The sequence below is a fragment of the Parus major genome, chromosome 5, assembly GCF_001522545.3.
Source record: "Parus major isolate Abel chromosome 5, Parus_major1.1, whole genome shotgun sequence".
Taxonomy (NCBI): domain Eukaryota; kingdom Metazoa; phylum Chordata; class Aves; order Passeriformes; family Paridae; genus Parus; species Parus major.
This window is the reverse complement of record NC_031774.1, coordinates 18,915,423-18,987,163: the sequence shown is the minus strand read 5'-3', so window position 1 is coordinate 18,987,163 and position 71,741 is coordinate 18,915,423. Positions and strand designations below refer to the sequence as shown.

General features: G+C 42.6%; 2 protein-coding genes across 5 annotated transcripts in view; one reads left to right on the top strand and one right to left on the bottom strand.

Annotated features, from left to right (window-relative positions):
- Positions 1-13,620, top strand: part of TRAF6 (TNF receptor associated factor 6) — a 21,638-nt gene extending 8,018 nt beyond the window's left edge. The window contains exons 2-7 of the mRNA XM_015631828.2: positions 1-120; positions 4,400-4,550; positions 5,168-5,326; positions 6,241-6,312; positions 7,637-7,714; positions 9,215-13,620. The exon at positions 1-120 is cut by the window's left edge and continues 195 nt beyond it. Of these exons, the coding sequence (XP_015487314.1) occupies positions 1-120; positions 4,400-4,550; positions 5,168-5,326; positions 6,241-6,312; positions 7,637-7,714; positions 9,215-10,096 (1,462 nt within the window). The 3' untranslated portion in view covers positions 10,097-13,620. The remainder of the gene's footprint in view (positions 121-4,399; positions 4,551-5,167; positions 5,327-6,240; positions 6,313-7,636; positions 7,715-9,214) is intronic.
- Positions 13,621-22,451: 8,831 nt separating this feature from the next.
- Positions 22,452-63,771, bottom strand: PRR5L (proline rich 5 like). Of its 4 annotated transcripts, XM_033514909.1 has the most exons (10): positions 63,578-63,771; positions 50,597-50,957; positions 49,146-49,226; positions 45,659-45,707; positions 36,751-36,808; positions 33,797-33,888; positions 30,389-30,529; positions 28,615-28,741; positions 25,460-25,578; positions 25,262-25,347 (listed from the first exon to the last, which is right to left on the bottom strand). In XM_033514909.1, the coding sequence occupies exons 2-9, from the start codon at positions 50,764-50,766 to the stop codon at positions 25,505-25,507; spliced, it is 792 nt and encodes a 263-aa protein (XP_033370800.1). In that variant the 5' UTR covers positions 50,767-50,957; positions 63,578-63,771; the 3' UTR covers positions 25,262-25,347; positions 25,460-25,504. The 4 variants fall into 4 exon arrangements, with proteins under 4 accessions (XP_015487595.1, XP_015487590.1, XP_015487591.1 ...); XM_015632109.3 differs by lacking the exons at positions 25,460-25,578; positions 45,659-45,707 and adding an exon at positions 32,811-32,820 and having other exon boundaries at positions 22,452-25,347; positions 63,578-63,765; XM_015632104.3 differs by lacking the exon at positions 25,460-25,578 and having other exon boundaries at positions 22,452-25,347; positions 63,578-63,761.
- Between the last annotated feature and the right edge of the window lie 7,970 nt (positions 63,772-71,741).

The window sequence follows — 71,741 nt, the reverse complement described above, 5'->3', positions numbered from 1 at the left end:
GTTCGATCCGCCCCTGGAAAGTAAATATGAGTGTCCCATCTGTTTGATGGCTCTCCGGGAGGCGGTGCAGACACCGTGCGGCCACCGTTTCTGCAAAGGCTGCATTGTCAAATCAATAAGGTAAAAAGGAGAACTCGTGGAAGCGGCTTTTAAGAAGAAATTCGTGTACTAGAACAGTTTAAGGTCAATCTATACTGAATAGAGCTGCCCAAGGTGCATTACCACTGGGTGCTAATAGAATTCTGGAAATGTATTATTCATTAAATGTGCTATATATGGCCAGAATGTCACAAGTTTAGAAGTTTAATGAGCTTTAGATAGTTCGCCATTTTTGCAAACTTAGCCAGGTTATGAATCTAAAAAATTTATTAAACTTCAAATAATAATTAAAAAAGAAAGGTAGACAATTCCCCCAAATAAATTCTGTTTTCAGCTTGAGATTATAAAATTTCCTGTCTTGTGCCTATGATTGTTTCTCTTGATAACTACAGGAAACTACAGACAACCTGATTTCTTGGTGCAGATAAGGCAATTCGTGCTTTCAGTTCTTCACTTGAAATTAGCTGCTTCCTTCTGAGCTGAAAGAGAGAACGTGATGAGGGAATAGTTTTAAGCAAAGCATTGGAAGAGGAAACCAGGTGTCATATGAGGGACTGGGAATAAGATACAAAGGCAGGAGCAGACTGGGTTTATAAAAATGGATGACTGAAAGAGCAAGAAAGGGCAGAGAGTACCTTGTAGAGAGCACTTGCCTTAAACCAGGAATGAAGTCATCAGTGTCCTACACATGTGAGTGAGTACTGGATTATATTGATAGATATTATGCTGTAAGATTTTTCCTTTTCAGCATAAGCCAAATTTTTTTCTTAACTATTGCTCACTTAGTTCAAATGTCACTTTGGTAGGAATTTATATATTCAGTTCTGTGTGAATGTATGTAGAATTAGCTAATTTTCAACCTCACTTCGCACACTTTTATGTAAAGATCATTAAACTGTCTTCAGTGTTACTGTATCTTTCCCTGGCATTTATTTTATAGCATGCAGAATGGACAGTGCTTGCTTGATTGGTTTTTCATACCACTTGTCCATAGTTGTATTCCATTTCTTTTTCTTCCCTCTCCATCACTTGTCGCTCACTAAATGAATAGTATGCCAGCAATTACATTCTCTGAATACAGTGTTTTTGTGGGCATCTCTGTAGTTTCTGCTAAATAAATTCTCAGAAAGAATTTCTCCATGGAAAGGACCATGACCAGAAGCTTCTGCTTCTATTATGCCCTTCCTGTATTTTACTTAATTTCTATGAATAGTGATGACTGTTTCAGTGAATACTAAACAAGGTAGAAAGCATTTTTTTCTCTTGAGACTGTAGCTCATCAGTGTAATATTTCAGATGTTTCACTGCTAGTGAGAGTTTTCCCTCATTCCCCACTGAACTCTGTCTTTGGAGGACAGTTTGTGGAAATGCTTGTGAAGTGCCAGAGCACTCTGAATCCCTGAAGGGCTGAACTTAATGGTATCTTAATGGCATGCTTAATTGGTATCCATAGATCAAGCTATTGATTTGGATTATGTAGTGCCTACAGTTATGGTATCAATCTGCAGTATGTACTGTCTACAGTACCAGATTGAGTGAGAAGCTTCTACAGAACTAAAATGAAAATGGAAAGTGATATTTTACATTCTCTAAGTACTGGTTTTTTTCAGCGATGTCACAGCCTTTATTTGATCAGGAAAAAATGCTTCTCTTTATTCTTCATTTCTTCTTTGTCTTAACTCAAATGAATACAGAAATTAAGAATTTTAAATGATGAAGGATGGACAAGCATTTTTTGCTTCTTGTGGCTTACACAAAAATTGTAGTTGTTTATGTTGAAGAAGTTGTGGCTGCAACTAGGAAAAAAAATTTTAAAACCTTTTAAAAACTGGACTCTTCGATCTTACAGTGTGAAGGACATGATTAGATGAGATTTGATCACAGTAAATGTTTGCCTCCCAGAAAGTCTTGGCAGCTTTTTAAATAAAGCTGTCTGAAGTGCTTTGAAGTGCTATAAATCATGGAAGAGGAGACGCTTACCTACCTAAGTAACTACAAATGAGTTTACGAATGTTACTTGTCAATAAAATACATTACTGGAAATTTTAGAAGAACTAAGTTCGGGTGCAGTAGCTAATTCAATTTCACTCCAGTCTTCTTCTGTATCTTAGGGCAAAGCTAACTTAGGGTTTGCAGTAGAGCTTGCCAAATATCAGAACCTCTGTTTGTTGGAAAAACAGAGTTGTGAGGTAACAAGGGACAGCAGGGAAATCTTTGGGTGCTGGCAGTTCATCCAGCAGCTGGCATGGCTGCAGTTAAAGTCTCTGCCAACTGTCTCATCTTCTCGGCTAAACCACTCTCTTGTCAAAATCACAGAGCAGGCTTTTCTTTCAAAGTTATTCTGGCTTTACTCGTGATACCTGTATTTTAATCTCAAGGGAAATTACAGAAATATTCATTGTACTTTGTAGCAGATGGCCACTCTTTCACAGGTACTGTTATGAGTGGCAGAGTGCAATGTGATAAATAATTCCAACATAGGAAAGTGTTCATTTTAATATGAGTTAGAAGATGCATAACTCAGTTCTGTCACAGGAAATGTATACCAACATATTTGTTTCTAGATGAATTTTAGAAGTGTTTTAAACACAATCTTGATCCTTGTAAATAGTATTTGAAGCCTGTTTAATGTCCTACAACAAGTTATTGCTTTTTCCTTACTACACTTTCCTACTTTGGGAAATTGCATTTCATTCTTATTTTGCCCTTTATCTGTTAGTTATTTCAGCTGGGGATTTGGTGATCATTATTTCAAATTGATCTGTTGCTGGCTGCTCATATTCATGATTACCTTTTCTTTGTAGAAATAAAGCTGCTGTCTTATCAGCAGGCCTGTTGAGCTGTCTTTATACTACACTAAACAGGGTGTTTGTAACCAAGTTATACCTGTGAAAACTGATTTCCTGTAGGTTGTGAAGTGAGGGAACATTTCTGGCTTGTGACAAAGATCACACTGGTCATAGCTCAAGGAGCTCTGAAACAAGACAAGCTAGGTGTTTTCTTTCTTCCATTTGTTTAGGAGTGTGATTCTCAGGCATGTGGTGAGCTTGCTCTGCAAGCAAAACTTACGAAAGGAAGTTCATTGCCTCTTTTTGAAGTGGCAACTTTACCTCCACTTCCTCTAGCAGCATTGCTGATGGAGTTGCTGAGCAATTATTTCCTCTTCCAACAAAGAACATAAATTCCTTCTTGGTCTCCACAGCCCACTAGGTTCTACTTCTCCTCATGCTTGCAGGCAGTGACAATGATCTGGCCTTTGATCCTTGCACCACAAGTGCTCTCTGACATTTTTCCACCCCATGTATTTTTCCATTTTATTGCTGTTTCCATTAGCACTCAAGAGCTTTGATCCCTCATGCCTCTTTAACTGCGTTATTTAATTGTGAATCAATATGTTGGCCTACTGCTTTCAGAATGATCTGATACTGAAAAATTTGGATACTGGAGGTGATCCCCTTTTTTACTCCATTTCCAAAGATTTTTGTATGTATGTGCAGGTAGACAGAACTGATGAACTGGAACAGGCTGTTAGTTACCTTGTGCAGGTTGCATGCATCCATGTTCCATCAGATTCCAAACCTTCACCAGTTAGCACTGACTTCCAGTCTGCTGTTAAAATGGCTTTAGATGCAACACCCAGTTCCAAATCCAGTGTAATTTTCATACTTACTAATAATTTTTGTGTCAGGAGGTTTTCACTCTGTTTGTTGTATAATGAAATTGAAGGATGACCAACTGATCAAATACTGTATAGCAAAACCAGCAAACTGAGCAGTGTGTGTAATGCCAAACAGATGAAGTCAGTCTGCAAAAAAAAGACAATTTGACTTTTTTTCTTAGCTGTGATCACCTTGGTTGTTTATGAAATGAGGAAGAAATGAGAGGAGGTCTAAGAAAGTTTAAGTAATTGTTTTTAAGTAGTATGTGAAATATTATTTGATGTTCAAGCTATGTGAAGTACTTACAGAAACAAGACTGTTACTTCTTAGTATCTTTACATATTCCTCAAGTTTGTTTCCAGAATACTTAACATGGCATTTGTACAAATAAAATGTGTTTAAGTTTGAAAAGTGCTGCAACCCCAGTCATGCTACCTCCAGTGAAACTGTGGTTTCAATTTTTCTGAAATGCAATTCATATTTTCTAGCCATTGTCACATAAATATCATTGTTTTCAAAGATCATCTTACTGTGTTACTATTTGGCCACTAATGTCTTGCTGGTGTAAAAATATTTTAAATTAATTCTTGGAAATCTGTTGGTAATATTGAAATATCTTTCCTTGCTTTTCTGCATTGTAGAGATGCAGGTCACAAATGTCCTGTAGACAATGAAATTCTGCTTGAAAATCAACTTTTTCCTGACAACTTTGCTAAACGAGAAATCCTTTCATTAATGGTCAAGTGTCCCAACAAGGGCTGCAGCATGAAGATGGAGCTCAGGCACTTAGAGGTGAGAAGTAGTTTTGAAAACACAGAACCTTGTTTTCATGGATGAGTAAAAATTTGAAATAACTTAGATAGATGGTCACTCCTGGTGACACACCTGGTACTCATTTATGCTGACTCAGTGCATTTTTCTTTCAAGACTATAGCTACACATACTGATTTTTAATGAGTGTTTAATTGTAGTTAGGTGATTCTCAAGTGAACATCACAGTGCATGACAATTGTACTGATGCAGCTTTCTGCTGAGGGTCATTCATGTTTGTCTTTTGATCAGCTATGTCTGTGCTTCACACAAGTTTCTTAGTCAGTTTAGTAGTCTCTCAAAGCAGCTACATGTATTAGTTGAAATAATTGTTTTGGAAAATAATATATGCAGTTAGATGGAAAAATATAAAACAAATTTTTTACTGAGAGCTTTCTTAAAGCTCTGAGTACATGAAACCATGGCCTTAGTAATGGGACAGTAACAGGCTGTTGGTAGAGTCAGCATAAGTTTATAAGGATTTCCTTGCATGAAGGAAAGGTTGTGATTTGTTTGTCTTGCACTGTGCTTTCTCTTGAAAATGGGTGAGATGATAGTTCTTGTTTGAAGTATCAAATCCCTCTTCTGCCCTTCTGCAGGACCACCAGCTGCAGTGTGACTTTTCCACTGTGGAATGCCCACAGTGCCAAGGAACCTTCCCCAAAAACCATCTGAAGGAGCACATGACCCAAGAGTGTCCGAGGCGTCAAGTGTGTTGCCCAAACTGTGCCACATCCATGGCCTACGAAGATAAAGAGGTAGCAGGAGTCTCAGTTTGTCAACCTGCATTCACATGGGTTTGCTTGGAAAGGGAACAGCAGTTAAAGAAAAGATACAACTGGAAGGTTTTGGTCTAGAAGAGCTCTTTGTGTTGCTGTGCAGCTGAGAAGCTACAAACTCAGGATATGAGCCTGGAACAGACAAAAGCTGTGGAGAGATTGTCCTTAAATACAAACTAACTGGGAACCATGTGGTGTGAGGAGACTTGTGGACTTTAAGAACCAAAGATTTCTGATCTTACTATCAGACAGGCCAGTATCTACTGCCCATAGAATACAAAAAGCAGTATTTACATTTACAGGTTTTATGCCTGGCAGAGAGGATGTATCAGGAGATAAATCTTTTGGGGATATCTGCTACCACACAAGACCAAGATAATTTATTGAATTCTTTTCTGTCTCTGCATTTTTCACTTGGGTGATAGTGAGGAAAATACTTTGCTTTTGCTCTTACCATTTCTCTATCTCTATATGGATGTGTTTTATCTCAAGGCCTATGAAATGTTCTTGGATATTAATATTGTGAATAGTCAATCAAAGATATTTCAGAGAGTCCAACAATACAAATATTTAAAAAGAAACACTTTTGTATAGTTAAGTGCAATGGAACGTGAATTTTAGAAACTTATGATTAAAATCAGATTTCTTTGGAGCATAAGAGCTTTAGGAAATAAAATATCTATAATTTTATGAATCTCTTGTATAAGTCCAGGAAAAAATAGAAAACATACTGTTCAGGGTAAAGGGATTGTCTTTGTTTCACAGCTGCATACAGCTAAATGCAAAATGAGAAATATCAATAAAAATCTAATGTCTAATCAAGGGTGATTAGCCCTCTCCTAAACTGGGTAACTTTACTGATGCTTTCTCCCCTCTCTCTTTTGTTTGATCAGCTTCATGACCAAACGTGCCCACTTGCCAATGTATATTGCGAATATTGCAACACAGTGCTCATCAGAGAGCAGGTAAGAGAGACTCCCTTTTTATCTGCTTATTCTAAGTCAGATGTTTTGTATTTACATCACTTCTTTAATCTGAAATTAAGCTCAGAAATACAGTTTGTCTACTAGCTGCTAAATCACTACCTGCCTCTCTCTGAAAATGTCCAGTGCAGATATGATACTCCCATAAATGCTGCTCCAGCTTGCAGTTGCAATCTGGCAAACCTCTGTAGGATTTTGGCTGCCCAACACATTGTTCAGCTATACTGCTTCTTGACAGAGGCCATGCTGCAAATTTAATCTTGAATGGAGTTGAAAAAATACCAACAACTGTCAGTGGTTATGGCTGACATTTCAAGAGGAGGCTTTGATTTGGGCAGAGAGGGAGAGTTTTTGTACTTGGAAAGCCACTGTAGAAAGTAGCTATAAGTAAATTCACTATCAAACTGGGATATTGGCTGGAATTTTGCTTGTCCATTACTGTTGTAATAACCATTATTATGTCTTCTGTTCAATAATAACATGTGCAGTCATTGGCAGGAAAATGATAAATATTGACTTGTTTAATTTGAGATGGCAAATGTGTTGATGGCCTGGGTTAAAATAAAAAATTATCTTGTAAAATTGCACAAATACTCTGGAAAACAGGACTGAGCTTAATAATGACAAAGGAAAAAGTCTGTTGTTAGGTAGAGTGATGAACTACAGAAGTGAGGAACAGAGAATGATAGCTGATCTTTATTAGCCTTGTGCTTTGTTGTGATATTTAAACAAGGCAAACACCTGGGGTTATACAAACAGGGATTCTGCCTGTGAAACACTGAATTATCCTTTGCTCTGTTTAGTGCTCATAAGGCATCAGCTCAAGTTGTTGTGCTTTTGAAGGAGAGTGGATAGGGAAGATCCAGAGCAGTAACATGACTGATCTGGAAAACATGGACCACAAGAAAATTGGAGTAACTTGAACTTTTTGAGGAAGATGATAATAAAGAGAGACACAATAAGTATGTGCAAGTAGTCCTTCAGAAGGGAAGAAATTGAACATAATCTGGCTGGGGGATAAGCTAGAAACAAAAGGTATTTGGTCTACAAGGAAACCTGAATGTTTTCTGAGGCCTAATGTAAAAACAAAGTCTACGAATTGTTGCTGTACACACAAGTGAGAAATATAATTTTTATCATCAGCTGATGTTTTTGTTTAAAACCTGTGTATTCCCTTAAAAAATTACATAGGTATAAACTGATCTGACTTCAGGTACCTGTTCAAAATCCATCCAGCTGTATTCTTTTTGGATAAGAGAATAAATACTCTTGATGGAGAAGTAATATCAAATCTGATTTGTTTTAGATGCCTAACCATTATGACAATGATTGTCCTACTGCCCCAGTGCCATGTTTTTACAGTGCCTTTGGGTGTCCTGAAAAGGTAGGCCTTTTATCAGTACCTTCTGAATTGCAGACCTTCTGCATGATTTGTCTGTTGCTTTTGTAATGTGTTTTCCTACTCTTGTCTCATTCACCAGCCCAAAATCCTCAGTGATTTGTGGTTGTGGATTTTTTATTTTGAGGTATCTTAATTCTGAAACAGTGCATGTTGATACACTGCATTTCAAAATTGCTTTTTCAAATTTAAAAAGTTCTGTGAACAATTTGCTTGATGACCTTGCTTTTATTATTTTGTGTTTTCTCAGCTTTCATGTCAATAAAATAGCTTCTAGCATTTCTTCCAAAGTTGGGGCCAAATATGCTTATGACTCCTAAAGTTCCATGAAGAAAATAAATTTTATTAAATTCTAAAATTATTAATCTAGATACTCTTATTTCTAGTTTTTTAAGACCTCTTGGTTAAAATGTGTCTTTCCCTTTCATTTCCACATCAGTTTTCATACACCATTTGGTACTATGGAGCATTTTAGCAAATCAATGAAAGGAGTACAGTGCTGATTTAGAACACAGAAAAATTCTAAATATATTTATCACTAACAGTCTTTCACCATCTCTTTGTTTTGAGTTGAAGAGTCTTACTGAAATTGTACACCATAATTCATGATGGTTTCATAGGAAAATTATCACTCCTACAAAACCTGAAATTTTTTATCATGAATGCTCATTAACAAGAAGGTGAATACATAGTGCTTGCCTTTGGAATATTTGACAAGAATGCCTTCAGAGTAAAATACTCCATTTTTCTTCACATCTTGCTTTTACTTTCAGGTGCACAGTTTGAAATATACTGTTCCTATTTCTCAATGTATGTACTACTGAAATACTGCATGTCTTTATTCAAAATTGCCTCCATTTGAAGTGTGGGTCTTAGCCTTTAATAAGAAGTTGTTCTCAGTCTTTTCTGGAGAATTTAAATTTTGTTGTATTCCTGGAGATGCTGCAGCTTCTGTAAAAATATATCAAAGGTTCCCTTATTAAACATTATATAGAATTAATGCAACTATACCATATGCTATTACTTATGATAAATATTCTAACAAGAATATGTGAAATCCCAAAATCCCAAGCCAACAAAAACAATAATGCACATATCTGATTGATATTGCAGTCATTTATGTCAGTTCTATCTTAAGTTCCCAGGTTAACAATTCTCTGCTGAAATCACCTCATATCTACACTTTTGTTGAACCCTGGCTGTATCAACATCAGGGCAAAGAATAAAGATCTTTTCCAACCTAAATGATTCTGCAATTTACCCACTGGTATTTGAACTTCTTTTTTCATTTTTCCTAACAGTGATCTTAAATTTGGAGCTCTCCATTGGTAAAGTGCTATTTTGTCACACCTTTGTCTTTGATTCACACTACAGTTTTTCTGACATGACAAAAGCAACTACTTGTTTGATTTTCTTCAGAGCCACATTTAAAATGTGATTGCAGATGTTTGATGTGTTCCTAATGCCATATCTCTTAAATTCTAGATGCAAAGGAATGAACTGGCTCGACATATGCAGGAGTTCACTCAGGTTCACATGAGGATGATGGCTCAGAGTTTTCAGAATATCAGTGTTACTGCTGCAAATCCTGTACCCTTCATCAATGGCCTACCCTTTGAGCCTGCCCTCTTCTCACACGTGTCACATGCTGCATATGACTGCAATACAGAAGTTGAAAACTTCAAAGAAACTATTCAGCAGTTGGAAGGTCGTCTGGTAAGACAAGATCACCAAATCAGGGAACTCATTGCTAAAATGGAGACTCAAAATGCTCACGTGGCAGAACTCAAACGTACTATCCGAAATTTGGAGGGAAAGATTACTGAAATGGAGGCACAGCAATGTAATGGTATTTATATCTGGAAGATTGAGAACTTCAGTGGACTGCAGAAAGCCCAGGAAGAAGAGAGACCTGTAGTGATGCACAGTCCTGGCTTCTACACAGGGAAGCCTGGCTACAAGCTGTGCTTGCGCCTGCATATCCAGTTACCAAACGCTCAGCGCTGCGCTAATTTTATCTCTCTGTTTGTCCACACTATGCAAGGGGAATATGACAGCCACCTGCCCTGGCCGTTCCAAGGCACCATACGACTTTCTATTTTGGATCAATCAGAAGGCCCAGAAAGGCAGAACCATGAAGAGGTGATGGAAGCCAAGCCAGAGCTACTGGCCTTCCAGAGACCGACAATTCACCGCAATCCTAAAGGTTTTGGTTATGTGACTTTCATGCACCTGGAGAACTTGAAACAGAGAACCTTCATCAAGGACGACACGCTCCTGGTGCGCTGCGAGGTTCTAACGCGCCTGGACTTGAACAGTGTCCGCAGAGAAGGGTTCCAGGCCCGCAGTACTGATGGAGCCATGTAGCCTGCAAGTCTTAACCAGGGCAATGGAGCCTTACTCATGTTTTTCCATACAGATCACACAAGTGCTTCATTGTCCACAAAGGCTGCATTTGTAAAAGATCCTAGTTGCCAACACAGTTGATCTTCATGTGAGTGGGACTTTGTTGTTGCTGGCGTATTTTTTTTCTATATGAGGTCATATGTTTAAATATTTGGTAAGGTTCTCTCTTAAAATAATAAGCTACTTCTGTAGCAAGCTAACTAAAAGAAGTGTTAATCAAAACTTCACTGCCTACAGGAAAATCCTATTGCAGAACCTGTGCATCTCAGATCGCTAAAACTTCAGTTGTATCGAATAGACCTGTAAGTCTTTTCACCTCGGTGCCTTGGAATAGATGCTGTTGCAAGGAAGGAGCAAAATTAATAAAAATGAGGGATTTTTTTTCATTTGTTTTTTCACAGAGCTTGGGAAAGCTGAAAGAGTTTCTATATTGACTTATCTAGAATTTTGCATTGGCTATGTGTCTCTTGAAGTTTGAAGTTAGGGTTAAGACTTTGTTCATGTCACCAGAGGTTCAGGTATGCTTTGACCCTTTCCTCCTTCAGGAAGTTGCATGTTGATGTAGAGTTGATGCAGAGTTGATGCTGGTATTTTCAAAAAATATGAGGTAGTGTTGTGGAGAAGGCTAAATGACTCTGAGCTGAGTTCACTGAAGAAATATTTGAAATGTGGTCTGAAGGTGCCTCCCTAATTCTCTTTATTAAATCTTTCTCTAAGAGTGTGGTCTAGGCCCAGAATGTCAGCCACAATCAGCAAGACATGTAGAAGTTTAGCATTTGAATGAAATCCCTTTGTGCTGGTGGGATCTCCTAGTGCTGGACATGTTTCAGGTTAAGAGTGCACACATGAGCAAAAGGATATACTAAACAGAGGGTGATGCAGAATTTGTTTTACTGCTGTTGAAACCCGAATTTGTACCAAATCTGAACTTGTGACCTGCATCTGTTCAGGTGATCTCTTGGTGTTGTGGGTGAGGTACCCAAGTCATCCCCTGTGAATTCTCTGTGGGCAGCTGGCCATATCAACATCCAACTGCTGTGGGTATTTCCTGTCCCTTTAGACAATAGGAGCTGGGCCAGCTCAGCAGTTTGGATGGTAAGGAAAGCCTATTAATTCAGCAGCATGAGGAAAAATTGTAATCCTGTTTGCATTTAGGAAGAAAATCTGGCTTCCATAATTACTCATTTATCAAACACTAGATTCACTGTGTCAAAGATTCATGAGGTTCTTAATGCTGTGTGTATTACTGTTTTCTGTACTGACTGATTGTGTGCCATGTAAATATTAGTTTTGACCAGTCCAAGCTGAATGGTTCAAGTTCACTGGTGCTAAAAGTTTTAACTTTCATGGTGCTGATAAAATTCTGAATCTCATCTTTAAAAGGAGGGAAGAAAAAAGTTTTGTTCACCCCATAACCTAAGTACAAGTTCAGATCCTATAGAAAGAACTAAACAATGCATGAGCTTCTGTGTCTTCTTTATCCAAGCTCGTGAAACAACCTAAAGACTGGAGACAGTGCAGCTTAAGAGATACTGAAGAGTGTTCCAACTATTTGGCCTCATCAAAGCAATACCAGTGGGGAAAGGGCACATTGCTTAATATAAACAAGATTAAAGAAAGTCTTCTGTAGTTTAGTGGTTTGGGAAGATACTCTGCCTGCCTGCATGAGAGGTAAAAGTTCCAGGACCCAACTTACCACTTTGTTCATCGTATCCAGATGAGTAAAATTTCTTCTGCCAGTAGAATCTATTAGATGGAAGAGGGATTGTGCTCAGTGGAGTATTGTCACTAGTGAAATATGAATTTCCTGGCTAATGGTAAATGCAGTTAGTTGTTGATGACTTCAGTGTATTCTCTGTCACTAGGGGACATGTGAGCATATGTGACTCAAAATAGGGAAAGATCTCAACTTTAAAACCAAAGTAGATTTTATAATGAATAGCCTCATCCTATCAACTGAATTGTTCTGGAGTATCTTCAGCTGGAGTATTTCCAGTAAAGCCATTCTTACTCAAGAGCTGTCGATGCTCATGGCAGCGCACAAAGCCACTCTGCACAGAAGGCACTGTACACGACTTCTCCATTTTTAGGCTGTTACCTATCCATGTTTTTTCAAGATACTCAAAAACTGCCATTCTCTTTTGTTCCCCCCTTTTTGGGGGGCAGGAGGGGGAGGCAGTCCCAAAAAACACTTGTCATATGAGAGCTTCTTCCTGCTCCAGGTCCTTCCTCAACCCTAGCAATAAGAAAAATGTCCTTATTCTCTGTTCAAATAATTTATACCCAAGACCCAATAAATGCATTAACACTTTTTTTTGCTTTTGAAGATTTGCATTCTGAATGAAATTTTTGCTTTGAGCCTTATCTGCTAGATCTGATGTACTTTTGCCTCTGAGGAGGAAACTCCCTGTGATGGCAGGGTTTAAACGATTCAGGTTAAAACTGTACAATAGCACAAGCCAATAGGGAATAGAAGGCTACTGCATGTATAATTCTGTATTGGCCACAGTAATATGGATGCTTTATTCACTGCTGCTATTCTATTGGTTTTGTATTTTTATATTACCAACTAGAACTCTGAGTGATGTCAAATTACTGTAATGTCAGAGTATTCCATGAGAGACTGTCAGAGCTAATATGCTAAGCATCAGTTAAATCCATAAAAAGGTTATAAATGTTAACGAAATACTTATTCATGTACTTGTTCGATTTTCCTCTTTCCCCTTTCTACACATCTCTTCTTTTGAGAACTTTTTTTACCATGGTGGATTGAGGTATAATTGCTAGAACTATTTAAATGGAAGAAAGGTCTGCAGCATTGAGTTGTCTCTAAATCAAATAAATACTTTAATTAACTGTCTCCTGTGTAACTTGTTCAGCAGTGGGGTTTCATTCTGTAACTCAATGCTTTGCAGCATTACTAGAACTCAAGGTGGTTTAAAAAGTAACTTAGCTTCTTTTATCTTCCAAATTTCTGTTGTCTTTAAGATGTTTTAAGTCACCGACTCTTAGTACGTGTATTTGCAAAGCTGCTATGGCACAAAGTCCCAATTATAATATATTATGAACACGTTTGCCTTTGAATGTCTTCCCCTGCGGGGCAGGGAAAATTATTTTGCTAAAAATGTTAGTATATAATGTATATGTGGGAGCTCAGATAATGTGAGATGTATAGAGTTGTTTTTTAAGTGGTCTTATGAGATGTCTGGTCATGTTTGCTATCAAGGGATAAAACTTGCCAATTAAATGGAATCAGGGTGAGCTTTCTGTTCTTATTTAGAGATGGCAGCAGACCAAATACATTGATGATGGATGCAAAAGACTGTTCTGTGTCAATGTTAAAGGTTTGTATTGGTTTGCCTTTGAAATGAAAGTACTCCTGTTCTCTTGGAATAATTGATTGATAGTTTAATATATTTTGTAATTAATGCACAGCTATGTTTCTGACAGAACTTTAAAAAATAAAGTAAATAAACTGTGCACTGCATGTTGCATCTTTATTCATATGGAGGGCTATTCAAAAATATTCACTGATGCAGGACTGCTGTGGTAGTTTCTCTGTCTTGTGGGTTTCAGAAGTGGCTGGTATCATATAGTGCCAAGAAGGCAAAGAATGTATTTCAAGATAAAAAGCTTCCAGAATTTATAAAGGGTAGTGGTAGTTTTATTCATTACTAGAAGATAGAGCTCATGTAATAGATAATAAACTAAGTGTTCTCATAATCATACTGTAGTTGAAGATGCAACTCTCCAAAAAGCTGCACACTATCACCTCACTGGCCACATATCTGCTTGCTCATTTTATTTGTCATAAAAACAACTATGGGCTGAAACTGTGTTGCAGGAGACTGAGATCAGAAACCAGATGGTGTTCCTCTGGCAGTGAAAGAAGTATGGACTTTACTGCAATCTCTTGTTTATCTCTCTGGATCTGTTCTTAATAGCATCTGCAGGAAGGGATATTCCAAAGCTTAAGATTCTTCTGAGTAAAGTTAGTGGTATTGCAATAATGTGCTGTTAATGTCAAGTTAATTATGACTTAGTCTTTCCTCCATTAGGATGGTCCTAATAACTTCCATGAGTAATGGATAGGAAGGCCTGCTCAGACATTGGTTATCTGTTGTGTTAATCCATTTTTAGTGTTCCATACTTTAGGTGCACTAAAATCTTCTTTTGATAAGACGGATTAATAATGACCTTTTTCTAAGCAGGAAAAGCTAATATTTGCAGCAGCCTCAGGAATGGAAGATCCACATGCAGAAGCAGAAGAACAGCAGTGCAGGAGCATGTTCACACCTGTGTAAATACAAATATACATACATACATCCATGTACCTGTACATTTCTGAAAAAAGGTGGCTGAACTAGATATGGACCAGGATACTCTGACTGGATATTTTCCTGAACAAATACCAGTTAATTCCAGAGACTTCACAAGAAGAACGTGTTTGTTTCAGCTAAAATCCTTAACTAGTGCCAAACCAGTTGCTTTGCTACCTTCCTCATCCCCAAAAAGCGTGAGCCCAACACTCCAGCTGTTGTGGCTGGAAAGAGAAACTCCCTGTGCCATTCCTTACTACACTGCTAAACTTCAGCTCTTCTGTGCTGTCTCTCATTTAGGAGCTGTGACTATTTAGCCTGTTCCAAGACAGCTTTAACTGAGGTCAACAAAGCTTCCTGAATTAGCCCTGAAAAGGGTTGAGTGTGGTATTGGCAAATGCAGCAAATACAAGGGAGCACAAGGGGAATTTAATGGACCAAATATGGTGAGAAGGGAATGCCAGACCTGTCTGGATGAAATGAGTAAGAGGGCTGATGAATTCTGCCTGTTACTCATCTTGGCTTAAAAAAAAAAAAAATTAAAAAAAAAAAAATCTCATACCACTCAAATAGGAAATTTTTATGTTAGCACAAAAACTTACCAAAGGAAACACTTCCCTGGCACTGGTCTCACCCTCATCACTGAGCCTTTGTCCACTCCATCTGGAAGGGAGAGCTTGACCACTCTGGACTGAATCAACCCTTATGCCATCACCACCCTCAAAGGACCTGACAGTCTTAGTGATCTTGAAGTACTAAATGTCAGGAGCTCTGGCCTTCAGGTCTTTTTCCTTTACTAGTTTCAAATTCTTACAGTTAAACCTAACTTTGATAAATACAATTAAACGATTAACCTTGATAAATATGTCTCTGAGCACACAGGCAGATACATGCTTAAGTCATTTTAAGCTTGTCAGGGGGTGAAGAATGGGTGAAGGGTTTATGCTAGTTCTGCAATCCTTTCCAGTTCACAACAGCATAAAAAAAAGCCAACCCCCAGCCAGAGCCATCCTTGTTTCTCCTGTCCTCTTTTTTTCATTTCCTCTTGTCTGCACGCAAGCAGAAAGATTCTGAAGTAGTGGTCATATCTTGAGTCCCTCCTCACTCATGTTTTATCCCAAGTGGACCTTTTGTCACCACTTCTCAACTCTTATAAAAAATTGCAATTCTTCCTGTTTCAAAAAATAAAAAAAAATTAAAAAATAAAAAAAAACCCTGTAAAAAATAATTTATCTTGTTAGTGCATGCTGGATGCAGAGCAAATAAAGACTGAGCTACAGCATCATGAAGATAATTTTTCTGCTGAAATCCTGGGGCCTCTGCTTCACTGTCTGGTCTTCTGGTGGTCACATTCTTTGAACATGTGTTTGCTCCACTGAAACAACCTCTTGCATTTCCCAGCTCTGAAAGTTGCATTTTGGCTGGGGGTTTTCCTCTCCGACGGAAGAGGAAACTTCATGAAATCGCTGTGAGGCGATTGCGCAACAGGAAAAATAATTCCTTTATTAGCTGCAGTCCCAGCCTCAACCAATGACCCTTCTTTTCCTTTTGGTTTGTGCTCTGGCTGATCTCTGGGGCCATGGAGCACGAGTGTTCCCGAGTTCAGCGATTTCATGCTGCTCCTTGTTCCAGTCTGCTCCCTGTTGCCTCCAGGAGCTGGCTGCTCTGCCATGCCAGGGGGATGCTTATTGCAGCCAGGCACCCACTGAGGAAGCAGGAAAAGCCCTGCTCTGCCCACAGCCCTGGAGATTCCAGCTGAGAGTTTCTCATTGAGGTACCAGCAGGTTTGACTTGACTTGGCCAGACTTGACACTCTGGGGCAGAATGGGTTCATAGGCCATGTTTTCTGGTGGCTTTTGTCCAGAGACTTATCTCACTCAACAGCGAAGGGAACAAGGCACAAACAGAGCAGTGTTTTAGCAGTTGAGTACTGACAATTTTTTAAAAAACTCCTCCATTCTCTCAGCTGATTAGAAGCAGGAGAGATAGCTTCCTAAATGCCGTGCGATAAACTGTCCAGAAATGTGAGGTTTCAGTTTCTTAGCCCTCTCAGACAGAACCTGATTTCCATGAAACTCAGCTGATAATTAACACACTGGGGGAAAAAGAAAAAAAGGAAAAGGCAATGACACGAACCTTTCCTTGTCTCACCTGATGTGCAGAGTCCTGACCCTGCTACAGACCTGTATTAACAGCTTGCTGGTTCTCCCTTCTGTCTTCAGCAGCAGCTGGTCCAAGAGTTTGTCCTGTTAAATCCTACAACAGTATGCTTGAGTTAGCATTAGTATTTTCATTCTGGTATTCCTGCCTGCATGGACTTGTTTCCCTCCACAATTTAACTTTGTTAGCAAAGGCCAAGGTCATATCTGGCCCAAATGATTCCTTTATTAAAGCCAGCAACAGAAACAGAGTGCTAAGGAGCAAAGGTACTGCCAGGGAAAAGTGACACATACAAGTGTTCCTAGTTTCAGTATCACACCCAGGTGTGATAAACTTCACAGTGTGGAGTTTAGACTTGCCTAAGCAAGTGCCTCCAGTGTGATTCACCTTCTAGAAACAACTCCCTGAACCTGAGTTTCTTCATGCAAAAGTCCTTTAGATAGGCATGTGCCTGTACTCATCCTTCTAGATAAAATGCAGCGACTGAATATTTTAAATTCATCTTGGTGATCTTTAGAGTGTGCTTTTGGGTCATCTGGGAATGGAAGGGATTTGGACTTTATATGGCTAAAAATATAATTAACCTGAAAGGCAAGTCAGTACTTGGGAGTACTTGGGAAAAGGGAGGTCAGGACCACCAAACACCCAGGACAGTGATGAAAGGCCACAGTGGATTTCTTGGTTCCTTGGCTGCTTTCAAACAGCAGTGGAAACCAAGGAATGAATGCAAAGGACACATATTTTAACCTCTGCCTGTTTCTGGTTCCTGTATAGTCTCAGTCCAGTTGTAATCTTCTCAGACAAATAAAGTAATTATAAAGATAACAAACTCGATACAAAAATAAAAAAGCATATGCATAAAAAGACGTGTTTTAAATTATTAAATGTAGTACTGTATTGATGTACTGTGTTAAAAATATACAAATGTATACTATAAATAGATCATGTATAATACATAATAATGTATTTATATAAAGAAAAATAAAATCTAACAAAAAATTGCCCCAGTCCTGTCCAACTGTCCCCAGATTTTTGAGCCAGAACTGTGCATCCAACACCACCACATGTCCTTACCAAAATGAGAAAGGGTAAAAGCATGGGTAAGCCTTTCTCCCATGGAATTGTACTTACTCATAGTTCCTTTGAGCCACATCTCTAATCCTGTGTTCACTTTTGGACCCCTCACTGCAAGAAAGACTTTCAGGGCTTGGCCCACGGGTTCTGCTCTCCTCAGCCTCCCAAAGCCCCATTTTCTGCAGTGGTAGAGTGTTTTCTCTAGAAGCCAGGCCAGAGGCCGCACAGCACAGGGCACACAGCGGCTGCCAGCAGCTGTCCCGGGCACAGCCCACAGAATGGAGGGCAGGCTCGGAGGGTAAGGCACAGAGGTAGATTTACTTGCCTCTAAGGCTCTCAAAGGCCCCTTGGAGGCTCCCCCAATAAAAGCAATCCCAAACAAGCAATGTAGGAAGAACACATCTGCAAAGCAAGTCACTCCCTCAAAGGCCTGGTTCTGCTCTGCTGGTCTCTCCACAGCCCCTACGAACAGCGGTGTCTGCTGCTGAACAGACCCTCACCCCCTGTTTCATATGGAGCCGAGTCTTTGTAAACACTGCCGAGCCAGAGGAGAGGAGAGAGGCTGCTGCTGCCCTCTGAAGGCATCACCAGCTCATGAGTCAATCAGCTAACCACAACAATTCATCAGGAAAAAAGAAGAAATATGACAGAGGTCCAAATCTTGAACAATTTTCTCTCCACTCTGTAAATCCCAGACAAAGCAGGACAGCTATGCAAACAGTGAATAAAATTAGCATTGGGTAAAGCCAGAGAAATAAGCTTTTGAAAATGGGCTTTTTTTGTTTGCCTGACAAGCGTGGGTGTCTTGTTCACACCAGCTCACACATTTCAATAGACTAGGAGGAGGCTCATGGCAAATGCCCTCAGGTCTCATTTACTGCAGCATTTACTTTGATTTCAAAGAACCAGACTTTTTAAAGACTACAGGACCCTCTTTGACAAGGGGATGGCTAGAAGGTGGCAGCTCCTTTTCCCTGAAGTTGTTAAGGAAACTTTCCTGTCTGACCATTCAGGAGTCACTCTGGCTGCCACACTGCCACCACTCCAGACTGTCACTGCTGGGAACAAAGCCCCTTCACAGTGCGTGGCTCCAGGGACCCCATGGGTGCCCCTCTTGGCTCCCTGCACACCCACCCACACTCACAGTCAGAGAAAAGGTTTCCTTACCAGCTCAGTTCTGGGTTTCCCACAGCTCAGGGGGTGGGAGTGTGACTGCCAGAGCAGCTCCTGGATGATGGGACAGGAAAGATTCCTAAACACAGTGCTGTTGAGGATGAGCCACTGCATTTAACCAGGACCATGGGTCCAGTAGGCAGCATCCCTTCAGTCTGCTGCAGGGCTTTCAGGGAAGAGAGATGCTGAACATTTAAGAGCCAGAAGAGAGAATGATGACATTCAGTGACAGGCTGAATAGAGGAGCTCCATCTGCACTACCAAACACAGCAATGCTCAGCATGCAATAACCATCCACCACTGCCTTCTGAAAAAGCAACAGGATGGGGAAAAATCACAAGAAATCCTCTGCATTCACTCAAACTTATAATGGAGAGTCATTCAGCCTCTGAGATTCTAAGTTACAAATGCACAACAGAACTCCTCTCCCATTCCCACAAAAAAAAAAAACAACATACTAGAAGAGAGTGGTTTTTGTAGAAGTAGTGCATATACCACTTAAGAGGCACTTTTCACACATCCTGTCAGTTCCCTCCTGCAGAACAGCCTCTCCCACCCTCTCACATCTTATATCCAACCCCACAGCAAATACACAATCCATTAGCCTGAGGGGTGCCTGAAGAAAGGTTTAGCACTTGTCATAGTGAAGCCATGAGACAGATATATAGGGGACAAGGATGAACAAGTTTATGCCCCAAGAACCATTGATACATTAGTCAATAAGCCTTTAGTGTAATGAGGATTAAAAACCCCCAGTGAAAAAGAGGGCTGGCTTACCAGTGACCCATGTAAATCAGTTTCAGAGGCCTGCAGGGCAGGTGATTTATGGCACAGAGTCTGTGGTTTCTTACTGATATTTAATATAAATAAATTCTGTCACTTTCTAGGTAGTCTTGTTGCAGCACTGAGTTGTGTCTTGCAACTGGTCTGTCTTTGAGAAGCCCAAGGAATTCTAACAAAATCACTCACTCTTTCAGGTTTAAAAATAAAAATAAAGGGAGAAAAATGGTTTTTAAAAAGTAAAAAAAAAAAAAAAAAAGTAAAAATAAAATAACTAAATAACTCAACAACCACAGGAAACTCCTGTGTGTGAGCCAATGCAGCTGTCTTCATAAATTTCCAAGTCAGAAATAATGATTCTCCAGTCTATTCGCCAATGTAACAGAGATTGTTACTGCACAGTCTATAATAATTGTACCACAAGAACTATCAACTAGCTCTTGGCTTAAGTGGGAATTAACTTTGAAGCCAAATGAGAGACACTTCAAATAGCAACTCCCTGAGTACTCTTGCAAGTCACATTTACTGGAAACCTGCTCTGTGCTATGGCAGGAGTTCAGGGTAGGTAGGACCCTTCAGGCCATTGTCCTTTTGTTTAAGGAGTTTGTTTTCCTTTTGCTCATTGCAAAGCCTGGTGATCAAGACTTCTACCTTCTGTCATAACAGTTATTCAGGTGAAGATCAATCTAGTCAGCTATTTCCTTTACCTGCATATACCTCTTCTTTACTGCTCTCTCCCATACAAGTGAGTCTCCTACACACAAGCCCATATTTGTGGCCCCACTGCATTGGCCACACACAGCAAGTTGGTAAATAAAGACAATTTTTAGTTCACTTACTTAAGCACTGGAGTTGTCATTTCTTTTCATCACTTGGAGAAATGCACCCAAACTACTCAAACATCTGAGGTGCCACTCCTTGTGGATTTAGGACAGCTTTCACAAGACCTGAAGAAGTGCTTGTGGCAGGATTAGCCCCCTGGAAGGGATGAACTCACACACAGGGGAGATGTAAACTGTCAAAATTATACAGCACTTGCTCTCACAGGTGGAAATAACAAGGGTGCTCTGAGTATCTTCAGATGCAAGTAATGAATAAAAGGCAGCCAACTCTCAGGTGGCAAGTGGCAGCTAATTTACAGCATACAATTTTGACCACAATGATGAGAATGAGCTGTACCTTTGCTGCAAAGTTGCTTTCAAAGCTGCTACCTGTTTTAAAGCTTTTGTTTATGTAGCTGAATGCTTGGTACCCTTACCTGGAGCTGTTGGGATAGCAGGGGGATGAGAAAGCACTCTCCAAATGTGTGGGCAGGCAGGAATATACCATTTAATCTACAGTTGTCCTGCCAGATCCTGAAATATGAACAGGATGACTAATTACCTCCTCTTTGCTCAGAAAAATACCAAATACCCTGCTCTTCACGTTTTTAATTAACAGGAAAATTTGCAGTGACTTTCCTACAGAGAATGTTGATTGTGGACTGAATTTCCAGCTCAGGTAGCCCTGGGAAACTCCCTGGGCACTGTGGGGAATCCCTGTCAGGGTGGGTCTTCCTTTCTCACCTGCTTTCCTGAGTGGGAAGCAGTGCTGGCTCTGTGCAGACCTGTCCCGACTGGGGAAGGGGCAGCCAGGGAACACAGCCAGCCTGGCCCCTTTCAGGAGCTCAGACACTCATCTGGTGGCTTTGTCCAAGGCACAGCTTTCCTTCAGGCTGAGAAAGGTGCACTCTGCCAGGCCCAGGAGCCCTGCAGCAGCCATGGGGAAGGAGCCAGGTTGGGAAGGAACAGGGAATTCAGAGAGGGAAGTCCTGCTACTCTGAGACTACAGCAAAATTAAGAAGTTCACGTAACTAAGCACACCATAAATACCACAATTTGTCTCTCACTAGACCTGCAGCTTCTCCTCTCTGGGAGACACAGGCTGCCTCTAAGAGCCAAATATTTTCCATCTGCTGACTCAGTAGCAAGTGCCAAAAGGCCTTTCAGATGAACCCATTGCATTTGGACCTTAAAAGAACAGGCAATCCAAACCCAGGAGTGTTCACCCAGCTGCCATCAGTGCCACCAGCAAGACACACTGCAAGTCTTGATGAGAGGAAAAAAAAGAAAAAGATAAACCAAGTTGCTGTTCACATGGCTAGGGCTAGAAACAGCTCTGCTTTCTGGCAATAAAAAATGTGCTTGGCTATGGGGAATATCAGGAAAAAGGCCAGTGGTACTAAGAATAGCCCCATCAATAAGTTTATGACAGAGATGCATGGATACAGAATAAACCACTTACCTCAAGAAGGAGACAGAGTAAAAAGGGAAGATAGATGCAGTGTGGTGAAAAGTGACTCAGTCTAGGTCATTATCAAAGCAGAAGGTAAGAGACTTCACAAGGTGGTGAGAGAAACTCCTTCTTCCCATTCTGACAGCTCCCCCAGGAGGTTTTCTCAAGTTGGTGACGGCAAGGGTATAAAAGACTGGCCTGTGGCCCTGTCACAGCTGTGTGATGGGTCAGCAACATAGTGAAGCCCCAAACCAGAACCCTGTATCCAAAATGCAAGTGGCTTCTCACGCTGCAGCTCTGGCATGGGGACAGTCTTTGCTTCCAGAGGACTGGAAGGTTCCTCACAGAGAGCAGGTGCTCAGCATTGCCCCTCAGAACTGCTCCCAGAGCCCTTCCAGGCCAGCCTCCCACTGCCACCACGGCACAGCTTCCCAGCCACCTTCACACTCACCCTGTGTGTGAAAGAAAACCACTTGCAGAGGCTTGTGCAATCTCTTGTGGCTGTAAATGTGGTGCTCACGACCATGCACTCAATGTGGTTTACAGAACAGGCTGTGTTTACTTCAGTTTACAAAGTAAAGCCACTGGCTTTAATTCTCCATAAAAACAAAACAATGGGGGAAGTGCATGATTCAGAGGGCTTGGTGCAAATCTTTGCAAAGTAACATATACAAAACCAAAATAATTAAAATCATACATATGAGTAAAACAAAAGAAATTCAAGTTAAAACCAGGACTAACTCCTATTAGCCCTAGAGATGATCCAAGAATATGTCAGGAAATAAATAAATCATTCTGGTTTTCACCGTAAAAGAGGGTGCTGCTCTCTAATCAAAATGGTTTGGGTATTCACAGAAGGCAAATGGGTTAAAGGAGAAACAGAAGAAGAAAAGCATTCATAAGAGTGAACTGAAATGCTGCAGGGTGACCACCTTCCCACACACTTCAGGGTGACTAAGAGAAGGCTTTAAATCATGGCAAGGGGCCAAAGAAATTAAATGTGAGCAGGACACCATCATCTACCCCATGCTGGAGGGACTGTGCCAAGGTGAGACCAGCATGGTTTGGCTGCCACCACAGAGATTCTGAAGCTCCACCACAATCCATGGCTGCCCTGGGGCAGGTGACAGTAAGTTGGCCTGGTCAGTCCCATTTATGAACAGGAAAGCAACTTTTCCTAGAATCCATCTGAAGGGAATGTGGCTTAAAGACACATCTTCCTGGCCTCTGCTGGACTGTGGCTGCTCTGAGGAGGAGAAGGAGGCAGGCAGCACAACTGAACCTCTTTTCCTGACATGGAAAGCACAACTGGTGATCCAAACACTCAGTCCTTCCTCAAAGCCCAAGAGCTCCAGTGACGGGAGGGAAAAGAAGGCTCTTCCAAGTATCTCTCCCATCACTGCAAATCACAGTAGACAAAGCAACACTGTCATTTATCAAGGCAGCACACCTTGTCCTCATAGCTGGTATTTCTGATGCTTTGTTACCAAATAACCTGCTCTCCTTTTGTTGCATGTGCTAATAATGCCAAATGCTGGCAGCTCAGAGATGTACTTCCAGTGCAGTCAGTGGAGCAGAAGATGCTCAATGCCCAACAGAAGCAGGGCAAATTCTGCAGTTAATGTCACAGCATGCAAGAAAACATCCTGAAGGCTCATCCTAACCTTCTGCTTCCTTGTCAAGACACACTCATTTACAGTACCACTTGGAGTAGATTGAAGTGGTGGTTGTGTTGTGTCCATATTTTTAATGTGATTTGACATTTAAGGCAGCACTGCAGTTCACCTCTAAGCCTGTAATTACACTTGCAAATCTACTTAGCAAGACATCAGCAGAGTGTCCTGGGGACAGCTCAAACAGATTGGCTCTGTCCCCACACAAGCAGCACTGGAGAACCAAGTGATGCTACAAAGCAGACACTGAGGGCTGCAGTGACTGACAGACACCTGCAAACTGGACCCACTCCTGATCTTCACAATAAAAACAAAACCAAAGAGCCCTCACTTTATTGTAAAAGCAGTACTGCACTGAGTCAGATACCACTGGAGGTCAGGAGCACTTCATGAATACACTGAGACAGGACTCCTTTCCACACCCCGCTGTTTAGCCTCGGTCTCATGGAATCAAGTGCTAAAAGCACCAGGGTAGGCCCAGGATGAAATCCTGATCATCACCTCCTGGATCTGGAGTCACGATGGCACAGTGCTGAGAAGCACCCTTACATCTCCCACAGAAGTGCAGCATCTTCTTCCCATTTGATTTTCTCTTTCATCATAGCCCTATCAGCACTGAAATTTTGAGAGCGAATTGATGCCAAATGCCAGGATGCTCAGTATATTTTGCACCCAATTTACACACCCATGCAAAGCCATCCTTTGCACCCAATTTATACCAGAACCAACAAGGTATGACTGGAACCAAATAAAATACATATGAAGTACTCAGCTTGGACTCCACATATACTCGGTTCTCTTTGGGCCCGGGAAAAAGGTAAGTCTGATTAATTCTGATTTGGACTTTTCATTCATCCTCATGGGAAGCAAAGTGAAGGATCTCCTCCTCTCACAAGCCACCTCAGCAGATCTTTCTGCAGGATGCAAATAGTTTCATCCCTGAGTTCAACTTTGTAAGAGAAATGAAGTGCTCAGCATTCACCATGCTAGCACCAGAATTAGAGAACACTGAGCACAGAGGCCTCCACTGTAGGGACAGAGAACAAAGAAGCAGCACAACTGGGAAAGATGGAGAAAAGCAGAAAGAACTCAATTTGTATCATACCAAAGAAAAAGAAAGAAGCCCGATGCCAAACACTTTATACCAGTAGAGGGAGAAAGCTTACAGAAGGCAGATCATGCTGCTCAACAGCAAAACATATGTAGCCCTCAGTGGTCATCTGGGAGCAGCCTGGTACCTCCATCAACAGTGATCCCAGACTGGTACAAGAACTTATCTAGAGGGCATTCTCAGCCATTAAAACACTTGAGCCCATTTCAATGACATGAGCAAAATTCCTATTTTTCTGTCTTTTTCCCAGCAGGGATGACACACCACTTTGTCCAGCTTAGTGCATACAGTTCTCCACTCCTCAGCCAGACTCCTTCTAGCTGACAGAGGTGCAGTTGAGCTCGGCAGGGTCCTGCCTGCTGCCCGGGGCCACGACTCCGTCGGGGCCATCGGCGATGCTGGGCTCGCTGGAGCACTGCCTGTGGCTGAAGCAGCTGGGCTGCAGCAGGAGGCACTTGTCAGAACTGTCCGACTCCTCGACGACCATTCCCGTGTGCATCATGGAGGCCATGGCCAGGAGCTGGATATCCGAGTGAGCGTTGGCAACCGTGTGCCGCCGGATGCTCCCGCACTTCTCCAGGTAAGCCTCGCCCTCCTGCTCGGTCAGGGGGGTCAGGGCCTTAGGCCGGGATCTGGAGTACCGTCTCTCTGGAAGAGAAAGAGCAAGCAGGAATGGTCAGCAGGACACAAACAAAGCCACAGTGCCAGGCTGGCCTCGGGGAGCAGGGAGAATTCAGTGTGCAGCTACGGAGCGCCCCACCTCATTACCACTGGAAAACAGTCAGGAGCTCACGAGTTCACACTGCTAGGTGTTGGGAAAGGAGATCTGCCTCTGCCCCAGAGAGGAGAGACCTCCCATCCTGCTGTAAGGGCTGCTGCCTAGGAGAGAAGTGAGCCAAAATGTCACCAGTGCAGCCAAGGGACTCTCTTTAGCATCCTGAGAGTCTTCTCTTTTTTCAAGGGCTTAAGACCAAGCAGGTGCTCTCATGCGGGTTCACTAAAATAAGTGACACTAAAGCAGCACAAGTCTCCAAAAAAAAACTTTCAGTTGGGATTTGAACTGCCATCCCTTTCTCTGAAAAAAATTCTCTCAGAAAGTGCCATTAGCTGTTGTCAGTGTGAAATTCCTGATGCTTGCATTGCACTGTCTCTCCATCTGCCTAGGAATAGGCCATTCTGTTGGCATTATCCCACCATATTCTTTAAAGATCATGCCAGAAAAAGGACATTTCATCCACTTTGCAACACATCTGGGTTTGGAGGCTGGGCACAGAAAACACCGAACAGTGCACAGGAACAGTCCACAACAGCCTGGGGAAAAAGGGCACAAGGGAAAGGCAGTGTTTGTGCTGAAGAGGAAAGGCAGTGACACAGAATGCATGGGTGTGGGCCCTACGATCTGCTCAGCAAAAACATTAAGGAGGGAAAATGCCAGGTGTAAAGCACAGACCCAAGGTGCAGTCCCCAGCACAGTACCATGAAGCACATTTCAATTCTGATGCTGAAAGCTTCAAGGAGGGCAGGGGTCAGAGTTTTGCCTTGGCTCACTGTAATCCCACCCCAGCAGGTTGAATCGGACACTGGTACTGTTCACCTGCTGGTTTCCACCCCTGCAATGTTCCATGTGATTTTGGACATCTCCTGTGGGTCTACCCCTGCAGCAGCTGATGGAGCCATTCCCTTTGCATCCCTGTTTCTCACAAATGTCACTGAAGTGCAGTGCAGTGATAAGTTCATTTCATAAAATCAGAAGCCTTTAAGCCATACAAAAGGCTTCCAACCAAGACTGCAGAACGTAAGAGTAACAAAATGCAAAGCAAAACACTTGTCACTGAAGGTTAGAAGAGTTTTGGAAGCTTGTATCAGGAAGAAAAGCCAAAAACAAACTATTTGCTACAGGAAGGAACAGGTAAGCAGTCAATACTTCACCCTGCTTACTGCCAGCAATACATCAATTCAAAATGGTTCATTTCACATTTAAGAGTATGCAAAAATAACTTCTGAGGCTGGTTACAGCAAATACACTCTTCAGGTTTCACCTGCAGCTCAAACCACAGCAAGCTGTATTGTTAAAGTGCATTGGGATAGATATGACTCTTTTCAGAAAAAAAACAGGTGAAATTAGCCTACTCTAAACATGAATTTATTGCTTTACTTTTCCTGCCATCTTTACTTTCTTGGCCACAAAAGACAATCTCTTAAGGGAGTTGTCATGCATAGCTTAAGTAGAAATTTTATTTTTATTTTGGTGCCTTATGACCAGGAATATAAACCGGGAGGAGTTTTTCTGGGACTTTTTTCCAAGCAACTTCAGATCAGCAGTGATATGCAGCTGTTCTATCTTCTCTCCTATCCCAAATATAAACCCTGCTTATTAGCCAGCTGGAATCCTTTGGTACACTCCATACTACCATGCAGGTTACGGTAAATTTAAAGCTGACTGAAAGAGGGAGAGAGGAAGAAAAGGAAATCTGATTACAAGTGAAAGTTAAGGAAAAGAAGCCATAGCAACACTTTGAAAATACCAAGATTATTTGCAGAAAAGTGCTGTTTTGCAGTCCCTGTTTTGTACTGCAAACACGGGTTCCTTCCTTCCTCATGCTCAGCACAGGGTGGAGGCAAGGGTAAAAGGCCACCTTGGAAATATACACAAATAAATGACAGCTAAAATCAAAGTAAGTTCCATTATTTTAAGGCATATAAACTTTACAAGGCCAAGTTTGTGTAGGTTTTCAATTTTTTTAAATGGCACAAATGCCTCATTCAGCTGGCAGAAATCCAGGATGGCTAGAAACATCAGTACAGGTCAGGCAGCTCCCTTTCTAACTATCCCAGCAGCATGCAGATGTCCATAAACAGCAAAGCAATTAAATTTGTCAAAGTCCAGCTTTCACGGGGATTTTGGTCTAGATTAAACCATAGGATCAGATCTGCAAATCCATGCTGAACTGTACAACCATCTTCACTTGCACAGAAGATATCTGACTGCCCAGCAACCACAAGAACAAAAGCCCTGAGCCACAGTTTTCCTAAAGCAACGCCATGAGTTTATTAAAGGCACAGAGTGTCTGAGTTCCAAGAGGTTCCTTCTACCACAAGACCATCTTCTCCATTATCTCTCAAGTGTAGTACAAGGCAGGTTGTGGGTCTCCAACTTGCTACAATTTTGCATCGAAGCAAAGGCTGAAGCAAGTAAGAACAGAGGGAGACTGGAGCTTTCTTCACTTGTTCTATTTAAATCTTCTTGACTACCAAATCAGTAACGCTATGCCCATTAGCTAGCCAATCTCTTCTGGCTGGCCACATGTGTAAGCAGAGCTCCTGCATCACGTGAAGAAGTTTCCCAGAATAAGCATGCTCTTCCTTAAGTGAGGTGCCTGTTCTCTCACCTAGACATGTTTATCCATACTTTACACACCGAATTTTAAGTTGTGGGTTTTTTTTTAAAACCAAATCCTCAGATGGAAGGAAGACTTCATACAAAACCCCTGTCATCCCTCAGAATTAATACGCAACAGTTCTGCTGTTTGCAAAAGCTGACTGATGCAGCAGCTGAAGCAGGCTAGCAAGCAGGGACAGAGAGCAGGCAGCAAAGGACCAGGTACAGTCTCTCACTGTGGTGAAAGCAGTACACCAGGCATGGACAAAGGGGTTTTAAAATCCAGTCCATGTCCAGAGAGAGGTGAGACTTTGTGGGTGTATGTGTGGAGTTATGGCTCACTAGGTCATGGAAAAGAAAAAGCCTGTCACAAAAATCTACATTCAGAAACATTAATCAGGGCCTTCTCAGGGATGTTTTAGCCTTTGTTTTCTGTCTCATGGAGTCATGCACTGTTTACTTTTCCAGCACAAATGCCTCCCATTACCCAACCTGTGTACCCCGGTAATAGCTTCAGTACAATTTGCGTGTCTTACCAAGCAAGCAGGTGCTACCAGAGGAGCTGTGATCCTCACACAAACCTAAGAATGGTGATACCACCTGCTTGACCAGCTCTTCCAGCTGCAGGTAGCCCTCAGTGGGGCCAGTAGGCTCATGGACACTCTGAAAACCAAACACAAAAAGTCAACATTACCCTTAAAAGATTTTTTTAATAAAGCCTGGGGTCTGTCAATTCTCTCTGTACTGTAATATCCCAATTGTCAGTAATGAGGTGATAGAGGTTTGGGTGCCTTTCAAGTCAATCTTCTTGTTCAAGTTACAGACACGCCCTATGGGCATTGAGCAGACAGCTCTTTTTCCTGGGCAAGTGAGAGGAAGGTACAAGGTGTGCTCCCACTGAGGATGTGCACAGTGTACTGCAGCAATGCAATTATGCCAGGGCGGTTCTACCAGAAAATATCTCCTTGTAGAAAAGCCCTAACACGCCTTGGGCAAAGCACTGCTCTTTTCCTAGGCAGGCCTGCAGGCAAAGCACCCTCTGTGGTTCAGCTTACAGCTGTGAAGATGGTAGATAACACCAACCAATTTAACAGTAATTTCAGAAACCGTTCAGACTTAACTTCCTGAGAAGCCTCAATACACTTTTTTCCTAAAATGTGTTGCTCTGAGATCCTCTTTGCTCTCAAGATTTTTTGCATTAAAAAAACATTTCAGGGAAATTGAGGTAGCACTTCAGTATCACCTGCTGTTCCAGTCTGGGTCACTGGAACATCATCAGTGAGAACTCATACAGAACTACCAGCTTAGCCACTTCTTTTGTTGTGCTTCATAAAGTTTCATTCTCAGACATCCATTATGTTGGAGAAGAAATAAAAGCCACCAGGCTGTGTGGTGTGCTGGAGGGAAGGGATGCCATCCAGAGGGACTTTGAAGGGCTTGATATATGGGTTTGTGCAAATCTCATGATAATCAACAAGGGCAAATGAAAGGCCCTGCACGTGGTTCAGAGGAAGGCTGGATGGAGCCCTGAGCAACCTGGTCTAGTGGAAAGTGGCCCTGACCACGACAGGGAGATTGGAACTTTGGGATGATCTTTGGGATCCCCTCCAGCCCAAACCATGCTATGATTCTATCAATTCAAACATGTAACATAGCATTTTACAGGACTGTCAAGCTGGGCAATATGAGAAAGAACCAAACTGGTTGTATTTGGCATGCTTGGTAAAGTATTCTGTTGAGATCTGGATAAAGAGGACAGTTCTCACAGACACTCCTGATCTCTTGGGAGAGGCCTTTGAAAGATGGCCTTTCATTCTGCCTGCCACCAAAAGTTATTTCTCCTCTAATGGGCACTCCTCAGCATCCCAGCCAGCCAAGCAGCCAGGGCCACAGTTCATTCAAATTTCATTATCTGCTGCAATGAAGACTTGCCCTGTCTTTGCAAAGCTGAGGAATCAGGAAAACTAGGGCACAAAGAGGCATTCAGACAAGCCAGAAGATGAAAATTTGTGTGGGGAAAAAAAAAAAAAAAAAAGAGTCCTGACACTGTAGATGGGGAGGAGAAATACAAAAAAAAATAAAAATACAAAACATGGCTCTTTCAAAGGCAACATCTTTACCTGTTCCCAGGAAAGCTCAGGGCATCCAAATTCAGTTCTCATTTTAACACTGACTGCTCCCAAAAAAGCACATATCACACTCCCATCAACCCACCCTTTACTCTCCCCACTTTTCCTCCAGTGTTTGTATGATTTCAGTGAGGTCAAGATACCCAAGTGAGTCAGACAAAGAAGAGCAGAGGCTCCCCACCTGCAGAATTAACAGCATCTGGACAATGGAAGCTGGAACCTTCGTCTGGACCAGGGGAAGGATTTCTTCCAACTTCACCTTTAGCAAGACCAAGTCTCTGAAGCCAAGAAGAGCAATCTGACGGATAGTCAACTCCTGACCCTAAAAAAACAAAGAAAGCAAAATCCACATGTAGATAAAATGACGTGTGAGCATCGTACCAACACATGGGCACACAGACAGAAGGGTTTGTTCTGCCCATTGCTGCTGTGGCAAAACACCCCACCCTGTCATACATGTTGAGAGTTTTTTTATTTTTTCCCTCTCAGTCTCACATAAATTCTGAAGTGGGCATCACCTCAGGCACCACTAGGTTTGGAGTGAAACCAGAAATGGGCCTGTAGTTCACCAAATGAGTATGCATGCATTCACAAAACCCACTTGCCACCCCATTTGCTCACAGAAAAGCCCAGGCTGGATGTAGCTTGTGCTTCTGGCACTTGGAGCTGAGAAAGCAGAGAAGATTTGGTAGGGAATGAAGTTGTTACAGAATATTTCTTAACTAAACCTGCCTCTGACTTATATTGTACCCTCCTTTTGCTCAACATCTGCTTTTTACACCTTGAGGATATGACAAAAATCTACAGGTTAGTCCATTACAGATTTTAGGATTTAGGCTGGAGCAAAGCTAGTAAGACTGCTTAAACCAAACATCATTTTAAAAAGCAACAGCTTTAATATCCTCTGCAAGGCATTTCTATTTTACATCAACAACACAAATGAGCAGGTTTAACAGATGATATAATATTTCTCAGCATATTTAAACACAGTCTAACTCCATTTGGAATTCTGGTGTTACTGCCTTTCCCTCTGCTATGTTTAATATCTGCACAACTTTCTCTTGCCCCACTGCAACTCAATAGCAGAAATTTTCCTCCCAGCCCTGCCCAGCACTCTCCAGCCTGAAAAGTTTGCCATTTTCTTCTCAGTATGTTAATCTCTGCCCCATGGTCTGTTTGGGAATCATTTTATGATCTCCATAACACACTCAACATAGCAAATATTTAGCTGGAATAAATTAACAGCAGTTAATCATTAATTCGTAACAGGTTGTATGTCATAATTAAAAGTGTTATCAATATGTGAATATGAATTAAAACCAATAGAATGGAGAGCAGCTTGGCCATAATAAAAGCAGTTTGCTGTTTTAAACTATCACTGTGTAGGGAAAAAATGTGCAGGAAAGACCAGTACCTATCTTGAAACTATATTTCAGCAGCTGTAAACTTTTTTATTTATATTATGCAGTTTAGTCCCATTAACTTCATACCCCATTTCAAAATGCAAATATGTTTCTGTGCCAAGCAAAACAAGATTTGCTATTCTTTTTTCCACACCAATAGTCACATCAACAGCTGCAACTATACGAAAGCCAGTGACCTGTTTACATAGTTCCCCTCTGTACAGCAATTTAACCAACTTGGCTGCTTAAAGGTCATATTTCTGCAACAGCTATGAGCCTTGGGGTTTAACTTAGCTGAGATACGAGGCTGGTGTGAGTTACTACCTTTGGTAACATACACTCACATGTGGCTGACTCAGTTTCATTCTGAATGGGTAATTGCTGGCATCACAGAATAGCACAACTAAATAATCCTGTTGATAATTGCAGGAAAGGATGGGGAATCAAGAACAAATTCACTTTCCCATCTACCAGAGCAGTGTACAAAGAACTGCAAGCTGATGGAAGACACTCGCTGGAGGAGCTCTCCTCACATGTTGTGACACACTCTATAAATGGTTACACACAGTTCCCTATTTCTAGGAAAAGCCCAAACCTTGTTATTAGGACACTGGCCTGGCTTAAGAGCAATTTCTATTTCTTTCTGTGCCAGCAGCTCTCTGTGGTAGCCTCGAGCAATTGACTCTAAGTTAAATTCTTGGATGTATTTAGGCAGCTTAATCCATACATTTGTGTAATGCTTAGGTGCCTACAAAGCTTTAAATATCCTGTCTGTTTACCTTTCAGCTCCTCATCCAGAAAGTGGCAATACTTCCCAAAGTTCACAGTTTTCCTGATAGATTTTGAGTGACTCAGATAATGTGACAAGACAAATACAGCAAAAAAAAGATGCGTTCAAAGAATCTCAACATCACTCTTTCACAACTGTGACCAAGTTACTTCCAAAAGGTGTACCCACAGTGTTGTAACTTGTGTCCCATTTCTCATCAGAGACATTTAATAGCAGGGCAGTAGGTTCTTCTGTTAAGTGGCAGAATTATTAGCATCAGTGGGTATGACACAGAGCTCTACTGCTTCCACAGTACCCAGGCAGCTGCAGTGCTGACAAACCCCTGCTTAAATAGGTCACTCCCTCACTGAGAGGGAGCTGCAAAAGGAGAGGGTATTATAGTTGCAGAGTTTTACCTGTCAGACACCTACCTTCAAGCATCTGCAGCAAGGAAAGAACAAAAATAAACACAGTAGAAAGGTTAGTGTCTGTCTTTGCAGAAGTCCTTTCTCTTTTAGGAAATGCCAGCTTTAATAGGATTAGAGGAAAAGGGCAAGCTTTGAGCTTTACCTGCTGCCTTTCAAACAATACAAGGGAAAAATAATTTTAAAAAGCTCTGGAAATAATGTCTTCCAGAAGAGGCAAAAGTCAAGGGGAGGAGGCTAGCATTTCCAAGAACGTCATTCTCCACATGAATTACATTTTTCTTTTCCTCTGGTGGCAGAAAAGTTCAAAATAGGCTGGGGGGGTAATTATACTACTCATATGGAAACCTTGACTAAAACTACATTAAAAAATTATACAGCTCAATACTTCTGATGGGATACTAAGCTTTCAAAATACCCAGCATAAAAAGGTTTTATATAAAAAGTGCTCATTCTTCCTCTACCCATAGACTTACATGTCCCCTTATTAAAGCTTAAAAAAACCCAACTGAGGATTTCCTAAAGGCACAAATGGGATATAAGCCCTTCAAAAGTCATTAGGGTGAGTTAAACACATTTTCTCCTGATCTGGTCTTCAGATTTATACCTCTAGGACAAGCTGTCAGTGTTGTCATCTGCACCAACAGTCACAGATACTTAAAAAAGAAGGAACTATAGATACAAATAGCCCAGAGCTTCAGTCTAGACAAGGTATAGTCCAACAGTTGCAGTGTGCAAGCTTAGCTAAGCACAGAAAGTAGACAGTTGGGAATAAATTCAGTGCAAAGGACCATGCTTTTCCAGTAGATTTTAGCAGTCCTTCCTACAGTTAATACTTGGATAAACTCTACTTCCTCCCAGATTTAGTTTAAAGGTCTTGACACATACTTAGCCACTGGCCAAACAGTGCTGCTGGCAGAGAAGTTACCACTTGCCATCAGCAGGCATTGCAGTTACATTGCTTTGCCTGACTGAACTGTAATTAGGATTACCTGGACTGGGTAGAATATTGCCTGGAGTGTAGGAAGAGTCTCTGTAAAATAGTGATCCCAGATTTCAGACAGGACATCAATGCGATCCTCACCTACAAAAACAGAGATTGGGAGCAAGAGCTTTAGTGACAGGGATACTAAAAGCAAGCTGGATTTTCCAAGTACTTTTTAATTCCCCAAGCAAGAGGCTTCATTTCTTCAGCCCAAAACTGGACATCACCCCTAACTGGCAGAGACACAAGGCTGTGACCACTGTTTGTTCTCTGCAAAACATGAGACCAATTCCAACAAAAGAGCGAAGCCCCTCTTCACCCAGAGGCTTTAACTCCACAGCACAGGATTGTGCAATTGCACAGCTCACAGTAAACGTGCTCCACTAGCAGGGGAGAGGCCACACAGAAACAGCTGAATCTGAGAACCAGCAGGTCACAGCCAACATCAGCTGATCATCCAACATCATCTGCAGCTGGGCCAGGGAGAGCATTTAGGAGAGCTGGGCCCCCTCCACCAGCACCAGGCAGGAATCCTGACAAAGGCACTAATCACCACTGAGGCACTTGTGAAGGTTCCCAGATTAAATCCACTTGTAGCCAACCCTTATATGACCCTAATTCAAACAAACGTCCCCAAATGTAACTGAATGAAGTTTATATAAAGTTTATGTATTAAAATGAAGGCAGACTAAGCTATGTATCTTGGGATTCCCATAACAGGAATACAATTGTAATCAAATTATGCTCATAGGTTTGACTTACAGAGCTGTGCACTCCTCAGCATCTGGGCCCAAAGCCTCTAAGTTTTTTAGCTAAAGGTTTGCAGTGTTTATTTCAAGTTTTAGATACATCACTGTAAATCTCGAGTGCAAATACAGACTCAGGTTTAAAACCACAAGTTTCTGACAGAAGAATTTTCCAGGGTATCTCCCACAGTATCTTACAAGCAGTCTAGACTCCAAGAGCAGTAATGGCCACTCAAGTCAGGTTTGAAGGCTCAGCCTCAAGGTCACTAAAGGCCCTACATGAAGAACACATAGAATTTTAACTCAAAGGAGCCTAATCACTCTGTACTGAAGTGCTTTTCTCATCTGCAGACTTCCACACAGCCTTTCACTGTGCTTGCCCATGGGTTGTGCTGCTTAGGACACAGCCAGAGAGAAGAGCCAGCAGGACTAGATCCTGCAGACATTTCCCTTTGAGCAGAGAGCCAGCCCACTAACAACCACAAGAAGGTTCAAAGAGATGTTTCACTGTGTCAGGTATGAGTCTGGCTTCCAAACTGGAACTGCAGGCAGACAAACTACCCAACACCCCCACAACATCTACCCATTACCACAACAGCCAAGTGTAAGCAAAAAAGACAACAGGAAACAGATTAATTAAATGTTTAAATTTTTCCTTCCTCTGCCTCCTACCCAGGACTGCAATGCTTTGCTGTCTGAAGACAGAATGAAATGTCAGAGGTCACTTCTCCTTCTGATGGAGAAGCAGGAATGGTTTGTTTCTTCAAGAAATAATAAATCCTGCAGGCACTGAAAGAGATTCTGACAGACTGTATAAAGAAAAATCATGTTAAAGAGCCTGTGACTGAAAAATAGACACAGATAAAACATTGCCATGCCCTGCAGCCGCTCTGTCTGGGTGCAGGGGCAGTGTAAGTTTTCCAGGAAGATAGAACTAACCAAGAAGCATGTACAAGAAATCCTCATTACTGTGACCACAAGATCTGCAACAAACCCACACATTATAAAAGAAAGGTGCCCATGAGTCATCTCCTGTAGTGATGCCAGCCTGCACAGCAAAGTGGCTCTGGTGTCACTTCAAGCTAGAGACAGAAAAATGAGGGACATAAGATGTTTTGCTGTCTGCCTGGATAACTTCATCTAATCCAAACTACCTGAGCATCTGCAAAATACTCTTGGGCAGCTCTCAGCTCATTACAGACTCAAACTCAGTTTTGATAATGCTAAAGCAGATACTGGAATACTTTTCTATGAGTACAGAAACCAAAGTCTCTGGTAAGCTGTGCAGCATTCATTCTGAAGAGCCAGCAGTGGCAAGGCAGGTACCCACATTTTGGAAAATGCAGGACTCTGCCTTTTTTTCCTCCCTCACAGGGCCAATACTGGAGAAGCACACCCCAAAGCAGGAGGCTAGCAACCCCTTAACTCCTCTGGGGCCCAAATCCTACAGCCTCCCAGCTGTGTGAAGTCACTTGGTGAAGAATGGTGCAGAGGAATCCAGGACCAGCAATGACATGAAATTATAAGCATCTACTGGCATTTAACGACCCACACACAGCACACTGGTGATTATCCCTGCAGGCTAGAAAACTGGGTCAAACCAAAGAGGATTTATTCTTTTAATAAAGATGTGCTGGCTTTGCTTGAGCAAACAGTTACTGAATGTGACCAGCTCCCCACACGTCCAACACTGAGTGGCCACACCACGCTTGCCTTGGCCTGCAGGTTCTGCAGCAGCAGTCTGAACACAACTCCTTGTGTGAAGGATTTCGTTCTCACCCGAAGGACTGCTCTTGTCTTTAAATTTACACAAAGCTTGATAATTCAGCTCTCAAAAGCATGACAGAGAAACCAAACCTGTGCTTACATCAAGCTGCAAATCACATTGAGAAATGAAAGGCAGAAGGCAGTTCCAAGCAGTTTTGCAATGGGATCCATGTCCAGATCAGAACTGCTGTGAGCCCATGTTGAGCTGGCACACGAGACCCACGCTCCTGCCTTTGTGATGCAGTTATGGCTGGTGGGAGCATGGTGGCTCTGTGGCTATTCAAACAGCCCACCCCCTGTTCAGCCTCACAAGGGCTCCCCAGGGGCTGTGTGAGGCCCCAGGGCAGCACCAGAAAGGGCTGTATGCTTTCCAGACATGTAAATCATCTCATCTGACCAAACATCAAAGCACAACTCCCTTCCAAAACAGGTTTCCTGCTATACTTACCTTCACACAGCTTGACCTTCTCCTCCATAAACAGCAAACCTTTCGCAAGGAGCTGGTTCTGCCAAGAGAAAAGAGAGACATGCATTTGCCTTTTATTTATCTATAATGAACATGGAAGAATGCATTTTTGTCAGATGTTACCCACTTTGCGTGCATTTATCTAAAGACCAGTCAAGTTGTAGTACCTTAGTGGGAATTGGTCTCGGTGTGAGTGTGACCTAGACATTCCTTAACCCTCTCTTGTTCAGCTAGACATGAGAATGCAAGACACAGCAGTTGAAACATCTCCCAGAAATGGGAAGGGTCACAGGGAGGGAGTCAAGAAAACAAAATGCTTCTTACCATAATGGTGCACCCACATGTGCTAGAACTCAGTTACATGATGGAGGCAATCAAAGAGTCAAATGCTATGAAAATGCTCCACTCTGTTCTTTTTTGCACTTGCTCATTGCATGTCTAACTGCACAGTAGGGCAAGTTCAGCTCCCTAACATCTACTTCTCTGTTCCTACCTACTGTCTTTCCATGAGGCCATTCTTTTTGTATTGAGAAGTTGGATCATCTTAATATGAGATGTAAAGCTGCAGAAGAACTGTCAGGTCTTTCTAGACAAACTGAACTCTCATGGACCAGACAGATGAAGATACCAGTAAGCCTGTTTGCAGTTCAGGACATCCAAATACCTGATTAGCTTTTTGTTCCCACTTCCCCAAATGTAGCAATGGTGCAAAAACAACACCTAGCTTTTTGTTCTCCTGACGGGTGAATCAATTATTCTGAAAAGTTTTGAGAATCCCAGAGTAAGGCACTGCAATCACCACATAACACACTATTACTGCATCCTAAAAAAGGTACAGAGATCACAGTGACAGAGAATAAGGCCTTCTGCCTCTCTCAGGATTCAGTATCAGGGTAGACCACAAACAGAGATGACTCCCCCACTATTCATCACACAGTTTTTGTTTTTAATGGGGAACAAGGTCAAGGCTGCACTTCTGAACCCTCCATCAGCCAAGGAACAAGGCACATCTCTTTCCACTCCCAGTGGACACTGCTGCTACCCCACTGGGCACCACCACGACCTCCTGACGAGCTGCCATGGTGCATCCTACCCTGGTGCTCCTGCTCTGGATCATAAACCTGCCTCCTGGAACCACACACCAGCCTGGCTCAGCCCTGACACACAGACAGGCAGCTGTGGAGGTGCCACAGGCCAAGAGAACAGCACACCTCTGCATCCTCCCTTCAACAAGAAGCTAACACTAAGCTGGGTACAAAAAGGAGGAAACATTGCTCTGTGACATTCTCAGGCTGGGAGGTATTTTTCACCTGGGCAATGACAACAGCAAGCTGGATAAATATGTTCACACAACCAAAGGAAAACTACAGCATTTCCCAACAATAGCAACAATGGGAAGGTGACTGTTTTATGAAGATCCTCTAGCAGAAATATGGGCTTTGGAGGGAAATACTAAGTTGTCGGGATGTCCGCTCAACAGAAATAAATAACTACATATATATCATGCTCTAGACAACAAAAAAACTTCCCAGGAAAAACCAACAGTGTGAAAAAGGAGGGGAAAAAATATGTAAGGAAGATAATTATAAGGGGAAAAAATATGAAACCCACTTAAACTATAAATATTTTTCTGCTTGAACAATATATAATGTTGGAGTGACATGGCACTTCAATCCTTCCAAATGCTTTCAGTTTGTTTAAAAAAGTACTTAATTTCTTTATTTTTCAACCTGCAGCTCAAGGCTATTACTTACTTCTCTTGTACTGAAGGGGAAATTTACAGCTGGTCTTTAACACTGTGTTATTTTAAACTAATTTGTAATAAAATGTGTGTATATATATACACATATGAGGATGTGATGCTTATTTTCTTGTGTTTCTCTCAAGAACTCCTTCTCTGTCTGCCATAGAACTTAGATTTCATTTTACATATGTTTCCCACTCTGGATACAATCTTCTAGAGACTTTGCCTAAAAGTTAGTATTATTGATTTTTTACTTCCAGGAATTTTTTTTTTCTTTTACAGCTATGTGAGCAACCAAGGAACACATTTTACATGCTAATGGGCAGCACCACTGTATCTATTGCAAAATAGATATATTAATCATTACTATGTGGTAACAAATTCATAATGCTCCTATGATTGTAGTAGAGCAATTCCATGTGTTAAAGAGATTGCATAATCTCACTCTAAATGTTTCCCTAAAAAAGAGATTAGGTCCATACAGTTACTGTAGTTTCTGCAGACTTTTCACTTATCCTCTCAGATTTTCCCTTTTCCTGTGGAAGAGAATTTAAAAAATAAAATAAAATAAAATCAACCACACTTCATTTCCCTTCTCCCCATCCTAAAAGTACCTGGAAATGTTACTTCTCCATCTTTTCTGCAAGAAGCCACAGGCTTAGGAATTGATTGATTCCAAACATTAATCCCTCAGAGCAAGCCAGACAGGAAAATTATCATTAACAAAGCCTACAGGGTTTGCTGACAGATCAATACAAACTACTCAATGCAGCTGCAGTGGAGGTCTGTATCAGACCTTGTCTAGATTAGAAGTCTCATTTTGCTGCTGCACCCCCGCCTGCCAGAAGCACAGAGCTAAGAGAAAAAAATACATCTTCTATTTAAAGCAAGACCAGATAAAGACTCACACCAAGTAAGCTTGAAGGGTACATTTATTTGAAAAAGTTCAGCTGCCACCTTCCATCTCTTTGCAGCTACAGCTGGACTGTAGGGAAGCCTGGAGGAGCAGTGATTCCCGTCCCTCCCCACAGGAGCTTTTCCTGGCTCCCCAGGGTGTTTTCCTCACCCTGCTGCTGGGACACCACGGGATGCTGTATGTTCATTGTGGGGGATGCAAACCTGCCTTTACTCTTTGCTACTCTGCTGTGCAAGACCAACAAAGTCCCGACTTCAACACACGTGGGTGCAGTTGAGAAATCTGGAGAGATGTTTTGCAGCACATAGAAGTGACCTTGTGAAATCTCACAGGCTGACCCCTTTTCTCAGTGCAGAAAACCAAAATAGCTAACTCAGATACACCACTAAGAAAGGCAGCTAAGAGAAAGCTCTTAAGTAAAATTTTTTAATGCCCTAAGTTTTTAAAGACAAGGATTCAAAGCGAAAATAATCACTTTTCATTTGTTCCTCAGTAAAGATCCTCCCATAACATGTCTGCATTTGCTACTCTTTAAAGTAAGTCACGTTCAAATCACTGGGAATAAAAAAGATTTTGAAGGCAGTCAGATATCCTTATAAAACACACACACACTTTCCTGATAATTCCTTCCTTTTTTCTGGCACAGCTATTTTCCTCTTTCCCTTCCCTGTCAGAGAAATTGAGGTGAGAAATCTGTGCCCAGTGGAGTAATTCCAGTCCCACCATCTTCCCAGAAGGTGAAAGCTGGGGCTCCTCTCTCGAACCAGGGTGCCTGCAGTGCCCAGCACTTTCTCCCTCCCTCCCTCCCACTGCAGGAGCTGGGCATTCCCAAAGGGAGCCCTTCCTGTGCAGCTCCCTGGGCAAAACGGTACCCATGGGACTGTGCCTGAGGCAAATCAGATGCAGCCTGTCAGAAGCACTCACTCAGCAGCATGGGTGTGGTGCCAGCCTCTGCACAGAACCAACAGGAAGGGTTTTGGGGTGACAGCCGTGCCACCGGCACAGCTTGCCCTGCTCTGGGTGCTATATGCAAGCAGAAGGCTGGTGAAAAACAGCTAAGCAGCTTTGGCAGCAGCTCCACAGAAAACATCAAGGAGGTTCACAAGCCATCCCAGGCAACTTCACAACTTGCCTGAAAGCCATGTCTGCAGTACAGCAAGGTACAAATGAATTCTCCTGCTAATAACAAATACGCCATCATTTTTGAGGGAAAAAGGTTTACACAAGCACACAATTATGGATAAATTCTGCTTTCCCTTCAAGTCTCCAAGCCAAATATGGTCAGTATGCCTCTTAAAAGCCACCTTCAAATTAACAAATTAGTATAGTTCATCAAATAACATAAGCTTGAAACAGAAGTAAATTGATCCAGAACATGCTCATCAAAATAATTGACCTCATTTTGCTGGGTGAAAGAAAATCTATTTTTCTACAGAACACTACAGTGTTTCCTAAATGCAGCCCCCTTTTTTCAAGGCAACTGAGGCTTTGTGTTCTAGCGCTAAACTACACTTTTAAAGGCTCTACAAGCACATAGTCACTGCTTTGCTGATAATCTGATGTTAATTTGAGAAAAAAAGCATCACCCAAACTTACTTGGCAAGTATTTTCTACAAAGTTATTGCCAGCTGCACACAAACACCCACCTAATCCTTGGCAGTGTTTTACGAAACACAAATTTGTGTGAGCTGCAGCATCTCATACCTAGAACACCCCCTCACCCCCATCCTCTTTTCTCTAACAAGAGGGGAAATACTGACAGAAGCACAGAGATCACTTTGAGTCTACATAGAGAAGAAACTGCAAGTTAAATATGAAATCACATCCTAAAATGACTCTTCCTAGAGCCAGTTTTGTTCACGACAGATAAAAGAGAAAGCCCACTTGAAGAGATGAAAGTGAGGCAGGGATAGTAAGAAGGAGAGCAGACCAGGCAGACCAAGCAGGCAGCACTGCCACGATCTAGACCACAACCAGCCAGGCAGCAGCTCTGGGAAAATCCCGCAGCCAGGGCCCCTGACTTCACCCTGATTAGTCACTGCTCCGGGTGGGATGCTGCTCAGCCAGGCCACGGCACAGCCAGCACGGCACGCGTTGAGTGGGAGCAACCAGGCTCCCTTGGGAAGGGCTCACACACAGCTACAGAGTCCATGAGACTCTGCAGGGCCTGAAAGGAGGTGTCCCTGCTGCCACCCAGGACTAGGTCCTCTGCTCAGTGGCAGTGCTGAGCTGCCGGGGGACTCTGTCCATGATAACGAACCCAGGCAGTTGCTATGGAGTCTCTGGAGCTGCTCCATGAAAGCCGTTCTAGAAAGTGCCAGATGAAGCAGAAATAATTAGCAGACCTGCATGAACAGAGGTTCCCAACCAATGAGGAGACAAATACAATAATAAAGACCAGCTTGACCCAAAAGAGTACTGCAGACACACAGCTGAGCTTTGCAAACCACACAAGTGTGAATGCTGATCCTTGCACAGCAGCCGAGCTGCTGCAGCCCCTGGCAGCAGGCACAAGACAGAACTTGGCCAGAGAAAAGCTAGTGCTGCCTGTATCCACCACTCCAACAGCCTACACAATCATTTCCTTGCCTTGCTGTGAAGCAGGTAGACACAGAAACCTGGCATCAAGGAAGAATGCATCACACACACAATATTTTTCTCTTTGGCTAAGCAGCCACATGGCCTTTTCAGCTGTTAGCTGGGCTTCACAAAGCAGCCTTTCAAAGGAGCAAGCAAACATCATGAGAGATGCTGGAGTCATCTCTCCAGGCTGGAGTTCCGGAAAAACATGCAGTGGGGACATAAACAAAAGCTTTATGGTGCCACAAGAGAGGGAGGAGCACAGGTTTCCCCCTGTTACTGCAGCCACTTTGCAGAGCTGGGGCACTCGCTCCCTTGCAGCCAGAGGGACTCTGACCACAGGAAGGTTCACCAGCACCTCTTACTGACTGCTCTAAAGGCAGAAGATAAAATCAGTTTTGGTTTGGATCTATGCTTGCCTCACTGCTGACACCACTTACTTTTCAGCTATTTATTATCATTTTGCTGCTTGGACTTTGCCTGACACCTCAGCAATGTGTGCACGCCGCAGCTTCTGCAGCTTCGCGTACAAACAGAAAGCTGGGTCTAATTCTGAGTCAGGACTCGCCGCCTCCAGCAGCTCTCCACTGCAGCAGGCTGGAAATTATGTAACAGCTTGCCTCTGGTTTTAACACATCAAAGATCTAATTGGATTAGATGAGGAAACACAGTCCACTTGCCATTCCTCACCTACCAGCTCTGCCAGTGCGGGGAGAGGACATCAGGCATCAGCTCTGGGCATTTGACTTTCTGCATTTGCAGCCTATGGGTTCTGGGAGAGGTTACAGTGCCTGGGAAGGGATCAGGTCTCTCTGCCTTGGGAGGAGACAGTTAGCAGTTAATATACATAAATGCATTTCCATTTTGGCCCCCATGAGTTTCAAGATTAACTAGCCCACACAGAGTGAAATGACACAGTTCACCCCTTCCAGAGGTTTTGTTTCAGGCCGTTTGCAGAATTAGGCAGACAACACATCTATTTATCAACGCTTGCTAATTTTATATTTAAAAAATTTTTCTCCACCAACACGAGGCCCAGACAGTAGGAAAATGAAGGGAGCTTATCTGAAAAAATCACACAGCTGCACTGCAGAAGTCCCAATTGCCAGTGCACCCTGTTCCTCCAAATCCCAGCCTCTTACCTTCCATGGTCATAGGATTTCCACCTACTGCAGTTCAGCTGACCACCAGCAAACTAACCCAGCAGAGAGAGCCAACGGTGTCCTGCTGGCTTGTTGAGCAGAGAGGTAGGCACCAAGTGCCTCTTTTCAGGAAATTCAAATCAGTTCATGGGCAAAGTCAGTACTGAAAAACCCGGAGCATGAAGCACTCTCCTTTAAGGCAGATCTGCAGTAAATGCTACAAGTCCCAACTATCTGGCATTTGCACTCAGGCTTCAATCCAAGGAAAGGGGTTGTATATACAGCAAGATTGCTAAAGTAGCAGATTTATAAACACAACTTTCCCTCAGAATGAAACATCTGAGTTTGCACTGCAGCCCTTACGGGAATTATATTTCTCTTTCAAAGACAAAACAGACTCACTAACTCTGATATGATGATGGCTTGGTAGCAGGAAAAGACTGCATAAACTCCAACCATTTCCTAAACATTCCTTCAGCAATTTCGGGAGCTAAAAACTGTTAATTTGCATGAGTGCTGATGAAAAGGACTTGTGAGTAATCAAGTCAAGTTGATCACAAAGGTAGCTTTGTCTCATTATAAAAGCTCTGTTCCATTTTAGTCTTGAATATTCAATGGTTATAAAAAACGTGCATGTGTGAGCGTATAAAATTTACATAATGTAAAATCCCAAACTCTTAAAACAGAAGTGATGTTAAAGTTCCTCTTAGTGGCTGCAGTTATAAGTGCCGTGGCATAAGAAATAGAAAACATTCAAGTCAGTTTATCACATCTGAATATTACATGGTCCAGTTAGTTGCTCTAATTGCTGCTTCTAATTCAAAACTGCCTGGCTACACAGAGCGCATATTCTTCAGGGTCCATTTCAATGCAAGAGGAGAGAAACCTTGGTTCTTGGGATAGCTTTCAGTGGGCTTTAACAGATGTCAGAGGAAGTCACTGCCAAAAGATGCACTTCCACTCTGCATCCTGGTGACCCACTCCCAGCACCTCCCCCATGTCAGAGGTGATGACCACAACACGTCAAAGGAAGTAGTTGGAAACTTCATTTTTTTTTTTCTTTCAAGGTTATTTTTCAGCCAAATCAGCAGCTTGATGCAACTCCACTCATCTTTGTGGAAGCAGTACTGCCATAAATCAGCTGGCATCAGCAGTGAAACAGAACCCACAGACAAATGAAATAACGTTGTCAGCCCTTCTTTGGCATGTGAACAGTCCTTCCCTGCTCCGTGGCCTCAGGATTTTTGAGGAAAGACATTCAGGAGCGAGTGGTAACTTTTATCATGGCCATGTGCTGTTAGTATAGAATCAGAAATAAGTCTGCAACTTAGCTCACAGAGGGAAAAGTCTCACTTCAGACAATAGCCTTTAGCTCACGGTTTGTCTCACAACTTCCCTGCACCAAGAGTTTTACCTCAGGCTAAAGTCTGACAGATGCCAAGTTACTCCTTTTGACACTGAGCAAAAACACCCCAGAAACTAAATGTGAGTGCTGGTGGCTGCCACCCCACTCGGGGTCTAGGAAACATCCTGCCATGTGCTGCCAGAAGCTGCCTCTGCAGTAAACAACTTGTGCAGAGAGGGGCTGAGGAAGTGAAACATAACTGCCCCTGGGGCAGGAGTTTTCTTCTCACTTGATAGCACAGCAGGGGGATTTTTTTAAAGTCATGTAATCTAATAAATCACGCAATCTGATAGGAAACAACACTAGTCTTCTTTTTCCTCTTTTATGCTGTTAGCACGCACACAGCGGCATCAGCCGCTTCAGAAAGTACAGAAATTTTCTCTCTTACTCAAAGGGAAGAAAACCCTCTTGTTTCCAGCACCTCCTCTTTTTTCTTTTTTTTCTTTTAATCAACACCACACTGAACAAATTAAAACACTGACAGCCATCAGTGCCTTCCAAAACTCATCCAGCAGGCTTTCAGGGTGAACCTCTGTCTCTCTGGCCAGTGTCAATAAAAGGCAGCAACACATAGTCACACTTGTGGTTGTTCGAGTCTTCCTTCATCTTTCACATTTTCCTTTTTCAGAAGCTGCAGCTGTATTTGTGGGACTAAAAGGCAAACAGCACCCAGGCTGATTTGCTGCTTATTGAAACTTCCTACTCTTTTCCCCCTCCCGCCTCCAGGTAGTCATGGTTATCTCTCCTCTTTCCCTTTGCCGGCCCCTGTTGCAGAAAACTCACTTTGGAATTCTCTAGGCTCAAGAATACGCATCCCATCCTCTTTAAAAACTTCAAGTGAATTCCTTGTTGGTCTTGGCAGGCTACTAGCAGCCTTTCTTAAGTGCAAAGGAAGATTCTCCTTAATTCTGTACTCACATCAATAAAAATAATTACTCCCAGGGCTATATGGCCCACATTTAAAAAGTCTGGTACCTCCACCACCTTCTGCAGCAAAAGAAAAACAAATTTTACACACATGTAAAAAGGGATCCTAATTTTGTTGTAGGCTAAAAAGTTGAAGGGAGCAAACCTCAGAACAAAGCAAGCAAGTCATGCAATACCTGAAAGTAATCTGTGATGAAGGATCCAAGTTCACTCTTCAGCAGCCGTCTGTAGACAGAAGGAATGGAGCCATGAAGTAGCAGCCACTGCTGGTCATTTCTTACAGCTCTATCTGCACTTTACTACCAGTCATACCACAGACACAGGAATGTATGGGAACAGGTCCTTTTGGCCACTGTTAGATTTCTCTTACAGTTACGTATGTATTTTACAAGGGCTATTCCCAAATCATAAAGGAATTAAACAGTTTCTCCAAAGTCTTCTAATAATAAACCAGACACCTAGAACAAGCAAAAAGAGAAATTACCCCCCTGAATGAAGAGAAAGCCGGGGAGAAAATCTGGAGTTATTTAGATTGAAATCCATCATTTTTTCTGTTTTTTTTTGTTTAAACAAAGATGCCTTTCATGTCACTGAAGATAACATATCTCCCTAATGCTGTACTTCCTTTTCTCTTGGAAGCAGAAGGCAAGGATAAGAGAGATGAAGCAGAAGCTGCAGCCACATTTTAACTACCAGATTTCAGACAATAAAAAAAGAAGGCATATTTTCCAAGGAAGAAATTCTAGAAATTTAACAAGTGTTTTAAATACATACAGGCAAAAGCCACTCTAAAGAAGTATTTCTGATGAAAATTGTTGGCTTTTAAGTCAGGCTGTGATAAAAGTTTTAAATTCTAATACATATTTGTATTTAAAAATATATATATATATATAAAAATCAGGATTGTTTTACATCGGAGGCAGCATTGAAAAAAAACAACTTAGAAAGTTAAGTGTATTTTCACTTTAAGCTTTCAGTGACTGAGAATAAATTCTGTAGCAGTAAATTCTGCCTAAAATTTCAAGGTTGCCCAGCACTTTCCAATGCCAAACACCGCATTTTATTTTTTTTTTTCTGCTCTAAGAGTTTCGGTTTTTACCAATGTAAAATATTTCAAGAGTGCTTGAAAATACCATTTGAATCAACAACCACACAGTTCTTAGGCTGGGTTTCTAACAACAAACTACACCACTTTACCTCATCTCTGATCAAAGTTAAATTTGACAATCTTCCTCTCTAACCATTTTACAATTTTGTAAAAAGTATTTGTATGCCAGCATGCCTTTACTCTTTCTCTCTCTGCTTATATTCACCCACCCAAACCAAAGCACGTGTCTGTGAAATCAATAAATCAGGTTAAGTCTTTGGGGACCCATTTGTCAGAAGCTTTTCCATTGGCTTCAGCCAAATCCAGCAGGTTCTCCTCCAGCTGACTGACAAGCCCAGCAGGATTTGGCTTCACGCAGGTAAGACCAGCAACCAGAGGCTTGCACCTTAGAAAGAAAATCAAGGGAGGGGTCTCCTCCTAAGCATGGCCAGGTCACCTCCCACTTATAGTAATTCCATTTACTGAAGGCATTTCTTACATTTCCTCTTCCTGCAACAGCTGACTTTCAGAGCAGTAAAAAATAAAATAAATAAAAAATTAGCCAGTGAGATGATATCAAATCACAGCAAGATAAAAACTTGGTGGCAGCAATCCAGAACAAAATGTTACCACCTGCTCATCTCCTGGTCCTGTCAGTACCACCCTCCTTTAAAACTGTCCCGTGTTTCCCTCTGCCAAATGACGAAGCATTGTGCAGAACCCGAGAGCCTCTTGCTGCATTGGCAAAGTACAGCCCAGGAGCCGAGTGGAGAACTGCGAGCAAGGGCAAGGAAAGCGTGCCAGCTCGACCTCATGGCACACAAGAGCTGTCTGTCTCAGAGGGCTGGCTTCTCTCCAGTGTGAGGCTGGAGATTCACCTCGTGCACAGAGCTCACCCCGAGCTGGGAGCTCCATCAGGAACCACAGGTGTGAGGCTGCAGGTGTTCCTACAAATACACATGCAGAGGCCTGTCCTTTGCTCCTTAGATGGGCATTAATGAGCTACTTGGATGTGAAATGGTCTATTTAAAGAGTGACATTTGGAGATGTAACCAATGCTCAGGGCACCTGCAGGAACATTAATCATGTAATTCAAGGTGAGTGCTTCCAAGTACAGCCTGGCAGTGCACATCTGTGCAAAAGGGCATTTCCCCTCCCACCAGCAGCACTGCTCTCAAAGCATACACACTTCATAAAGAATTTCCTGTTCTTTGCCTGGTTTTTGACAGTCTGCCTCCACTTCAGCAGCCAGCAGGAAGAGAGCATGGTCCAGCCAGTGGGGCCAAGCCCAGACCCCACAGCAGTTCTGCCCAGTGTACTGCCTCCTGGAAGGGTGGGAAGGAGCACCTTGCTTGAACTTCAAGGCAAAAGCAGGATGCAGCCACTGCCACGGGCAACAGGAGAGTCACAAAGCCTAAAGCCATTCCCCAAGTCTGCTAACAAGCTGGGGCTTTAGGTATTTCCCAAGCCTTATGACATCTGTTTTTATTTTCTTGTCCACAAATACTCATCCCATGGAGAATTAAGACTGCTCCAAGTACTTAAACCTAACTTGAAGACTTCTGACCTGAACACACTAAAATATAATTAAAGCACAAGATGCTGCCCTTGCTCAACTCTCAGAAGGAATTATATTAAACTTTTTGGGTTTGGGACTAGACCAAATTGGTCAGAGTCTCCTGCCCTGATAGCTGCATTTATTTTGAAAGTGGGGCAAGGGGTAGTTTAGACTGCTGTTTAATACATACTTAGCTCAAATTGCCATTTGAATCTTTTGAAGCTCAAAAAAATGCAATAGGAATGAGGGGAGGGCATATAAAAGAAGAAGTAGAGACATGCATGACAGCACTCTGGACCAATTTATATGGTGCAATGGTAAAAAAGGAGGAATCTACATCTATGAGCCCTGACAACACTCCTCTCAGCAGCACTTGGAACCAAGGCAAGAATAAATAGTTCTTTATCTTCTCTACAGTCCTATCTATTGCTTATCAAACTTTCCAACTAATCAGAACGAAACCACAGTTAATCATGAAACCTGCTTTTAAAAGAAAATAATACTTTTAACCATCACTAGCATCAGTGACAAAAAATGTTATCAAGTTTTTAGTTGTTTTATCTTTACAGTTCGTATTTTCAGGTTTTGCTCTGCAATTATCTGTGAAGATTAAGCTTTTAAATGAAATGCTGTGGTTTGCTTTAAACATGCCATGGCACTGAGCAGTTCCGTTTCAGAAAAGAGATGCCAATATTATCATGTATAAAACATATCCAAAAGAGGCACAGCCCTCAGGAAGGAACAAAAACCTTACAGTCCAAGTCAATACACAACCTGCCCCTATCAAAGCTACATATCCACACAAGTTGGAGAAAAATTATCCAAATACCCTGTGCCATTCATGTCACTCAATAGCAAGAAGTAAGTTAGCCAGAAACCCCAAAGCTGTGCTTAAGTTTGCTTTCATCCCTTCTCCTCCCACCAATATCTTCTAACTGTGGTTCTGAAGGCAACAGACCCCAGTAAACACCAAACAAGCAAGAACAAAAATTCATTTTCTTGCATTTCAGCAACCTACCTGATATTTTCATTGAGGGTGTAAAGTTCATTGTTCTGCAAGCCTCCCCCTTTGAACACATTTATCACTGCTGTTTGGACGCTGCCAAAAAAAGAAATAAGACAGGACAACATCCATGAATAGCAGTGTGATTTACAACAGAGCACAGCATTAGCAAGACACCAAAAGCAGAGGGATCACAAGCAGGTGAACCCTTATATATTTCCACTATATATCACCTAGAAATTGTTACTCTTAATTACCTGCATCTCCCCTGGGAGACAGAGCAGAATCAAATAACTTGAGTTCTGCCTGGGATAAGCAAGAGAAAGTTGTCACAGGGACACGGCTCGTTCCAGATGTCTCTTGATCACAACTGTTTGAGGGATCTTTGCTGTGTGCTGCAGGCTAGTTGCTACGAGGAGACAGATTTTTGGTAATATCTGCTGAACACATCACACTGCATTATCCATGATCCTACCAGGAACCATCCACTCTGCAGCATCTGGCAAGACCCTGGCCATGCTGGAAGATGCTCTGCAGCCAGCATCCCCTCAGTCAGATCCGAGTTTAAGCACCGTTAATGCTTGTAAGATGCTGTTGGAGTATTTCTAATTCTCTCACCAGCACAGAGGAAGTCATAAAGTGACAGCAGACAAGAAGGTTTTAGAAGGTCTAAAGCTTGCCATGGCTAACAAGGGCATATGTCATTCCCAGAACAGACATTCCCTTCTGTGGGCCAGTTATAGCATCTGCATGCTTCACAGATCTCAGCCACTATCATGGCACAAAACTGCGATGTCTTTGCCAGGCTACTTTTGTGTGACACTGGTAAACTGAGCTAGGTCAGCAAGCAAGAACAGTCTGCAGAGCACAGAGCTGCTGCCAGGTGCCAGAAGAGAAGGTGGGAACACCCACTTACACTTGCTCCTAATGGTAGCAGCAGCCCATTACATCAAGACATAAGATACCACATTCTTCACCTTTCACATTGTTTTTCCAGTTGCTGCTGCTGCATGACACGCACAGCGGACAAGATTTAGCTATCAATAGGAAATGCTGATTGAAGCCACAAGTTTAGTTGTTGTCAGAGGAACTTGACTGTGATAAAAGCTTCATAATATGCAAACACATGCCTTTGTGAATTAATAAACTGCACAGTACTAGGAATGTGTTTTCCTAAATGGTACTTCAAAGATGCAACTGTTAACAAAAAGCCATTCTGCTTTACTTCAAGACAGTATGGCTGAACAACATTGGCCAAAGCCAACTGAGCATTACTAGGTCTAAATTTTTCCACTCCACAGATGCTTTCAATGGCAGCAAAGTCTGGACACGCCAAAAATTCATGTATGCTTATAAACAGATGAGCTTAGTCACAAATGGTGCGAAGCACAAGCGTAAGATGCACATGACCCTGGCACTGAGGAGCCACTGCAGGGCGAGGGCTCACCCAGGTGGGCCCTGCTCACCTGTTCCAGGCAGAGTTGGAGCTGAGCTGCATCGCCTGCCGGGCTGCCTGGAACCGAGGCAGGTCACTGAGGACAGGGGAGCTCATGAAGCGAGGTCGAGGCCTTCTGAACGAGCCCATCTTGTGGAACTGCAGCGCCAAGGACAGAGCTACGGTGAACCCTCCTTTCATAGGGTCAGGTGGAGCTGAGCAGGACCATCAGAAACGCTCTTCTCTCCAAGGTTCAAGCGCCAATCTCAGCAATGTCCATGAGTCTTCAAGCCCAAGGACTCAGTGAAGACCAAAGAGTCAGCCCTGCACTAGCAGTTCCCCACCGTGCCGGGTTGTGCCACGCGCTGCATGATGAAGGAACTGAAGCAATCCTGCAATGCAGAGAAAGGAAAAAAGTAAGGGAGGGAGGAAAATATCCTGTGCCATTAATAGCAGCTTTGGGAAGACTCTGGAATTCCAGAGTTCTTCAACAGTGCCATTTCTCATCTCGCCCCTTAAACAATGACCCAACAGAAATGCAAGCATGGTCTCTCTTTTAACTTCAATTTGCAGAGATACAAGAACAGAGATGACTCAACTCTTCTGCCAGAGGCACTTTACAAATACCTTTAAATAGTTAGCCACTTGGCCTGTATATAAAATAGTAGTAACTGGAGAAAGAGAAAACCATTCCACTAGAGAGGTAGAAAAGATGAACAATGGAAAAAAAAGATGAACAGACTAACACAGTGCTTTTTTTTGAGAAGTGTTGTGCAAGAGAATAAACCCACATGCTATCAGTTCACTACAAAAAGGATATCATAAGGAGCTTCTTCAAAAGAGTTCTGACATCCAGATATTTTGAGAATAAGCAGGGCTTTTATGTTTCTGGTTTTTCTACAGCACAAGAAGTAATTGCTAGGCCAATTACGAAATGCCCGTATTTTCCACTCTGATCATCGTCTCCATGTAGATGACTATGTAGCCCCAAGTAAACCACAGAAATAGAAGAACTGAGCTTGAATAAAAGCCACAAAAAAACTTTGGCAAAGCTTCTGTACTTTGAAATCCTCCCACTTTAGATGAATACAAGCAGTAGATGTAGCTGGCAGTTTGGAGAATGAGATGTGGGACACAGGAGAGCAGAGGGGGAAAAGAAACAAACAAAGAAGTTGTGTAACTGAACAGCACATGAAAGACGTAAAGCAAGATCTCTTTTCTACTAAATCTGCAGCACGAGGTGAATGTTACATGCAAGAAAGCAGCCTTCTTCCCATGTGGCCAGCCCCATTTTACACTGAGCTCACTTTGTTACCCCAGTTCTGCACAGCCTTGGCAGATTCTGATCCATCACCACGAAGCCTTTGCAAGGCCCTTGCTGCACCATGGACACCACATGCCCTGCCAACAAGGAAAAATGGAGAAAACACTCCATTTTTTAGGCACTGAAACACACAGTACTATCATTCTTGGTGCAATTCAAGAAATAAATATGGTTGTTATACCCTCACAAGCTAAATACAGTTTGCAGAGATCTCTGTGGAGCTGGAACATGGCTACAAGTACAGCTCTTTCCTGCCTTAGACAACTCCTGGCTGTCTTCAGAGATTACAAAGCCCAGACAGTCCTTTGTGACATAAGCTTAGTCTTAACTGTTTTTGCTTGAAAGGGCAGCAATCTGTTGATTCTTTAGCTGATTTGTTACAATTAAAATTAAAACAAAGTCATAACTTTAAGACATCAATACTAAATGTAAACATTTATTTTATATATATATATATATATAATACAACCACAGCAGCAGGATCTTTTGTGCATCTTTTGCAGCAGCAGTTCATTTGACATTGCCCTCACATTTTCAATCTGCCAGCAATTTCTCCATTGACAACTGTAACCACATCAGAAATCAGCAGAGGAAAAAGCTACAGCACCTTGGAGAGCTGAGGCAGGTTCTTTTCAGAGCAGACCAAAGGGTGGCCACGAGGCAAAGCCCAAGTATAGCGCCTGTTTCTGTTGCAAAGCAAGAGCTGGTGCCAATGTTTGTCTACAAGTTCCAAAGCTGACAGCATGAGGAGCTGAATGAGTGACAGCTCACTTCTTCCAGCAGCACTGCAAAACTTCTCACTTGACAATCTTTACACACAGAAACACAAAATGATTTGGGTTGGAAGAGACCTTAGAGACCATCTGGTTCCAACCCCCCTGCCACAGGCAGAGACACCTTTCACTTTCAGAGGTAGAAGATGCAATATAAGCATTATTTCTAGCAGGCATTTAACCAGGCTAGAAAGCAGTGGTTAATGTGCTAACCTACAAGCCTCGTCTTACCACTACCCCAGGTGCCACAAAGGCATGCAAGCACCTTTCTCCCCAATAATGAAATCATTTTGTAGGATGCATTTATATTCATTTGAATTATATTAAGTTGCAAGGGTAAAGCTTAAATTCAGAAATGTAAAACAACATAACAATCTGTGTGCCTTAGCATATATAAATTTAAGTATGGGTAGGAAATTTTTTGTCCCATTCTGGGCAAACAGCAAAACACCACAATCAAGAAGGTCACTTCTGAGCTTGGGCTATGGATTTACAAGACTGATTCCACACAGCAGAACCATGGCATTACACTGGGCCCCACAATGAATTTCCTGAGCACTTCTTACCTAGAGAATGTGCTTAAGCTCATTGAAACATACATGTTGTTTTCCTTAATCTCTGTTAAAAATCACCAGGTTAGATAAAAACAAGCTCTTGCCTGCCAAGAGCAGATAAGGCACCCCTCTGCCTCCCCCAACCCAGCCTGCAATGTATGTTACTGTCAAGAGAACCTCACTTTAAAATCTCATTAGGAATTTAAAGCAAGATCTTCATCTTTAGGATTTGATTCAGAGTCTCATTTTTATTTCTTCAGGACTCAAAGACACTAATCTCTCCTATCTTCTCTAAACCCAGTAACAATTGAATGGCAGGCACACCAAACTCTTACTCTGAAGGCAGGCTAACCCTAAATGGTATCCAAACATAGCTGGCCCTTATGTTACCAGAACTGGAAATGCCAATCTGTGGCACTCTGTCCCCATGCCCACAGCCCATTTAAACTGTTTTCAGACTTCCATAAAGCTCAAAGTAAGAGAGGGTTTACTAAAAATCTGATTTTTGTCACATGTACTCTGCAGATCCTGTGCTCCCACCTGAAGGTACAACAAAGCACCTGAACCCAATCAAACACTTCCATCACACCATATTTTCCTTTCACAGCAACTAGCTCCCACTGAAAGCTTTCCCCAAAGCAAGGAAGCCTTGTAAATAATGCTTCATTTTCACGGGGAGGTTGCAGCAGCAGTTTCTTGGCAATATCTGTGGTGTGCATTCTGCAGTGTGCAATTTTCTGGCTTTTTATTGGGAGAAACTACCCCTGTGGCAAGAAAGGCATTAACATAGTTATAGGTTAGTAAGAAGCCCTCATGGTATTCAGGCTATTTGAGCTATTGGGAATGAACAGCATTTAGCAAAATGCTGAGCAAGGAACAATTTTCCTTTTCGTTTTGCTGTGAAAACTCTCACAGAATTATGCAGAAATGGTCAGAAACAGACACTTCTCTCCTAGAGGCTTTCAGTATAAACTCCTTCACTTCTGCAGTTTCTTCTTGCTAGGATTAAAGTGGTTTAGAAGAAACCATTTTATTTAGAAAATAAAACTTAATTTCTAATAATCATAATCCTATTAGCAACCACAGAACTAGAAATAGCTTTACAGAGAAGTAATTACTTTTCCCCTTTTATACAGAATGATGAGAGACACCAGGATGCTGCATGTTCCAGGCACCAAGCAACATTCTCTCCATCAATTATAAAAGACATTAAGAGTCAGGGACTGAAGTGCAGTGACTGCTTAAGACATACAGCCACACCAAAAAATATTTCACTGCCACGTGCTTCAGCTGCTGGGATAATGCTTTACATGGCATCAGGGGATTTCAAATTGCTTGCCAGCTGATAAATCCTAAAACATTCCCCACTCTCCTCATCTTGCTTAGTGACCCTGCAGACCTTTTTTGGCAAGACACTTGTCACGACTAAGTCTGAGAGATAGGTATTGCTCCTCCTTCCCTTCCAGATGTCCACCCTCCCCGGTCCTTTTGTTTTCCTTATCCTTGGTTACCGTCACAAAGTCCAGCTACCAAAACCCTCTAGAGCTATAAGAAGGCAGATTTGTCACTTGTGTAAAACTCAGGTCTTCAAGGGAGCTAACTCTGCAGAGATTAAAGTCGATGCTCCCAACTGAGGCAGCACAGCAGGACAATGAGTCAATCTGAAAACAATGTCATTTCATCTACTTGTAATTCATCACATCTGAGTAAACACTTTTAGGATTAATCTGAATCTTCAAAGAAAAGAATTGAGCATTGAGACAAATCCTCTTCCAACACACATAGATACAGACATTTATAAAAACATTACAGTCTTGAAGCTAGGAAATTTTTATTATTTGTTTTCTGTTAGCCATGAAAAACAACAGAGAAATCATTATAAAATGATTTAATGAATCGACCTTTCCCTCACAACAGGCCATAATACATCTCCCCATCTGGAGGAAAAGCAAGATCAGGAGCTACCCTTACTTCAATCTCTCTCTCTACTAAAGAAAGAATAAACCAAATTAAGAACCGGCAGCAATTTCTCGAAATGATGAATCTTCATGATAATCTTGGGCAAAACAAACAAAAGGCCCATGGTAACTGAGATTTAACAGAACAGACCTTCTAAAATTCCTCTGATATCTTCTCTGCAAAACTCAGAGCAACAGCTGCTAACAGAAGTGACATGACAGAAAAAAATTACAACTGTTTTTTGCTTCTTAGAGAAAACTTCCACCAACATTACTTCACAACAGATTCACACCAAAAAGCCACAAGTCCAAAAGTAACATTAAAGCAGGAGGGAAAGAAATAGTGGAGAATGAAACAGAGCAATAAAGAATGATGGTTTATCCTGACATAACTGATGTTGTGCCATTTAATTATTTTTAGTGTTAAAAATAGCCCCTTCATGAAGAAAAATATACACTTGCTTATATTTCTCTTTTATATGCTCCATGCAGTTGTGACATTTATGACCTATGATCAGAAAATACACAAAATGGACATTGCAACATGCACCTGAATATTTTGTAATAATTTTGAGTGTAGAAGAAGTGTATTCTTTAGAAAAATGCCCCACTGTACAAAGCCTACAATGCTAAATGAGCAGTCCCATCTTGCCTCAGACATAAAAAGTATGCAGAGAGCCAACAAGATTCTTGCTAGCTGATTCTTCTTCCAGCCCAATAAATCTTTAACAAAGTATGTGACTGGCAAAACCCTTGATATGAGTTCAACTGACAAGACCTGAAGACACTATTTCTGACAAAAATCCCTCATTTGCCTGCTGTGCAGCCACCCTGAGAAGTGGAGAAGCAGCCCACAACCTGTAACTTGGAGTCTTTTGGGTCATCATAATTACACATGTCACATGCATGGACTTCATTCATATTCTAACACAGACAGTATTTGCCACTGCTAAATTAACAGCACATTCAGTTCCTCCTACAGCTCCCAATTGCTCAGTTTCTTAAAATTAAACAAGGTTTGATCATCATCTCTCCTACTTTTCAGGAGAGATGATTAAATTGAGACTCACTCAATAACTAACAGAGGTTATTTCTGGTCAACAATGATCAGAAGCTGTGCCTTGGATATACCTCAGAAGCTATCAAAAGCAAGAGTGTCAAAAATGTTGGAGCAGTCTAGGGTCCAATTTCAAGGCAGAGTCATTCCTGCACCCTCATCCTTTCATGCCTTCACACCTTTGGCTATCTGACCCATGAAAAGTTGAGAGCTTAATCCACAGCCCATAAGGAAAAACAGGCATCTAACTAAATACTGTTCTTAATATGGTTTGAATCAAGTCTTGAAGCAGCATGGAAAAGTGGTGACACTTAGTCTCATGAACAGTTCCTCACATAAAGAAGCGTATCTCCAGGTGTGCTCATCACCAGGAGCACAGCTCATGCTAGGAGACATTCCCAGCTCAGGAAGGTAAGTGGAAGAGTGCAAGACCAGCCCTCAGGTCTTTCAGTCTTGTCAACAGGATTAATTCAAGTTGCAAACTTTAGAAGACAGCTTCTTCCACCCATAAATTAATGGCACTTGTTTCTGAAATCCCAAAAATCATCTCAGAAATTCTGCAAGGGCAAACTGTAGTGAAGCTATGATGAGGGATCACAGGCCATAGGCAGGCTCAGGGGCCATGTCCCTACTCCTCAGCACAAGGGCAGGATCCAGGACAATGCTCCACTTCCACTAGGCACAGCCAAATGAAGTGCTGTGCCCTAGATGCTGTCCCACGGGGGAACACAGGGTGATTCTTCAAGCTCTTTGTGCAGGTTCATGCCAGCTGGGAAATGCAGGACTGCAGCCAGCCAAAGCACATTACCTGAAACCCATGGGACACCTCCTGCCAGCCCCTGGCTGCCCCCAGCCTGTGCACTGCCTGTCTGCCTGCCCCACATCTGCAGCCTGCCCGCCCCTCCCTGCACCATGGGAAAGCCCTGAGGGATCCCAGGGAGGCTCAGCCCCAGGCAGATGGGCCACTCAGTCCTGCAAATCACTCCTTTCATCAAGAGCTCTTGGAGGCATACTAATAAAAATAATTAGCTCAATTTTCTGGCTGAGGAAATAAAAGTTGCTAAGCCAGTGAAGTGACTTAGCCTGGTCTTCAACCTTGCAAGCCAGCATCCTATTCATCAAACAAAAATATCCCTCTAAGCTGCTTTAATGAACCTTTCAAATTATTTGACAGTGTTGGAGAGAAAAGGATGAATCTGATCTACCTCACCTCTCCCTTCCTAAGATGATTAAATACCAAAAGATATCTTTTTTTCTTTTTTTTTTTTGGCTTCACCACCACGAAGGCAGCAACCTGATGTCTCATAAATAGTCCTGAGCTATTCTACTGACCTCACATATCTGTAATTAAAATTGACAGATTTTAACTATTGAGCTTAAATATGTTATCAAAGTGACATCAGTAGAATAGGGGGAAACAGCTCTCTTGATACAAAGTTCACACTCTGGTATGCAATCATATAATCTACAATTTTACTGCCACAAAACACTAGCTACGAAAAAGGAGATCTCACCTTCCTTATCTTCTAGTACACACCCATCTCCACAATAGAGACAACAGCATCTCTCTTTTCCTTCCCCATCTTTTGCATATTCCCTCTTCCAATTTGCCCCACACCATGCCTTTATTCCCCATACATCACAAACAGATCTAACTTGGCTTTGATAGCAGAACCATTTATAAAGAAATTCAGTGGTATCCACTCAGATGTGCTCTGAGTTTCTGAGGTTAAATCAAACCTGAAACTCTGCTTAAGAGTGAGAGGAAATATATGAGATGGGGAAAAACTCTTTGTGTATATCCCACCATGGTCTGAGAACCTTCTCTGTAGTTGAGAGACCCCTGCAGCCTCCTTGGAGTTTACAGACAGTTCAAAGACTGCTACTTCACATCTCTATACATGCTAATACAGCTACTCATTAAAAAATGTAAGAAATCAATAATAACACAGAGCAAGCCAGTTCAATGTGAACTAAAGAGGTCCATAGTAAAGAACACACACAAAAATATCTTCGTATGTAGGAGTAGCATCTAAGACAACAAAGTTATTTTGTTTTCTACCGTAGATATTCTTTGTTATTTCAAACAAAATTTTTAATTCCTAAGACTCACAACATTCAAAAAATGGGAGAAAATTTTTATGTCTATTAAAAGGCACAATATGTTTGCAAAACACTCTGACATGCTTGGGTGAGAATAAGAGGAGAACAGATCATTAGAATCACTTAGCTGACCAGAATTAAGGTAGAGACAAATTTGAATTAGATACACTAACAGATGATTTAATCTGGTTGAAATAAATTTTACCCTCCTAATAAGCAATTACCACACCAAAACTTAGTTATGAAAGGCAAGAAGAAAAAATGTTACACAGGCTCAGAAAAATAGAACTGATGAAGTGGTTTGAGAATGAAAAAACACACTTACTTCTTTGGTACAATAGGAAACCAATCCAATAGAGAGGAGGAATGGATAAGAAGGGAAGGATAAGATCACCATTTTCTGATCAGCTCAAAGCTTTAGGGTATTTTAGGCTTTCCATAAAATTGCATCTGTAACAGCTGGAGCAACCATCCTTTCAAAATGGATCACTGCGGTGTTATCCTAATTCACAGCAGCTAGCACTGATTCTTTTAAGCACCAAACTTATCTGCATCCATCTTTCGAGTTTCACCCACCAACACATAGCAGATGTCAAATCACCACTGCTTTGTCTCCAGTTCTATAGCAGGGCTTTACTCAAGCTATTAACACTCCAAAAATCACAGCTGGTTTAATAGCAAAGCAGTGCTCCAAGGATCTCAGGCCCTCCATTCAGGAGCTCCTACTGATCCAAGACCTATCAGCCTTGAACTCACTGGGTTAGCAGGTGATTTTCAAGAAATTCAACTAAATGGAGACACACATGAAAACAAGGGAGATGAAACACTCACAGTTATTTCCTTCCACTGGCACTATGCTTGCATTCAACAGATGCCCTAGTAAATGCACCCCTACTGGAGAAAAACAGCCCAGGAATGTATCACTTGAATGACACAAGTATGAGTAAGCTATCAAGCGCTTTCTGTAGAAAGGGCCTTTTGGACTGAATTAACAACGAAGTTTTCAAACCCAGAAACTAACTTAGCATCGCTCTCCCTTCTGAATTTCACCCATGTGGGAAGTGATAACACCACAAAGAGCCATTCCTTCAGCATGGGCTCTAAAAATATTGTCACAAATCTCAGAGAAACTTTGAGCATTTAGACCATTTGATCTTTTATACCATCCCTTCCTCGGTCAAATGTGGTGAAATTCACAAGCAAATTCCTAAGGGAATTCACAAGAGAGGAACAGACAAGGCACAGAATGCTTTCTTAAATGTGCTCACGTTCAAGGAGTAGCAGTGAATGGCTCCTTATCCAAGTGGAAAGCAGTTGTGGGATAGGCACTGTTGAACACCTTTGTCAGTGACAAGGACAGTGGCACTGAGCACATCCTCAGCAAGTTCACTGATGGCACCAAGCTATGTGGTGCAATTGATGCACTGGAGGGAAGGGATGCCAGCCAGTGGGACATTGACAGGTTTGATGGCCTGAACATAAAGCTGAACAAGGAAAAGTGCACAGTTCTGCACCTAGGTCAAAACAATCCCAGGTACAAATACAGGCTGGAATGGATTGAGAGCAGCCCTGAGGAGATGGACTTGGGGGTGCTGGTGAATGAGAAGTGTGACATGACCCAGCAATGTGCAACTTCAGCCCAGAAAGACAACCATATCCTGGGCTGCACCCAAAGCAGCGTGGCCAGCAGGTTAAAGGGGGTGATTCTCCCCCTCTACCCTGCTCTCCTGAGACCCCACCTGGAGTGCTGCATCCAGCTCTGGAGCCCCCAGCACAATAAGGACGTGGTGCAGGACAGAGCCCAGAGGAGGGCCATGAAGGTGATCAGAGGAGTGGAGTACCATTCCTATATGAACAGGGAGAGAGAGTTGGGGGTGTTCAGCCTTGGGAAGAGATGGCTCCAGGGAGACCTTAGAGCACCATCCAGTACTTAAATGGGTCCTTACAAGAGAGCTGGAGAGGAAGTGTGTTCAAGGGCATGCAGTGATAGGTGAAGGGGGAATGGCTTTAAAGAAAATAGGTTTAGATTAGACATTAGGAAGAAACTTTGTACTGTGAGGGTGATGAAACACCAAACAAGTTGCCTAGAGAAGCTGGAATGGTTCAAGGCCAAGCTGCATAGGGCTCTGAGCAACTTGGTCTAGTGGAAGGTGTCTTTGCCTATGCCTGGGGCTTGGAACTAGATGATCTTTAAGGTCCCTTCTAATCCAAAACATTCTATGTTTCTATGATTGTATGCCAGGCAAAAGCATGGAGTGAGAGAAAAATGTAATTTCAAAAGCAAAAAGGTAATTATCAGTCCAAATGTAATAACATGTTCAATTTTCTAGGAATGTTAATCAGAAGGCATGCAAGATATACTTTATCAAAATCAAACAATAAGTCAGCAACCAAAATTACTTAAGAACTATCTCTACTGCAACTAGAATGACAATCTTTGTGCTTCTTTGCACTTCATTCTTATTCCTTTTTGTTTGATTTTTGATTTCACACTCCTGTTGCTATTAGAAACCTAAGTATGCCCCACATTTTTAACCCTGGGGCTACAAAACATGGCAATTAAGTAGTTGCTTATACATCACAGCCCATCCTCAGCCAGCTGTAGTGTAACTGGGGTTTTGCTAAAATCCTCAGTCCATTTGAGCTGCACTTAAATGCATCTTGTGCAGTAAAAACAGGTTGTTATGCCCTACTGAATAGGCCCTGGAACCCAGCACATATTTAGTCAGTGTATATTTATGCTTGAACTCACATCAGCAGAAACAATGAGTACAAAAGGCCATACATTATGGGCAAAAAAATCCACAAATACTACAGGCGCCTAAAAAAGGTCACATGAAAACTGCACTCACTGAATATGAGTTATAAAAAGGATAAAGTTCTAGTACTTATGTGTCTGCTACCTTTAAATCCTTGCTGATACATGCAAGCCCCATTCCTCTGCTCTTTCCGTAAGAATGGAAGCTGCATCAAAGAAAAGGTTAAGTATCTCACCTATTCTGTCTTTGGCTGCTGGAAATTTAAGGAATTGAAATTATTCCAAAAGGGAGTAAGGACTCAGTAAACACTACCTGTGTTCCAGCTGAACTTTGAAAGCGAACGTTTAAAGTCTTATCGGAGTTTCAGGTGATATCAGACAACCCATAAACACACCGCATAAAATTATTACAAAGAATTTTTATCTTGAAGGCGGAAGACAAATGCGAAACTGTCCCCTTAACTGTGCTGTAAAACTGCCAAAGGGAAATATTACTATTAGGCTGACATATCAAAAAAGACTCCCAACAAGGGCTTGAGTGCACTTGTACTTCCCTGGCCACCCTTGTCACTTGCCAGTGCCATCCACGCAGAACCCAGTGCAACACACCACACCTGACACGACAGCTACTTCAGCCAGAGATTTAGGACATCCCCCTCACAGACAATCAAGAATAACCCACCCCTGGAAAAGTTTTATCCTAGCTTCATCAAAATGCACATGTTTTTTGCTCAGGAACTTTGCTCCCTCAGATGCTGGATCTTAGCAAGAATGCCATTCTGAATGCAAATGAATTGTGCATCAAAAGCATACCTTGTCCTACATTACTGTGAAATCTGCATTTACTTGAGATCTGAAGGCTACTTTTTCTTGTGTTTTGAAGCACAAGAGAATGGCCTTTTCATTTTTTAAGTTCAGTACTTTGGTAGGACCCCTAAGTTCATGAATCTCTTCTATGTTGCAGCTAAAAGAAAAATCGCATGCCTTCTGCAGGAATTTCTTAGCACTCCTCACCATATGTGACAGGTTGATCAATCACCATGGCCTCTCTAGGCTGTAAAAAGTATGAATACCTTTAACAGGAGAAGTTTAAGCAGAAAAAAAAAGAAAAAAAAGAATGCAAGTGCTTTTACATCACAGTTCTCCATTTACCTACACAGGCCATTAAGTTTTGGGTTGCTACCACTGATTATGTTCTCAAACCTAACACCTTTGTCATGGCTGTAAAATAGCTGACATAATATACTGCACAGATTTTCAACTATAAATCGTTTTTTGTTGTCAAAATGCTAACAAAGTTCTTCACAGAGGTAAGAGGACAGGATTTTACTTGCAGCTAGGGGGTTTTCAGGAAAGTCAGCTCATTAGAGACAAGACAGTGTCTTGTCTCCTCTGATTTAGAGCTATGCTATCAGGGGCTACTGCACAATTGGACTGTGGCATCTGTTTTAGAAAAAGAAATACGGAACCTGTGTATCACCTCCTGCGTTTTGTGCACGCTGCCTCACCATGAAGTATGGTCTATGGGTATATACATTAAATATGTACACACAGAGAGCCCTATATGCGAGATGTAAACAGGTCTTGCGTGCTGATCCAGGTACCGACGAGTTCTGCATAACCGAGATCTTCCACACCACAAAACTGCAGCACTGCCTATAAATACGCTCAGCACTTGTTTTTGACAAACAAAATATCCCTCTAGTCAAGACAGCTCACTTACATGAACAAACCATCATATGACTGGAAAAGATGGAAAAAAATAGCTGTGCCTTGGACTGTTCTTTTCGGCATAGCCAGCCCCAGCATTGACTGGGGTCACTGCTGGAATGACGTGCGGCTGTGGCTGATGTCCCGCGGAGAAGACGGTGGCAGTGAATGTGTTTGGCAATGGAAGGAACTGGAAAGTGGATTATGCCCACGAAATCGGAAAGAACCGTAAATGTTCCTAGGGCAGAGAGGTTCCGAGTGCACGTTGGGGAAAGATGGGCGGCACAGGCATGGGAGAGGTACAAGGGAAGAGAGAAAGGGATGGAGCTACGCTTCACTCTGTTAAACAGGTGACCAGATACTCTCACGGCTTTTGTCTCCTCTACGTGCTGATTCAATTTATTTAGAGAAAGACGGGAGCAGAATCTCTTTCCCTCCGCCCCGGTTTCAGAATTATTGCATCTCCTGGGGGGAAGGGTTAGACTGAGACATTTGGTTTGGAAATGACTCACTCGGCAGCGCTGTGGAGCCGGAGGGTCTATTTTTAATATTTTTAAATGGAGAACTTACCCAGGTCTCCTGCCTGCGCTGCGCTCCAGCGGCACGGCAGAGGAGCGCGGGGAGCCGGCCCAGCCCGCTCCCTTCCGCAGCCGCCCCCCGCTAAACATCCCCTTCGTGCCGCCAGCGGCATCGCCCCGGCCCCGCTGCCCCGGGCACGGCGGCCGGCCCGGGCCCCCCTGGCCGAGCGGGGCCGGCGCCCGAGGCTCGCACTCACCCGGGCCGGGCTGCCGGGCTGCCGGGCTGCCGCTCCCCGCGCCCGCCGCACGCACCGACACACGGACGGACGGATGGACGGACGCGCTGCCTCCTCGCCGCGATCTGGCGAAATTTGCCACCCACCGGCCAGGATTTTACACTTCCTGGCGGCCGGCCAGCCCTTGCTGCTACAGCCTGCCCCGGGCTGGCTCCTCCCCGCCGAGACGAGAGCCGGCCGGGCCGGGCCGGGCCGGGCGGAGCGGGGCAGCCGCGCCTGCCCTCCCCGGCTCCCACCCCGCTCCGCCTCGGGGTACCCCTCCCGTCCCGCCCGAGTCAGGAAGTGTAAATTCTTCTGACCTTAAGCGAAAGAAAGGGAATGGGAAGGATGGAGGAGCTCGGGAGGCCCTTGGCGGGGAGGGGCGGCCCGCCCGGGTCCCGCGGGGCGCTCCCGGCCCCGGGTCTCGCCGGCTCGGCCGGGAGATGCTGGACCTCCGCCGGCTCCTGGCTCGGGGCGCAGCCAGACAAAGCAACGGGTCGTGTAGCACGGGGGAAGGGATGTGCCGCTTAAAGTTAGGGTTTACTTCATTTTGATCTCATGGTTCAAGGTTTCCCTGCCAGCCGCAACGCCGTGCAGTTTGCTCTGTTCTGCTGTCACAGCTTACAGCAGGTATCAGACAGGAAACTGCTGAGAAAAAAACTCACTTGTAATTCGGGATCCTTAAAGAGATTAAAAGCCGCAATTAGTTGCAATCAGGGAGCAATCGCATGGAACATGTAAGTGAAATAGTTACGCTGACTTCTGGAGAGCTACTCATTAATTGAAAACACTTGAGACTTTCAAATCCTTAAAGGAGACAGACCAAGTTGGTAAAATAGTGTAATTTTCTTCAACTGTTTAAGAATCTTTTGTGAATTATACACCATACTGGTGAATACTTGGTAACCTGATGCACTCCTGAAGAGAATTCAAATCATAACTTTACACCTGAGTTGTAGCTGGTCTCAAAATGAAAAAAAACTACTCTAAAACCAGTATGTTAATCTATTAGTTCATGCTGGGATCCTCTAACACTTTTAAGTTGTGTCGATATCCATAGTAAGCTTAGATAAGAACAGCTGCCATATTTTTTGTCTCTTTCTTGCTATCTCCAGATGTTTCAAACAAAGACTCACTGTGGTACTGTGAATCTTACTTGCTGTCCATTGCTTCTACTAGTTAGGATTTGCTATTATGAACACAAAATCATTACCTAGGGATTGCAGACAGGACTTTAGTGCAAGCTGTATGGACACATACAAACACGTATTTCCTGTCCCAGACTCGTGTGTCGTATGATGAGAGTTGATACCTACCCAGAATATAAAATTGGTTAATCTACTAATAATTAAAAGTGCATGTTGACATTCATTCTGTGCCTGCTTTTCCAACAGTTACTTATTTTTCAGAGCCAGCATTGCTGAAGTGGAGTTTGAGTGGGGATCTCCATCTGTGACTCATGGTATAGCTGGGAAGTGACCATCGCTGTGGGTTGATCAACTGCAAAGCAAGGCTGTGACTTAGTGTACTTGAACTGTTCTCCATGGGCCAGCAAAAATCCTAAGGAATTTTCAGGTGAAGAGTCTGGTGGCCTGACAGGTGGCATGCTCCATTTAAAAGAAATTACCAGGTTTTCTAAAAAAAAACAAAAAACAAAACACCATCCCACAAGCTGGCATCTTTTCCCAAATTCTAACTCACATGGTTATGAACCAAAATTTGACTATACATTTCAGGTGGGAAACAAATTCCTGCATAAGGTTTATGAAGGAAAAGCTGCTTGCCATACCCATGTTCTAGCTTCATGACTACTGCTGAGGGACATCACTGCCACAACACAGACTTACTGTGACCATCCTGATGTATGGCTGGCCTCTCACTTGTGGGAGAAGAGGCAGGAAAGAGCTGAAAAGACTGCTGTCACCACACCAGAAGGAAAGGAGAGGCCATATTTCATTTCCTCATTAGGAAGAAGTGAGGATTTCTGGAAAGAAAATAGTCTTTGTCTCTGAGAGTGAGGGCCCCTGATTATGTTATGCAGGAGCACAGGTACTGGGAAAACTTTAATATATGGCAGGGGCAGACAAGAAAGACAACTAGAAATATTAGCCCAGCAGAAAGAGATAAAAGACTTAGGTGGGATTCATTTTACCTAACTTTAGCTATCTGAGTCTATGCAAAACACACCTAGCTTTCAAAGTTAGATAAGGTAAATCCTGCCCTACAGCTTGCCCAATTGGAATAAGGTAGCAGTGAAAGGGATCTGAAGAGAAAAGGCTTGTGTTCAGGTTGACAAATGAGAAAAATTACCTTGAATTGTTCTTTTTCCCCTTTTAGTTGTGGTTTGAGCAAAAAGAGAAGAATATGGTTTTGGAAGAAAGCTCCTTGCCTTACACAGGCAAGTGATAATTCACAGGTGTCTGCTCTCTGTCCCAAAGACAATGTGTGGTGCAAATGCACTGCTGCATGCTTTCTGTGGGAGGAACGGGCTCTTCCATGGCTTAGTCCTACAGCATTGTCCCAGAGAGCAGAAAAGCAGGCAAACTGACAGCATCAACAATGTTGCCACAGATATTTCTATAATGAACAGCTATGTGAAAAATAGCTACAGCCTTAATTTTGTTTTTGCCGCTCTGCCTTAACACCACATATCCTCTCTGTAGCACGCTCTATAGCGAGACTGAGCACACACATGTCCTGCTCTCACACAGCCCGCTGTTCAATAAGAGCCTAACCACAAGAGCTGTGACTAACAGATGTGACCTTTTATTGGTTTGCTTATAATGCACTTGATGATGGGATGAACCCACAATGTATCGCCTTTGCTTTGGCTGTGTGACCCAACAGGTTTTCAGCATCATGTGCTTCCCAGAAATGAGTCCTGGGAAAAGACCCATGGTGTAGTCCATGGGGAGGGCAGTGAGGAGGGTCATCATTTCTGAAGAGCATTACCAGTTCTGGCACTAATTTTCAAATAGCTGTGGGTTGCAGCTAAAACAGGCTAAGAAGTCACCAACCTGCATTTTATTCTTATCCTATCCACAAGCACCTCTTGCCCTTTCCATCTGCAAGGATTGCAGGTATTTACCACATCTGTCCAATGGGCGGTGGGGAGGAGAAGCCAGAAAAAAAAAAAAATAGACTTCGACTAAAATGGATGATTTTGGCAACAAAGGATTAGGCAATAATCTGAAGTTGCCTTGCAGATTTTAGCAAGGGGTATGGGGCAGACGAATGGAGATAAGCTGGGAGCATCAACCTGCTATCACATCTCAGACAGGGAGGACATGTCTGGTAATCCTCAGTGACACTGGAAATTATTTAACAAAGCAATTCTTCTTTTTCTTAGGACTGTAGTGAGCATGTATCAGTGATGCCATGAAGCTTAAACAACTCTTTCAAAGAGAATAAAAAAATTATTTTTTCTTTAGTTGCCATTTAATGTTCATTTTTATGATTTCAAGCTTGGGGATGAAGGGGGAAGGGAAAGAAACACCCCTAAGCTGTGGGGTTGAGGGTATGCTATTCTATTAATCTTACAAGTCAAAGCTCTGGCACAAATGATATTCAGGAAACAAAATGTAGTTCCACAGGGAAACATGCAGCTATGCTACTACATCTGTCAAAAAATAATTCAAGTCACAGCTATACATCCAGAAGACAAATGCTCAGAAGCTGTAATGTTGAGAGAGACCTAAAATAGCAGGAGACCAGACAGTAAGTTAGACAGGCCCATAATTTGAGATGATGGGAGGGGAAAAAAAAAACAGAAACAAGAAAACAATGGGATAGTAGAGTTCATAAACAGAAACTGTAACAAAAGCCTCTGTTACTGGTAGTGTAGTGGAAACTGTGGAATACTGCATTCAGTCCTGATTAACTTCTCATCAAAAAAACATCAACAAACATAAATAAATTATTTTTTCAAAAAAAGCAGAAGTGATGAGGATTGATTTATAGACCCTGTCATGTGAGTTGGCAGAACTAAATACAGCTGTGCTCGGTGTGCAGGACACAACGCTACAAAAAATAGACTCAGTTGTGTGGGACAACTACTTTGGTTTACAGAAGTGAGAGCATTACTATTGTGAGGAAGGAGAAACTAGGATGAAACAAGGCAAAAAAGATTAGGATGAGTATTGTCACAACGGCTTGGCTGTAAGATCCACTGCCTGGTGAAGGAGTTGCTGTGGGAGACTTCTTGTGGTATTTTAAATAAGCACTACACAGTGTTTATCCCTTGGCCTACCAAGCACAGTGGGCTAGTTGATCTTTTACAGAGGAATTTTCCATCTTTAATTTCTCTGTTTCCAAAGCTTCCTCCTCTATAGAGCACTGTTTGTCACGCCAGTGGCAAACCTCGAGGAGAAGACTAACAAAATAGCCCACGGGCAGAGATCTAGATGGAGAAAATAACTGAAATATGTTTGTGTTTGATGCTTTACAGTCACACCACAAATCAGAGCCAGGCAAAGGCAGTGGCAACCAGTATTCCTTACACTAACCTCTGCTAGAAACCATATCAATTTCCAAAGGTCATAAGCAAGCATAACTTTCCTTCCCTCTCTTGGCCTGTCCTCCTCTACTTATCATCACAGTTCCTCTCCTATCTTCGTGTTAGTGCAGTTTCTTATATCTTAGTTTCACCAAAGTCAGCTGTGATTGCCACTGAAAAAAGTAATCTCACACTGGCATTGGCTGTTAGATCTGCCCCTCCCTTGTGCCATCAATATCTCTGTGACTGCACAGCAAATTGAACCAGGAAGATGAGCTGGGTTACAAAGATGAAACTGCCTTCACTGCTCGCAGAGAGCTTGACCTCCTTCACTGCTTGACAGGGAGCTTTGTGCTGTTGGTGGGAGCATCTAAAAAAGACAATGGGATCCAGTGTTGTGTGAGTCCCAGCACAACCTAGAGTCTAGAAGAGCCTAGAGTCCAGGAGAGCCTCACTGTGTTGTTCTCTTAGAGTAAGGACAAGGCCTGGAAGTAGAGCTGCAAGCTTCTCTGCCATGTGTGTTGCCTTGCTGTGAGCCAGCTCCATGGCCATTTAGGATCTGTAGGCTGTGCCAGTAAAGAGCTCACCACAGTGGCCAATTTGGGTAATTTTGGCAAGCTGGCCAACAGCTCAGTTACCAGCTGCAGAGAGGTTCGGTATTTCATATATCAGCTGTTTGCTGTCACCTAGCTTTGGGTTATATTGTCTTTGAAAGCTGACATCATTCTTAAGGTGAAATAGGTGAACACTGGTGAATGGATGCCAAATCACACTGTTCTAATTACAGGAGGTTCCTAAGGTGTCTTCCTTTACTCATCCTGGACTTGGTGTGATTCATCTCTTGGTGTTCAGTCTGTCTTTTTCTCACTTTCTACACCTCATTTGCAGACCATGCTATGTTCTGCAGGACAGAAGCACTCCAACACAGTGAAAGTCACTACTGAGGGTAGATTTCTCTTAGTGAGAAAAGGCTTTCCTCCTTAAAACTCCTAAATGCATTTGGCACCATCATTTTGATGCAGCTCTCAGAGCCAGCTGAAAGCAAATCTCTGTGCACATAGCAGAAGGACATGTTCACCTCCTGAGCTGGCTGGCACAAGAATCAGTTTAGTCAGGGGCCATGAGGAAATCATGTGCTGTACCAAAAGAGATCAGAGTAGCTCTGCCTATATTTATGTTTAGAGAGAATGTGGGAGAGACTTGAACCCTCAGCCATTCCACAGATGGTGGGATGATGGGCAGACAGGCCTTTTCCTCTAGGAGCAAGATTCTTACTTGTTGTTTTATGGCTTATGTTGCTGATTTGGCACAACTGCTGACAACTTTTCCTCACCTCCCTGAGGTGACCCTGCCTTCCTTAATAAATGAGGGAATAATAGAATGTCATAGACAGAACATAGATGTTTACAACTTGGTGCTTATATACTCATTTGCTCTTGACTTCCACTGTAATTGCCAGGTCATCTTTTCCAGCCATAGCAGTGCTGACCACACTGGAAGATGCCTTTACTGGCACAGGATGCTATTTTGTCTGCCCAGGAATGGGGCTGCTCTGGAGGCTATGTGGGGGAAGAAGAAAACCCTTGGCCACTCTGAGTTTATCTGCACAGAGAAAGGGCCTGGCAGAATGAGTCACAACTCAGTAACTACATGCTTCTTTCTTCTTGACCAAACTCTTGTCTCACAGAGTGTCAGTGACTTCTGGCATCAAAGTGATGGATACAGTGAGGCTACATACTAGGGAGGGTGGGAATCCTTGGTGGAGAAGTAGAGGCATTTGAAATGTTGACTGCATTTCAATATACAAGATGTATAGCAAGCAAGATGTAAATACCTATAATACACATGGGTTGTGGGAGGTATGTGGATAGTAAAGTAAAGGACAGCTTCATAGAATTCCTGCATGTTATCAGAAGCTTCTGATCCCAAATTATCTATTGTTATCACATAGAGCCTTTGTACCAGACCACACCATAAATCAGGAGGAAGGATACAAGATGCTAAAGGCACTGCATGCAGACTGTGTACCGACCTTCTGCATAGGATGAGTCTTTGCAAGCCAGAAGGGTCTGTGCACCTGTGGAATTCAGCTTGTGATTTCCAGAATAAATGCATTTAACTGGAGAATCCCATATGCAGCATGTTCATATAGCTTATGAGCAGCACTTTATTGTGGCCACATGGCTGTTTATACAAACACACTTCTCCAGTGAGCTACCACAGTTTTTTGAACACCAGCTGTGGAATCTGTGTCTAAGGCTCTGTGTTTTTGTGGGGGGCAGTCATATCCCAACTGTGCCAGTATAAAGCTGGGTAAATCAGTTTGACACATTGCCAGTTTTCAGAATTTTTCTCAGTCTCTCAGGTTTTTGATTTATTTTCAAAAACTCTCCATGGAGACTGTCTTTATGTGGAATTTACCCTTCTGCCAGGCCAGACTGGAATTTCAGCCATTTAAAGGAAATATGAGATTTCTGTGTGTGTATGTGGTGCCAACTCACTAGAACAGACACAGAGACAACACTTGGGCTTTGCAACCACTAAAATTCTGTAAATAAACCAGCCTGCCTCTTCTCCTTCACTTCCTCTCTCCCTCCCCTCTTCCCTTGCTTCCCCACTATTTTTGCACCTTGCTGAAACATATGAAATCAAAATGGCAAAAACATTCCAAGGAAACAGTCATTTACTCTGGATTATTATTCACTGCATTTATGTACACCATGCCTTGAGCAGGCAGCCTCTCTCCCATCCTTCCCTTGCAAGAGAAAAAGCATCTGCTGGGTCATGGCTAAGGAAAGGCACAGTCCTGACCCGTGGAGACAAACAGCTCTGGTGTCAGCTCAGAGAAGCAATGCCTGGCTGGCACTGCGTCACAGCCCAGGAGCTCTGCCCAGCAAGGTACAAATGCAGACTGACAGTGACAGACTGTGGTGTCCTCCTGCAGCTGGGGAATGTGCTTTGTTAAGGGACTCTGCATTAGGGCTGCACCCAGCACAGGGGGTTGCACAGGGAGGGAGAGGTGATGTTCAGGACTAGGCAGGGGAATTTGGAAGCGAGCTGCAAAAGCAAGAGCACCTACATGTTGTCTGACAGATCCATTATCACCATGAATTATCAGCCTGTTTAAAAATTAGTAGCTCTACCATTAAGAGATGCTTGCTTAGTCCAATTATACAATTGTTACAAGCAACTGGAAATAGGATACTCATTGTATACATCTGGCTCAGGTGGGCGAGCAGAGATCCCAGCTAGCTTGCGTTTGGTTATGAGGTGATGTAACATTCTGAGGGCCAGAATGGGTCCCTTTAGCTCAGATTTCTGTCTCTGCCAGTAGCCTAACATAGATGCCTTAGGTGAACCATAGGAACAGGAAAATCATATGGAAAGCTGACTTCTCTCAGGTATCTCCACCGCTATTTTAGCCTGTATCAGCTAAGTTGAAGCTAGCACATGGAGCTCCTTGTGGTTCAATCACTTTTCCTCTACAATTGCAGTACCTTTGAATTTATTTTCACATCTGTGTTTTCCAAGGTCTGTGAAGGACTAATGTCTTGCTGGAGAAAACTCCATGGTATATATTCCTGATTGGAGGCAAAGAGAAAGAACAGTGTTAACAGAAGTTAAGTTGCTGCCAAATACACATCCCCAGCC

Coding starts and splice junctions, on each gene's coding strand:
- PRR5L (XM_015632104.3), bottom strand. CDS start 50,766: ATGAAAGGAGGGTTCACCGTAGCTCTGTCCTTGGCGCTGCAGTTCCAC. Junction 45,708..49,145: donor ACCCTCAATGAAAATATCAG/GTAGGTTGCTGA, acceptor TTCTGTCTACAG/ACGGCTGCTGAAGAGTGAAC. Junction 25,348..28,614: donor TGGTAGCACCTGCTTGCTTG/GTAAGACACGCA, acceptor TTTCTCTTCCAG/AGAGACGGTACTCCAGATCC.